This window comes from Sarcophilus harrisii, chromosome 3 (assembly GCF_902635505.1).
Source record: "Sarcophilus harrisii chromosome 3, mSarHar1.11, whole genome shotgun sequence".
In the NCBI taxonomy this organism is placed as follows: domain Eukaryota; kingdom Metazoa; phylum Chordata; class Mammalia; order Dasyuromorphia; family Dasyuridae; genus Sarcophilus; species Sarcophilus harrisii.
Window position 1 is genome coordinate 320209299 of NC_045428.1, and position 69767 is coordinate 320279065.

General features: G+C 35.2%; 1 protein-coding gene across 1 annotated transcript; it reads left to right on the top strand.

The window, feature by feature from the left end:
• The first annotated feature begins 6867 nt into the window (after nucleotides 1-6867).
• On the top strand, nucleotides 6868-47433 carry ERCC3 (ERCC excision repair 3, TFIIH core complex helicase subunit). Its single transcript, XM_003763765.3, has 15 exons — nucleotides 6868-7051; nucleotides 9381-9586; nucleotides 10126-10362; nucleotides 15922-15971; nucleotides 16390-16525; nucleotides 16637-16801; nucleotides 22031-22235; nucleotides 22797-23111; nucleotides 27403-27587; nucleotides 30062-30264; nucleotides 31752-31848; nucleotides 34033-34150; nucleotides 42485-42603; nucleotides 46070-46222; nucleotides 46944-47433. Exons 1-15 carry the CDS (start codon nucleotides 7024-7026, stop codon nucleotides 47076-47078), a joined length of 2352 nt encoding a protein of 783 aa, XP_003763813.1. The 5' UTR covers nucleotides 6868-7023; the 3' UTR covers nucleotides 47079-47433.
• Nucleotides 47434-69767: the final 22334 nt, after the last annotated feature.

Here is a 69767-nt window from a genome sequence, read left to right on the forward strand (position 1 = left end):
CCCATTTCAAGTTATTCTTCACATTACATTGGACAAGGTCAGAATGGGTCTTTGAAGTGATATATTGATATATCGTGGTCCTTTGTATTTGAATTACTACAAATTGGTTAGAAATGTCCTATCATGCTTTGACGTGACTTTATTCTGTACTGTGTGTTTTAAGAAACTAGCAGAATAAGAATTGGAAATTGAATTTCCAATCTGATAACATTTATGTGATTAAAGAAAGTCTGTATGTTTTTAATATACGGTACCAAGTAAAATTTCTCATACCTAGGTATAAAGTGCACTGTTGAATGTCACTAAATCTGTAGTTTTAAAAGGAGCCGGTATACTCTTATTAGGTGAAGTACCTACCAAAGGTCTGGTACAGTGTGGTTTTTTCCACATTTCATGCACATTTTGATTTTAACATATTCAAAATGGTGCTTGTAAAAATGTATAAAAATACTTTTGATTTTTAATTTCTATGTATTTGTTTTTATTTTCTTGCTGGTAAATGGCTTTTATTATTTTTTATTTTTTGTATCTATTGTAAAAGAAACCATGTTTATTTTGTTAGTGACCAATGACTTTGTTTATATGAAAATTTGTATATTGATGGTACACATCTTTGTTTAGGTTTATCATGCATGAGGACCTGAAAGAATTAGCACAATGAAAATTGCTTTTTCTTCCAAGGTAATTCATTTCTTGAAAGATTATGGTACAAAGGCTTACTAAAAGTAACCTTCTGGACTATGGAATGAATATAAATGGCACTTTGAGTGTTTAATAAAAACAAATATTTATTTCCAATTTGCGTTTGATTCGATTAATCTTTTAGGTGAGGCCAGCCACCAGAAAGATCAAAGATGGAATTGAATTTCTCCCCTTGGTTCTGGGAGCTTAAACTCCTGCCTCCAGTCCTTTGTCTTCTCTGCCTCTGAGAGCTTCTCTTCTCTAGCTCTCAGTACCTGCTTATATGCTGCTCCACACTGAGTATGAACCAATCATTATATCTCTAGGAAACCATTATTTATTTGTTGTAAGATTAAACAATCATACTGAACCATGCAAAACTAGATAACCATTGTCTCATCAATTCCACTTAGTTACTACCTTGTAAGAATCTTTTGTTTCAAGTTCAGAGTTCTGGTCCATAACACATGATCGAGAACTGTGAAATTGTGTCATTTGACCTATCATTTCATCTTTATCTTGCCCTTATTTTCTTCACTGAGCTCTAATCCTTTTATCCTCAATATTCTCTCAGTTGATTATTACTCTTGCTCTGACTTGGCTTTCCTTCCTTTCAAATCTCAACTTTCTAGTTAACCAGTTCAATTCTTTTGTCCCCTTGTTCATGCGTAGCCAAACCCTAATCCCAGAGTACTTCTATTATTTTAACCACTGCAGAAAGCAATGGGAGAAAGTTGCACAATTGAGCCAACTGAGTCCCACAGAAAATTACATTATCTAACAACTGGACTCCTTGTATAGTAAGGCAATGCTTTTGGTCCTTCCTAATTTATTTTCACACATCCTATCAAATCCCACATTACTCTTCTCATCTAAATATCGTATATCATACTTGGAAAATACTTGCCATTTACCATGGGCCTCCTCTTCCCCCCTTTTCTGTCTCAAAACCATTTGATTTTGGGGATGGAAATGAGGTATGGTGCAGAAGCAAGTGGAGGGTCCACATAAAACTGCATATAATGTTTTTCAAAGTACATGTTGATTTTGCAGAATTTTCCCTTTTTAAAAATAAAATCTTTGACATTAAGGGATGTTTCTCGGAGGGAAATTGGGGTATACAGGAGAAATGTAGGCAATGCAAAAATAAAATTTTAAAACCATATTTCCCATTTTATCTGCTATTCCCATTTTCTAAAGAGATAGCCTTTTTCTTAGCCAAAGCCAATCCTCTTAAATATTCTTTTGATACCATCTTTTACCATCTCCTGCAAACTGTATATGCCCTCAAATATGTCTTCCTTTCTGCCTCTGTGTCTGTGTCTCTTGGTCTTTCCTCTTACCCCTCTCCGTCTCTGCCTCAATCTCATTTTACCTCTCCTTTATCTACAGATCTCTTTCCTTATATCTAACATCTCCCTTTCTCAGCCAAATTTCTAGCAAAGCTATCTAGTGTCACTACTAATACCTCCTTTCTTTTCTCACATTTCAATCATATGAAGTCTGGTTTCTGATTTCATCACTCAGTTGCAACTTTTCTCCAAAATTATCAGTGATTGTTTGGTGGCCAAATATATTGGCTTTTTCTCAGTCCTTATACCTCTTGGCCTCCCTACAGTATCTAAAACAGGTGACTGTCCTTTCCAGATACTTTTTTTTTTTAACCTTTTCCATTTCACATTTCAGGGAGTTGTTTTCTTTTTCCACTTTATCAAATCTTTTATTTAATGAGATATATTTCTTTTCTAAACTCTTGCAGAGTTTTCCTTTCCCATTCTTCTAGATCTCTTTTTAGATCCTTTTTAATTTCTTCTAGAAGAGCCTTGTGTGGTAGGGACCACGTCATATCCCATCTAGAGACAATCTGCTTTTAGTCTCCTCAGTGTTTGAAATCTGTTCTCTTTCATTATAGAAGCTATCTATAGTTAGAGCCTGCTTTGCCTTTTTATTTTTTAAAAAAAAAGTTGGGGTCTGCTTTTAGGGCAATGAAGGCTTTCCAAGGTTCCTCAACAGGCACCTCGAAGTGGCAGCGGCTGTGCTGGGATCGTGCTGAGTCACTCCCAGTGCTGGGTGGGCGTGGCCAGGTCCTGTGAGACTCCTGGGCTTTGGGGTGCACTCTTTACCTTTTGTGTGTGTGTTGGGTGTTCCATAACTTCTCTGCTGATCTACTGGCTTGCAACCAGGGCAAAGTAGCCAACACTGGTAGAGTCCTCCACGTAGATTCCCCTCCCCGGGGAGATCGTCCTCCACCCCCAGCCTACTCAGTATGCACAGGCCTCTGTGCTCTACCTGTGCCTGTGCCTGGCCACCTCCTCCCTCACCCCTGTGATCAAAACAGACCTTTTCTGGTGATCTTCTTCAAAATTATCTTCTGTATAGAGCCGGAACTCTGAAAAGGTGTACTTGAATCTAGGTCAGCAAGGTACTTATAGTTAAACATATACTTAGTACTTAGTATAGTGGTGTAATGGTTGCCCACGCTCAGTATGTTGTGATGTAATTGTACTAAGGTATTTAAGGGAGTCTCAGACACAGAACACTCTCAGCCACAGCTCTCCTCCACAGACACAGAGAAGACTTAGGACTCCATCTTTAACTAGCCTTGTGGCAGCTATCCTTTCTCCTTCATTCCTTCACTAAGACCAAGGACTCAGGCTGATCCCAAAGTCCTCCAGAGAGGTAGTCCAGATATTACAATCTTCTGTTGATAATTTGCTATACTCCCAATATTCATGGGTTTTGCCAGTCTTGAACTAATTTAGAGGTTGAATTTCATAAGTAGTGTGAGGGTAGCAGGAGAACTCAGAAAGAAGCATGTGCCCTCTCCACCATCTCCTCTCTATTTTGATGACACAGCTCTGTTGGATCTCCTCCATATTTGTGTGGCTACTCCTTAGTCCCCTTTGCTGAATTGTCATCCATAATATGCTCTGTCCTGAACTCTCCTCCCTGTGTTCACTTATGTTTACTTTAATGAGATTAAAGTATTGGAAAACTGCAAAAATTTTAACCATAAAATTTAACAGGTGCTACCAAGAACCTTCATAATACTTTTTGTGCCCTTCAAGTTGCATGCCAATATTTTTTAAAGAATTAACAAATTTAATATATCCCTTAGAGTTAAAAGGTGCTTTTTAATTTTTTATAGTTTTTTTTTTTTTTTTTGGTTTTACATCACCATTTCCCAATGTCTTTAGAGAATCATAAGCAAAGAATAAGAGAAAAGTAAAGGTGGCCAAAAAAAGTTTAGGAAAATCAATACATCAATCATTTTCAATACTATAAGACTCTATAGCCACTCTTCCACATCCATATGCACCCATTTCTGCAAATAAATCAGAGATTCTTTGGGTCCAACCATAGTCAATAAAATCATATGGTATTCAGCTTTTATTGTTCTTATTTTTATTTACATTGTAAGCATGGATATTATTTTCTTGGTTTTGTTCACTTAGCATCAGTTCATATGTCTTCCCATGGTTCACTGTGTTCTTTATATTTATTCATCATGTCTTGAGTTTTCTTTGATCTCTGGTAATTTCGTGCACTCAGGTTTATCCTAAGTCTCTTCAGGATTCAGAGAGGCTCTTGTTGATCTCAGCTGGATGGAGGAGTTTATAGATGATTCTTATTTAGTTTTTAGATTGGTGAGTTTCTAAGCTCCACTGAGATGTTTGTAGGAGGGATCTGGGCTCCTTTGTGCCTTAATTTCCCATAATCCTTCAAAAATTTTAAATAAACAATTTGAAAGATTGGTTCAAATCATTAGTCAAGAGAAATACTAAGCAAAAGGGTTCCAAGGTTTCAACTTAAGACACAGCAAAATGACAACAATTAGCAATAATCAATTTTGGAGTTGTGGGATGACAGGCATCTATTATTAAAGTTGTATCAACAGGGAAGGTACTAAAATAGAAGGGAAAATATTTATCCCTTTTTTGAAGCATCAGAAGTTAGTACAGTGTCAGGCCCATAGCAAGCATTTAATAAATACTTGCTGAATGACTGGATTACAGATCAAGGTCCAAATAAGAATGTCAAGTAACTTGCCCAGGATTATAAGCAGTAGAAATTCAAATCTTATATTCTCTCATCACTGAATTTTCTTTCCATTAGAGCCCCTGGAATTCTTTACCTTTTTTTTGGATGAGGGATTACTGTGGCAATCTGGTAAGGCCTTACTCAATATTTTTAAATGTATAAAACAGAATTCATAGGACTACAAAGGAAATCAATTATAGTGAAAATGAAGTAACTTTTTCCCATTCAAGATCATGCCTTCCTGCCCCAAATTCTCTCCGATCTCCAAGTTAAGAACTTCTGCAGTAAATTAATGCTGCCAATTTACTCCCTACTTTTACTCCAGTTTCTGGAATGCCCATTCCTATTCTTCTCAAAACTAAGCCCCAAATTATTTCAAACCCAGACTTCCCAAATTCCTGGACTTCTATAAGCCTAGCATTCTATTTAACAGGTATACTTTCTATTCTGGCCTACTCTGCAGCTTACCTGAGCCTATAACTTCCTTTTCCAGTAATAATTTTCAAAATTAGAAATGCAATAACATCAAAAAAACAATCAAACAGATGGAATAAGGAACGCAGTAATGCTTGAAATTATGTACTCTATGTGTTCCAGTGACACTGGCTTCCTTTCTGTTTCTTGAACACAACAGCCAATTTTTCAGTTTTGAGTGTGGTCCCTACATTTCCTCTATACATGAAACTCTTTTCTTCCTTACCTCTTCCTCCTGGATCTCCTGCCTTCTTTCAAGTATCAACTTAAGTAAAACCTTCTGCAGGAAACTTTTTCAGTTCTCGTTTTTAATTTCTTTTCTCTGAGTCTATCCTCAATTTATCTTTGAAGTGTCTAATTTGTACACCATTTATATATTGTCTTTCCTATTAAACTGTGACATTCTTGAGAGTAAAGAATGCCCCTTTGTCTTTGTATTCACAGTACCTGCTACCTATTTTATATTTTTGGACAGATTGATGAAACAAATCAAAACATTTCTAAATAAGTATTATAAACCTGGATTCTATATTTTAAGAAATTATAGATGAAAACAACCCCAAATACATAAGGACCAGAGGTCAAAATAAAAACAGAACCACAGTAAGGATTATGTAAGACACGTCAGGTGCCACAAAACAAAGGAGACCTTGTAAGGTTATGTTCCAAAAGAAATTGAAGGAATATGCATAGGCAAAGAGTAAATAAAATTAACATTACTGCTACCAAGAAAACTACAGGAACAAAATTAATTTATTTACTCATCGCATATTATGTCATTACTCAATGCCATACCAAATTAACCAAAGCCCTTCATAACTTGAACCCTTCCTATTTTTCCAGTCTTTCACCTTCAAACCTTATGGTTCAGTGACACTGACTTCTCAGCTGTTCCTTTCACACCAATTCTATTTCTGTGCATTTTCAGCATCTGATTCCTCATGCCTAAAATTCACTCCTTTTCCCTACCTCTTACCTTCCCTAGCTTCCTTCAGGTCTTAAATAAAATCCTGCCTGTGGTGGACCATTGCTGACACCAGTCATTTTGACTTTTGGGTTGCCACTGGACTGATGACTAAAGAGAATGAGACTGATGGATTTCTATAACTCCGGGTCACTTAAATCTAAATCAGTTTCGAGTCAAGATAGCACCCTCCTGAAGTAATTGGCCATCCTCCAGAAGGAAGGATGAACAACAATCCTACGTTCTATAAGACCCTTTTCCAATCCTCTCTAATGTTAGTGCCCTCCCATTTATTTTGTATATCTCTACTGTGTGAGTTTTGCAGATGTGGAGGTTTTCTTTCTTCCTCTTTTTAACTTGTTCAGCCATTTCTTAAATGATGATCGTCTCCTCAATTTCCACGTCTAAAATGTCTATTAAGGTATGAAAGGGTGTCTCAGCCAAGCTTTTTGGTCCCCAGGCCACCAATGAGGATGATTGACTAACTGCGGTTGAGGGTAGTCAATTAAAAAGGAATAATTGATTAAGCGCCTCATAAACGCCACACAGGAAGGCAAGAGAAAGGCTTGACCAAGGAACGAAAAAGAACGAATCACGATTCCAAAAAAATCTGAACTTCCGGGTTATGTCACACCATTGGCTCCGCCCATGATTGACCACGACTTCGGGGTCCCACTCGCACTATTTTCCCCTCTTGAGAGGCGGGACTTCCTATTGCTTAGCCGGAAGCTTTCCAAGCCGCAAGCGCGGAGTCGCAGACTGGGACCTGGAGGTGCTGCCCCTTCCTCCGGGTCTCGGAAGCATCATCGCCGGGACGAGCCTCCCGGCGTCGTCGTTGTTGTCGCTGCTGTCTAGTTCCCAGCATGGGCAAGAAGGATAAATCCGACCGCGGTGAGACGGAAGGGAAGGGAAGGGGAGGCCGTGAACCCCCTCCCGGGACAACTCATACCCCTCCAGGCTTCCCGGGAGTCCTTTCCCCCTACAGGAAGGCGTCCCCCAGCCACCCTCCTGGGCCCCCGTCCTTCCCTCTTCCTCAGGCTCTGGGCCCCGGCTGTGACCGCCTCTCCCTTCTGCGCGCCCACTCTTGATTATCTCATCAGCCGCACCAGTGTCCCAAAGCTTGCGCAGTTTAAGGCTGCGCTAAGATTTCTTGGGACACCCTCTACCGCCAGTCCCCCATCGCCAAGGTGCCAATTTTGAACTGGATGTCCCATAACCATCTTAAACACATTATGCCCAAAATAAAACACATTTTTTGCTCCACCATTTATCTTTTTAATCAAAAATACCTCCATCCTTCCAAGTCATTCTAGTTCCCTACCCTGCCTTTACCCCCCATTACTCATCCAATTAGTTGCCACCTTCACAAAATCTTTTAGATTTGTCCCTTACCCTAGGTCCACTACCCTAGTTCAAGTTCTCATCACCTCTGGCCATTTAATTGGTCTCCTTGTATCCAGATTCTCCCTTCTCTAATCCATCCTCCACACAGTTCCAAAGTAAATTTCCTAAAACGCACTTTTGACAAAATCATTCTCTTTTTTCAGTAAACTCCAGGGACTCTTCATTATCTCTAAGAGTTCACAATATGCCTTTCCAGCTTTTATTAAACCATTGTCCCCTCCACACACTCAGTGGTCCATCCAACCTAGCCCACTTCCTGTTCGTTTGCACCAAGTCATTCCTGGTGTCTGTACTCTGCTTTCACCTGCCTTTTAGAATGCCTAGTGTTCTTCAAGACAGTTCAAGTACTACTACCAGAAATAAGCCTTTACTGATTCTTCCAGATACTAGTAACATCTTCACACCCCAACAAGCTTGTGTCTGTTGTACATGTTATACACGTGTCATGTATATTCCTGTGTATGTGTATTTCTTCCCATATTGTCTTTGTATCCCCAAATTATAACCAAGTTCCTAGAACTAGAGACAATAAGAAATAGACAATAAAGACAATAAAAAAATGTTGATGAGACAAAGAAACAAGAGGTCAGCTCTCAAACTGGAATATGTTTTTTCTGAAATTAATCAACCAATTCTCAAGTATTTGCTTATTACTTTCTGCAAGATACTTTTTGATTGGGGAGCTCCAACCTCATGTGTGTTTAACAAACATTTATTAAATGTCTCATTATGTCTGAGGAACTGTGCTAATTACTAGGGATGCAAAAATCAGTTCATTCAAGGAATTTACAATTTAATACAATAGGAGCAGTAAATATAAATAGCTGTGATATACAAGTAAGTAAGTGTGCTAAGAACAGGTCAAAGCAAAGAGCAATGAAAAATTTAAGAAAGCTCACATGTATTTTCCCTGTTGCTTTATTTATTCTGGAATTACAGGCAAATATATTGGCATGGGGTCAATGGACAGTTATGATGATTCATTGTTGATCAAGCTGTATCTTTGGGTTCCTGTACTACCCTAAATATCATGTCAGCCTTGCCAAATACTGGAATGTGCTTTATTCATTGCTGGATGCTACTTGCAGATGGTAACTTGCAGAAGTATGCTTGTTGATTTCATTTGAATTTTAGGTTAGGGCTTTCCTGAAAAGCACAGCTACATCTCTCAAATATGCCTCCTTAAGTGTCTTATACCGTCACTAGGCCTTTGTTATCTCATGCTTGGATTGTTTCAGATCCAGTGGATCTGCTTACCTCCATTCTTCTCCACTCAGCCATTTGAGTGATTTTCCTAAAATAGAGATCTGACCATGTCTCCTCCCTGTTCAATAAATTCCAGTGGTTCACCTCAAGGTTCAGATACAAAATAGTGTTTTGTATTTGTATGAAGCCCTTCAAAACCTAGTCACTCTTACCTTTTTAGTCTTACATATCATTCCTCATCACACACTCTTTGATCCCGTAACAATGGCCTCCTTACTGTTTGTCAAACAAGACACTCCATCTCTCAGCTCTAGGCATTCTCTCTGCCTTTCTCCTATTCCTGGAATGCTCCTCTTCTTCACCTACTGACTTCCCTAGCTTCATTCAAGTGCCAACCAACACAGAAATTATTTCCCAATCTCTGTTTAATGCCTTCTCTCTGTTTACATACTCTCTCCTCCATTAGAATGTGAGCTCCTTGAGAGTAGAAACCATCTTTTTGCCTCCTTTTCTATTCCAACTGCTTACAGTTCCTGACACACAGAAAGCACTTAATAAGTAATTGACAGAAGCTATTTAGTATGTGTTTCATTGCTATGACTTTTTACAGATAAAAAGAAGTCCAAGAAAAGACACTTTGAAGAAGAAGATGACGACGAAGATGATGCTCCTGGGAATGAATCTCAGGAAGCAGTTCCATCAGCAGCTGGGAAGCAAGTAGATGAATCAGGGACCAAATTGGATGAATATGGGGCTAAGGACTACAGGATTCAGATGCCACTGAAAGATGACCATGCCTCCCGCCCACTCTGGGTGGTAAGAGTTCCATGTCAGACCAGTAATATACTAAATGCTTAGCATTCTAGCAAATACAAAAGAAGTCTTATGATAGACTCCCCACAAGATATTAATAATCTTCTTATAGGGATAATACTTACACATAAAACCATTAGAACAGTCTAAAGTAGAATGTAAAGGAAATTAGTTTATACCTGAGGGATTGGTGCAGCTGAATAGGTGTTAAGGGCTTGCTACAGTTGAAAATGATAGCAAACTCACCAGTAATCTTAGATTCAAAAGGAAGGGGTGCCTTGGTATGTTCCTTATAATGTAAGAGATAGCATCTTCAATTCTTTGTAATGATCCCATCCTGTATTTTAGGAGTGCTTATAGAAGTAATCTTTATGTTAAATTGAAAATGTCTCAGAATATAATCTAAAACATGCCATATATAAGTTGCTTATTGTGCATATGATTTGAGTATGATAGGAAAGAAATCTCTCTTACTCTTCTCCCTATCTTATGACTGTCATATATTTATTTGTAGAGATCTGACCATTTGTCTTTTGTCTTAGGCTCCTGATGGCCATGTTTTCCTAGAAGCCTTCTCTCCTGTTTACAAATATGCCCAGGACTTCCTAGTGGCTATTGCTGAGCCTGTATGTAGACCAAGCCATGTGCATGAATACAAACTCACTGCTTATTCCTTATATGCTGCTGTTAGTGTTGGACTACAGACAAGTGACATCACTGAATATCTCAAAAAGCTCAGCAAGACTGGTGTTCCAGATGGAATCATGCAGTTTATTAAGGCAAGTGACTGTACCTTAACCAATATCAAAGGCTTCTGCAGTTGCCATTAGTAATATTTTATAGTTGCCAAGGGTTTTATAATGAATCTAAAAGTTGATTGGGTTCAAATGCTTCCTCTCTCATTTACTAACTTATGATCTTGGATATGTTATTTTAATATCTCTGGACCTCAGTTTCCTTATCTGTAAAATAAGGAGGTTGGACCAGATGGCTTAGAAGACTCCTTCAAGCCTAAATTATCCTAATTAGGATCAGAGGATCCTAGTTATTTAATAATTTAAAGCTACATAATTTTGTGCTTTGGATTCTGTTGCTATATTATTTGAGTCAACCAACTTTTGAAAAATACTTTGCTCTTAAAATTAAATTATTGTTACTTTTTATATCAGAGTTTTTTCTGCTCCAGGCTTACTCTGAAATTTAATCTTTCCTTTTAAAGAAAAACAAACAGTTTGAAAAACTGGCTGGATCCGGCAACATAACTATTGCCTTTGGATTCCCTCCTTGCCTTTTTTTTTTTTTTTTGCAAAGAGATAATTGTTTCATTATTTGTACTCCTGAGTGATCATGTTATCCTTGTTCCTTGGGCATGTGGAGGACAAATGATCATGGGACTGCTTTGCATGAAGTCATTGAGGAAATTAGTTTTGCTTATTTTTGTGTAAAAGGCACTCAGATGTAGAAGACTTTGGTGATGGTGATGGACTTGAGTACCACCTTTGGCATGTGTATTCTTGGTTGTAGCCCATGGATCTATTCCTTGTCTGATAGTTTCTTCTAGCTTTCTTTTTTAAAACAAAATTTTTAGCCTTTCTCTCTTTATTTTTCTCCCAAAATAGAGTGTTTCTTTATTAATAATTTCTTAATTACTATTTCTCAAATTGCTTTTGACTTGTGGCATATTTGGATTTGAGAATATCAAAAATGATTTACATTGTATAATGTAACTCTAGAGTACTTCATTATTACTACTTAATTGATAGGGAATCAATTTTGAGAAATCGGGCTTAGGTGTTTCATGAGGTAAAGGTCAGATTTCATAGAATCTTATGATCTTTTCCTACACTGTTGTTTTAAGTAGTTTCCTTACTTCAAATGTCTCTTGTTCTTCTAGTCCATTATATTTTTCATTGCTGCCAGATTAGTATTTGAAATAGGCAAATTGGATTGATTCCTCCATTGCTCAGATATCTTTAGTAACTCACTATTGCTCACCAAAGACTAGACTCTTTATTTTGTCATTCAATTTGCGCAATCTTGCAACAGCTTATATTTCTAGCTTATGCTCACATGATCCTTCTTTGTGTATACCTTGTCTCCTTCCTAAAAAACAAGCATGTCCTGTGCTTTTCCACTTTCATGAACTTGCTATTATTATATCCTAAATAATATATTATTTATATTATATCCTAAATATGCTCAGAGGGTGGCTCTCTAGCCTCCACTTGTCTCTGGTCTATCTGTAGAGGCTTAGTTAATATGCTGTTTTTTCATTGAAGTTTTCCCTTAGCACCTCCACCAGAATCTCTTCCTTCTCAAGAACTCTCCTCATATTTTAGGTTCCTTTCCTGAAGGGACAGTCTGTTGAAGAAGACATTTTAGGTAGGAGTACTCCTTGTGGAATGAAGTGAGAAACCTAGAGAGCATATTAGTAGTGAAATGGACAAGCATGGGCAGATCTAAAAGATATTTTGAAGGAAGGTGGAGCTTAGTAGTGAATTGGATAAATGTTTTAATTGGGGTAGGCATTGTGTTTCCTGGAAGGACAAGGTAGAACTTATGCTACATTAATGTGTCAGCTAACCTTGTTATAATATATCACTTTTACAGGATAGGGCCCCAGGGTAGGGAAACCTTGAACACAAGGAAAGGTCTGGGTCTAAGGGTCTAGCTTTAAAATCTATAACTAAGAGTAGTGTACTAGACCCATAAAGTTGATGGTGAGGGACTGAAAAGGATAAGCAACCCTCAGGCCAACTTCCCAAATTTGCTCAGGGTCAAATTATGAATCTTTGAGTATCAAGGTTATTCTTTGAGCACTTAATACACAGTTGTTCATAGGTTTTATTGTAGATGTTTTCGTTATTATTACTTTCTATCTTGCCTCATAACCTACCCATTGCTAAACACCTAAGACAAGTCAAATGAATATATAAAGCAAAAGTAAAAACCTAAATCCTATTAGGGATTTAGAAACCTAGGAATACCTATTTAAACTTCTTCTTTTGGTTATGGGAACTCCATAGTTCAGGGGTTCTTGAAAGTACCGATGGTTAAGTTGCTTTCTTTTGTGAATACTGGTATACTATAATACTAGCATCACTCTGCCCGCTGCTTATGAAGCTTCCAGAATAGGCCAATTCCATCTTCCAGCTGCCACTGTGTATAGTGGCATTTTCCCAGGGAACAGACTTAGGGAAGGTAAATGGCTAATACTTCCATACATACTAAAGGAATGGTTCCCTGTTCTCTTTATCTCTCATGTTCCAAACCATTCAAAATCATGCATGTCACGATAGAATAATGGTGACTAGTATATTCATCATTAGTACTTTGTACCCTAATTTCTTGTTAAATAACCTGGGTCTTTTCCATTAGATTTTTCTACAGGTTCCTCCTGGACTGGGTTCTGCTGTCCAATATCCCCACAGTTGTATAAACCTTTCTCTATTCCCAATTATGACACAGTTAACATAGACACTGATGCCCCCTGTCTTAAGCTGTTGTAGTTCAATAATTCTGGCAAAAGTCCATGATCTTTTTGCTTCCTGGTTTAAAAAAAAAAAAAGTGTAGTCTTGAGTATTTTTTTAAAAATAATTACAAGCAGGGCCATGCCATATCTTTAAAAGTTTTTCCTGAAATTTATTTGCCCATAAGGAAGTCAGAACTTGGAAAGATGTCAAAAGATAGTGGAGAAGGTCCTAAGATTCAGACACAATTGAACAACAAAAAGAAGAAAGTCAGAAATACAATGTTCCTAGAAACATAATTTTCTTCTATGTGGAGTCCAGCCTTCCTTGACCCCCTTTGAATCACAAGTTATTTTTCCTTGAAATATAATAAAGTTTTAGAAACTTATTTAGAACTTTGAATTTTCACTAAATGAATAACTCCATGACTTTACATACAAATTAGGATGCTGCATAGGAACTTTTTTGAAGGAGTTCTTGGAATCAGGAAATACTTCTTCACTAGAAAATCTGATCTTTGAGCTCTTGAAGTTGGAGTAAGCTAACAAGCAAATTGTAAGGTTGAGATAGTCTACTCTTAGCATCTCTCTTCTCAAGCTATATGTAAGCAAATTTCTACATCTGCCACCTGCATCTGTAGGAACTGTAGTTTGTATTTTAATACCATTGTTCTGCTGGTAGCTCATGATTATTAAACACGGGAGCATCAGAGACTCCAAAGAATTGAATATTAATGTTATCTGTTAAGCAATGGAGAGGTACTGATTGGCATGAGTATACTATAACACATTTACCATCAAGGATTACAAAGAAGAAACAAGGTTAAAGCTACCCTCGAAGAAATATATGAGTTTAAAAGATTATGAGTTGATCATGTAATAAGTACAGGGGATAACCAATTGATTGCCTGCATACTCCAGTGGTTTTCTTATTCAAGAAAAATTGAGGGGAAATTGATAAAGGGTCAAAGCATTTGAACAGACAATTTTCAGATGAAAAAATTAAAGCCATCTGGAATCATATCAAAAAATGCTCTAAATCACTATTGAGCAGAGACATGCAAATTAAAACAACTCTGAGATACCACCTCATATCTATCAGATTGACTAAGATGACAGGTAAAGATAATGATAGGTATTAGAGGGGATGTGGGAAAACTAGGACACTAATGCATTATTGGCAGAATTGTGCAATGATCCAATCATTCTGGAGAGCAATTTGCAACTATGCTCAAAGTTATCAAATTGTGCATACCCTTTGATCCAGCAGTGTCACTACTGGGTCAGCATCTCAAAGAGATATTAAAAAAAGGGAAATGAACCCACATATGCAAAAATGTGTATAGCAGCTCTTTTTGTCATGGCAAGGAATTGGATATTGAGTGGATGTCCATCAATTGGAGAATGGCTGAATAAGTTATGATACATGAATGGAATGGAATATTATTGTTCTGTAAGAAATGAACAGGCTGACTTCAGAAAAGCATGGAAAGACTAATGTGAACTGCTGAGTAAAGTAAGCAGAAGTAAGAAAATGTACCCAGCAGCACTGTGATGATCAACTGTGATAGACTTAGCTTTTCTCAGCAATTTAGTGATCCGAAGCAATTCCAATAAAACTTTGGTTGGAAAATGCCATCCACAGCCAGAGAGAGAATTATAAAAACTGTGCATCAAAGTATACTATTTTCCTTTTTTTCTTCTGTTATTTTTTTTCTCATAGTTTTCCCTTTCGTTCTGATTTTTCTCTACCAACGTGACTCATGGAAATATGTAAAATAAGTAAATAAATATACATATATAACCTAAAAAACTTTAAAAATTTTAAAAAGAAAAATTGATAGAAGTACAAATGATGAATTCTATCCACTTCTGGATAGAGATGGATAATGAGATGGACTAATTAATATATTAGCACAGTGAGACATATTTTTGGACTTGCCAGCCTGGAAATGTTTTGCTTAACTATGCAAATTTGTTAGAAGGGTTTTGTTTTTCCTTTTTTTTTTTTTTTTTTTTTTTTAAACACTCCCCAACCCCAACAATGAGGAGGTAAGAAAGAAAAAAAATATTTCATCATGGAAAAAAAATTATTTTTTAAAAATAATTGAGAATGATCAATAGAACATTGGGGTAACCCCATGGGTCAAACTGATAGGGGGACGTAGAAAACAGTTAAAACAAGACATGTATAGAAGAATAGCAGTCTGCATCTTCCGAGGGAGCAACCACATTAATAAGATTACATAGAACAATGAAATTATTAGAGTATTTATGAGGTATCTTTTGCAAAAATAATAGAAATAAAAATATCTATTTTGGGGGAAATTGCTGAATAAATTGTGGTTTATGAATAATGAAATACTTGAAATAAAAAGCAAAGAAGATATGGAATTTATAGTAACAAAAGAAAAATAAATATGAGCTAATGTAGAGTGAAATAAGTACAACAATCTCAATGATTATTTTTTTGTAAGTATAAATAACAGTAAAGGCTAAATTAATTGCAGTAACCAAAATTGATCCCAAAGAACAGATGGTGAAACATACAATTCCCTTTCGGGAATGAAATACAAAGCTACACATGATAAGTGATTGCTTATCCATAGTCAGATGTTTTTATTTATTTATTTATTTATTTTTGGTTGAAGGATATGAGCAATGATTACAAGCTCTTAATAAAAAAGAATGCTCCAAATCCCTAATTAGAACATTTTAGTTTATTTGCATGTTCCAAATTGTCTTTTAGTGTTCTGGACAATATATTTACAGAATTGATGTATTCCCATGTCTGGATATATTAATATTTTCCTGACCCTGAGCCACTTGTTCCTAATTTGTCTTTTTTTGGTTTCTTGTTGATTATAGTTGTGTACTGTAAGCTATGGAAAAGTCAAGCTCGTGCTGAAACACAACAGGTAAATAGTCAGGGGCCCAGGAGGGGAAAGAGGGAATTGAACTATATTGATAAACCAATGCCCAAGGCTTTTTGGACTTGCCTTCCATCTAGTTTAAAAAAAAAAAAAGTAAAAAGAAAAAAGTAATAGGGAATGTTTCTGAAGGTATTGGCAAGAAAAGCCCCAGCTCTTTAGTTCTCTAAAGAGGTCATTTATTTTGCTACCATTTTTAGTTAAGTGGAGTAGTTTTTGTGGTACCAAGAAACTAGAACTAAAATGTGTTCCCATTTGTCTGAGGAATAGTCAGATGTTATATTCAGCCTAAAATGGGTTTGTAAGTGACCAAAACATTTTTGTAACATAAAATGTTAAAAATGAAAAGGACAGAGATCAGTTAAATCAGTATCTCCATGTTCTTTTACTCCTTCCTACTCTGTAGGTATTTTGTTGAAAGCTCTCACCCAGATGTCATTAAAGAGCTTCTCCAGGACCAGGTGATTAGAGAATGCCGCCTGAGGAATGCTGAGGGGGAAGAAACTGAGCTCATCACTGAGACCTTCACAAGTAAATCTGCTGTATGTTGGGTTTCTGGAAAACTTGGGAATGTAATAATGCTTTTCTTAATCCTGTATCCCTTAGTTCTTCTCCCCAGTACTGCAACTCTTAGATCTGCCTTTCCTTTGCAGATTTCCAAAACCAGTGAAGGGGCCAGTGGACCCTCCACATCACAAGGAACAGATGGTCAGAATAAAACAGATGTCCCCGCAGACTTGTTTGAGTTTTATGAACAAATGGACAAGGATGAGGAAGAAGAGGAAGAAACACAGACTGTATCTTTTGAAGTGAAGCAGGTTAGCAAATATACTTTCCACATGCTTTATTTATCAAATGACCTGCTGAAAGCAACAAAATTGGTTTCGTTTTTAAATCTTCCTTTTTTACTAATTCTGTCTTCAGGTTCTCCCTGATTCTAGGCTCCCTCCTGATGACATAGCCTTCCTAGTCTCCCTTCCCCCATCTCCCAGTTTATTTCTTTTGGAATGTTTGGTTTTTTTTTTTAATTTTGAGTTTCAAATTCTCTTCCTCTCTTCCACCACTCCCCTACCTATTGAAAAGGCAAGGAATGTGCTATCAGTTATACATTTGAAGTCATGTAAAATATTTCCATATTAGCCATATTGCACACAATAAAAAGCAAACATCATAAAGAAAGTGAAAAAAGTGTGCTTCAGTCTGCACTTAGAATTCTTCAATTCCTTCTCTGAAAGTGGATAGCATTTTTCATCATAAATCCTTTGGAATTTTCTTTGATGATTGTATTCATCTGACCTTACCTTCCTTTCTTGCACTAGCTGCATCTTTTTTTTTTTTTAATAACTTTTTATTGACAGAACCCATGCATGGGTAATTTTTTTACATTATCCCTTGCCCTCACTTCTGTTCCAACTTTTCCCCTCCCTCCCTTCACACCCTCCCCCAGATGACAAGCAGTCCTATACATGTTGAATATGTCACTGTATATCCTAGATACAATATATGTGTGAAGAACCAAACAGTTCTCTTGTTGCACAGGAAGAATTGAATTCAGAAGGTAAAAATAACCCGGGAAGAAAAATGCAAACAATTTACATTTATTTCCCAGTGTTCTTTCTTTGGGTGTAGCTGCTTCTGTCCATCATTGATCAATTGAAACTGAGTTAGATCTCTTTGTTGAAGAAATCCACTTCCATCAGAATACATCCTCATACAGTATTGTTGTTGAAGTATATAATGATCTCCTGGTTCTGCTCATTTCACTCAGCATCAGTTCATGTAAGTCTCTCCAAGCCTCTCTGTATTCGTCCTGCTGGTCATTTCTTATAGAACAATAATATTCCATAACATTCATATCCACAATTTACCCAACCATTCATTCTCCAACTGATGGGCATCCATTCATTTTCCAGCTTCTAGCCACTACAAACAGGGCTGCCACAAACATTCTTGCACATACAGGTCCCTTTCCCTTCTTTAGTATCTCTTTAGGATATAAGCCCAGTAGTAGCACTGCTGGATCAAAGGGTATGCACAGTTTGATAACTTTTTGGGCATAATTCCAGATTGCTCTCCAGAATGGTTGGATTCTTTCACAATTCTACCAACAATGTATCAGTGTCCCAGTTTTCCCGCATCCCCTCCAACATTCATCATTATTTTTTCCGTCATTTTAGCCAATCTGACAGGTGTGTAGTGATATCTCAGAGTTGTCTTAATTTGCATTTCTCTGATCAATAGTGATTTGGAACACTCTTTCATATGAGTGGAAATAGTTTCAATTTCATCATCTGAAAATTGTCAGTTCATATCCTTTGACCATTTATCAATTGGAGAATGGCTTGATTTCTTATAAATTAGAGTCAATTTTCTATATATTTTGGAAATGAGTCCTTTATCAGAACCTTTAACTATAAAAAATGTTTTCCCAGTTTGTTGCTTCCCTTCTAATCTTGTTTGCATTAGTTTTGTTTGTACAAAGGCTTTTTAATTTGATATACTCAAAATTTTCTATTTTGTGATCAATAATGGGTCTCTAGTTCATCTTTGGTCACAAATTCCTTCCTCTTCCACAAGTCTGAGAGGTAAACTATCCTATGTTCCTCTAATTTATTTATAATCTCATTCTTTATGCCTAAGTCATGGACCCATTTTAATCTTATCTTGATTATGGTGTTAAGTGTGGGTCCATGCCTAATTTCTGCCAAACTAATTTTCAGTTTTCCCAGCAGTTTTTGTGAAATAATGAATTCTTATCCCAAATGTTGGGATCTTTGGGTTTGTCAAACACAAGATTGCTATATTTATTGTCTGTTTTGTCTTGTGAACATAACCTATTCCACTGATCAACTAATCTATTTCTTAGCCAATACCAAATGGTTTTGGTGAACGCTGCTTTGTAATATAGTTTTAGATCAGGTACAGCTAGACCACCTTCATTTGATTTTTTTTTTTCCACTAATTCCCTTGAGATTCTTGACCTTTTGTTCTTCCATATGAATTTTGTTGTTATTTTTTCTAGATCATTAAAATAATTTCTTGGGAGTCTGATTGGTATAGCACTAAATAAATAGATTAGTTTAGGAAGTATTGTCATCTTTATTATATTCACTCAGCCTATCCAAGAGCACTTAATATTTTTCCAATTATTTAAATCTGACTTTATTTGTGTGGAAAGTGTTTTGTAATTTTGCTCATATAATTCCTGACTTTCCTTTGGTAGATAGATTCCCAAATATTTTATGCTATTGACAGTTATTTTGAATGGAATTTCTCTTTGTATCTCCTGCTGTTGGATTTTGTGGGTGATATATAAAAATGCTGAGGATTTATATGGATTTATTTTGTATCCTACAACTTTGCTAAAGTTACGAAGTATATGTTATGTATAAAGTTATGAACATAAAGTTATTTCTAATGCTTTTTAGTAGAATCTCTGAGGTTCTCTAAGCATACCATCATATCATCTGCAAAGAGTGATAGTTTGGTTTCCTCATTGCTTACTCTCTAATTCCTTTAATCTCTTTCTCGACTCTTATTGTCGAGGCTAGTATTTCTGATACAATGTTGAATAATAATGGTGAAAGTGGGCAACCTTGTTTCTTTCACTCCTGATCTTACTGGGAAAACGTTCCAGTTTTTCCCCATTGCATATGATGCTTACTGACGGTTTTAAAAATATGTTCCTGATTATTTTAAGGAAAAGTCCATTTATTCCTATCCTCTCAAGTGTTTTTATTAGGAATGGATGTTGGATTTTATTAAATGCTTTTTCTGCATCTATTGCAATGATCATCAGTATGGAATCTTTTACAAAAGTTTGCCTGTTCTCTTCTTATACTTTTGTCAGTGATATCTTCAATACTGATGCAGATCCTTTTCATAAACATGCAAAAATTGGCCCAAAGTCACCCAGGGAGGAAAAAGAAGCTGGGATTCAAGCCCAGATTTTATTTAGCTTTCAGACTAAACAATTTCAGTATCTTTAGTTTTTCCTGTTGGGCTTCTACAATTTAACCCTGTAATCATCTTTACTTGGTTTCTGTCCAATCTACCTTGTTCTAGCTACAAAACTATGCATTATATAAAGAAAGGATCTGGCATACCACATTCAGTGGGAGGTGATGTCATTGTTTCAGTATGTTAGTATCTTAAACACATAATTAGAATAATAAAGTTTAGTTTCTGGTTTGGAGGTTTTTGAAGGAAGGGCAAGGAGATAGTAAGAAGAGTAAGAAGAGAAGTGATTAAGAGAAGCACAGTGCCATTTCTAATGAGCCAAGGCAGTTATTGAAGTAGTTTTTTTGCTTCCCTAAGTGTATTTTTCTGTCCTTAACTGGATTGCTGACTGTGCAAATTGGACATAGCCTCAATCTCCCTACCTTCACAATGTTATTGCCACTCCCCAATGATTTCATCCATAAACCTAGTAAGTTTTTTTCTACTCTTCTGAACCCCTCACATAAAATGAATAAATATCAGTGCTTCGTTTTTTTCTATTTCCCCAGTCCCTAAGATAGTAACTAGTTTACAATATTAATAAATGTTCATTGATTAATTATCTTCTAGATTCTGAGTCCAACCTATTCTCTGCAGCCTACGAGTCTCTGGGGAAGCACAATCTCTGCCTTCAAAGGCAGTTAAATGACACAGTGGATAGATAGAGTACTAGGCCTAGAGTCAGAAAGATGACCCTTCTTGAGTTCAGAATCTCATCTTAGGCACTTACAAATTGTGGGACCCTGGGCAAGTCACTTAATCCTTTTTGCCTCAGTTTCCTTATCTGTAAAATGAAGTAGAGAAAGAAATGGCAAACCACTCCAGTATCTTTGCCAAAAAAAAACAACCCTCAAAATGGGGTCACGAAGATTCAAACAAGACTGAAACAACTGAACCACAACTGCTTTAAAAAGCTAATATGTTAATAAAAGGGATGACTCATACATGATAGACAAATTAGTTAATAGATAATGTTTTTTCGATCTCTTTTTGAAGTATTAATACATCTCTGATTTTTGTTCCTCCCTTGGTAAATATTCACTTTCAGATAATTTAAAAATTGATCTCATAGTGATTTCAAAATTATATTATCTCCAAGACATATTTCTTCTGTTTCTTGTGTTTGTGATTGGTTTGGTATATCTTTTCTACCCAACTTCATTTCCTAAGTGTCATATCCCACTTCCTTAAATAGCACTTCAGGAACTAAAGTCTTAAATTCCAAATGTGATGATTCTGCTGTCAATGATAATGAAAACAAATGTCTGTAGAAACTTTGTATACTTATTATCCTCCTTCTATATGCATCTGTAAATATGCTAGGAGCATTGGCTCAGTTTGGTTCTGTGTGGTCAGGTGGCATTACTTACTATAGCTCCATAGTTCTGTTAATACCAGTTAAATTCTGAAGAGGCAGTCTTAAAAAGCAGTGTTCTGAACATATTTCTCTAAACATTAATTGCTCTGGCTTTCATTGATTGCCCAACAGTAGGTCTCAGGCCGAGCTCTCCTTGGTTAGTGTTGGGGTCCTGATTGACTCAGAGTGAATGTAAATAGCAGTTGTTTTTGTTTTAGCCAGAAACCCTGAGAGTCTTCTCTTCTAGGTAGGTAGGGAAGAAGGAAGAAGGAAGGGAGGAAAGAAGAAGGAAGGAGAAGGGAAGGGAAAGAAAAGAAAAGAAAAATCGGGGGGAGGGGGGGAACTAGGTAAAAGAAGTTATTCTCTGTTTCATTTCTTACTTAACCTTAGTCACTGGTTGGGCATGGACTCAGACTGAACTGAAACAAACTGTTAAAGACCTTAGCTTAAAAAGGCCAAGGTCTCCCATTTCATCCCGGGCCATTTCCAGTCATCCCTGATCTGTATATGGCCACTGGACCCAGGTGGCTCTGGATGAGAATGGGAAGCAGGTGACCTTGCCCAGCCCTTCCTCACTTCAGTCCAATTCACCTCCCCAATGTCATGGTCCTCTTCAAAATGAAGAACAAACAACAATTCAATTAAAATAGTTAACAAAACTTCATAAACACTTTCTCCCCCTCTCCCCCAGGAAATGATTGAGGAGCTCCAGAAGCGCTGCATCCATCTGGAATACCCATTGCTGGCTGAATATGATTTCCGGAATGATTCTGTCAACCCTGACATCAATATAGACCTGAAACCCACAGCTGTCCTCAGGCCCTATCAGGAGAAGAGCCTTCGGAAAATGTTTGGGAATGGACGGGCCCGGTCAGGGGTCATTGTCCTCCCTTGTGGTAAGTGATCATAGGTATCATTGAGTCCAACCTTCTCATTTTACAGATGAAGAACCTGAATCCTTGCATAGCTTGTCAATAAATAATACTTTTTCCTCCTTTTGATTGCTTTCAGCCTTTTCTTTCTTTTATAAATGTCCCTAAAACTCACATTTTTTTTAATCATCAGTTATTTCCAATCAAGCCAGTTTTGATTGGTCTCACAATGTGTTTTATTACTCTTATTAAGTTTCAGCCCTTTATCATTTTTAATAGGTATCAGCCCTGAGATCTCAAGGTCAATGACAACTGCTGCTAATTTTTAACACTTTATTTGTTTTTAGATGAAATTAGCTTTCTCTTCAAGAATGAGTGATGTGTCTTTTTCAATAATAGCTATTTCAGTTTCTTGATGGCATTCATTTAAGTTATTTTTGGTTCAGGGTCATTTTATGAAAGCAGAGAATGAATATATTTTTTTTTTCTTTTTCCATTGGGTAATAAGTGATGAAATTGGATTTTTTTTGGCAGTTTCTCTTGACCTGACCTTGGGTGAGTGAGGTCTGTGCTTTTTTGTTGTAGGAGCTGGGAAATCTTTGGTGGGTGTGACAGCTGCATGCACTGTCCGAAAAAGGTGCCTGGTACTTGGCAACTCAGCTGTGTCTGTGGAGCAATGGAAAGCTCAGTTCAAGATGTGGTCTACCATTGATGACAGTCAGATCTGCCGGTTCACTTCAGATGCCAAAGATAAGCCCATTGGGTGCTCAATCGCCATTAGTACCTACTCAATGCTGGGCCACACCACCAAGAGATCCTGGGAGGCTGAGCGAGTCATGGAGTGGCTCAAGACTCAGGAATGGGGGCTTATGATCCTAGACGAAGTACATACCATACCTGGTAAGCCAAAATTGGCCATAAACTGCCTTCTAGTCTTTTTAGAGGAAAGGTAAGAAGAATACCAACAATAATACCAGCATACTACATGTTGTTAGGTAAACATTATAGTTTTCATTTTTGTTTAAGTTGGGGTGTATCTTTTTATAACTCTCATGCTGCCTATGGTTTTTTAGTATCTAGACCACCATTGATTAATATTTACTCATAGCTCTCCTATATAGTACTTTGAGAATGGAAAGCTAAGAGCATTGGAGTTTTTGAAGGTAATATTTTTAAAAGAAGCCCAATTATTGCTGTTTATATAATAATAGCCTTTATTTAGTAGTATGGTACATTAACACCTCACTGATTCAAGCTAATGGAAGTGGGAATAAGGAATGGTAAGTTAAAGTCAGGTCTATTTCATGTATTATTTATTTTTGCCCACTAGTTTTATTTTATTTTTCCCCTGTTACAGTTTTTAACATTCCAGTGTCTTTGCTTTTCTCCCTTCCCAGCTCATACCACTACCACCACCCTGTTAAGAATACAGGCAATTCAATAGGGGTTGTAGTCATGTATATGTATATACATTTATAATAGTCATGTTGCAACTGAAAACATAGATCAAAAAAGAAAAACCCTCAAATGAAAATAAGAAAATAAAAATGTATGCTTTAATCTGCATTGAGACATCATCAGTTCTTTCCTTGGGTATGGATAGCATTTTTCATCATTAATCTTTCAGTTATATTGGATCGTTGTATTTCTGAGAATAATTAAGTCATTTTTAGTTGATCATTTCACAATATTTACTTTGTACATAACATATTTCAGTTTCTTTCAGCAAGTGGAAGTCTTTGCAGATTTTTCTGAAAGCATCCTGTCATCATTTCTTTGGTTTTATGTTTTATATTTTTATTTTCCCCAATTACATGTAAAACAATTTTTTTCCATTTGTCTTTAAAATTTTGAGTTCCAGATTCTCTCCCTTCCCACACACACCCCTATTGAGAAGGTCCATGTGAAGTTGTGCAAAATATTTCCATACAAGTCATGTTGCAAAAGAAAACAGATACCCTCGTCTCAAAAAAATCTTGCTTCAATCCGTATTCAGACACAATTACTTCTTTCTGTGGTATGAATAGCATTTTTCATCATTAGTCCTTCAAAGTAGTATTAGATCGTTGTATTGCTGAAGAATAGCAAAGTTGAATTCATAACTGATCATTCCATAATTTTACTATTGCTATGTACATAATGCATTTCACTTTGAGTTCATGGAGGACTTTTCAGGTTTTTCTAATAGCAGTCTGTTTATCATTTCTTCTAGAATAATATTCCTTTATAATCCCATACTACAGTTAATTCAGCTATTCCCCAGTTGATGAGGATCCTTCAATTTCCAGTTCTTTGCCCTGAGAAAAGAGCTTCTATAAAAAATATTTTTATTCATGAGTTTTTTTTTTTTATTTCTTTTGAGATTCGTGCCTAGTAGTGGTATTGTTAGATCAAAGCATATGTATGATTTTATAATCTTTGGGAATAGATCATATCTTTTATTCATCAGTTGGATTTATCATTTATGACAAATTTATCATTTATCAATTGGAGAATAGCTTTTTTTTTGTTTTGTAAATTTTTGGGGTTTTTTGGGTTTTTTTTGTAGATTTGATTCAGTTCTCTGTTTGAGAAATAAATCTTTTATCAGAGATACTTATTTCAAAATTCTTTTCACAGTTACTCTTAACTGTATTTTCCCCTTGTATATTCCTTTCTCTCTCTCTCCTTTTACCCTCTCCCTTTTCGAAAGTGTTTTGCTTCGTTCTATTTTCACCTTTTTTTTCTTTTGTTTTTTCTTTCTGTGATTTGTACCTTTTATGATTTTTCTTTCCCAACATGACTCATATGGAAGTATGTTAAAAATTAATGTACATGTATAAACTGTATCAGATTTTTTGCTAGCATGAGAAATAAGGTAAGGGAAGAAGGGAGAAAAAAAGAAATTGGAACTCAAAATCTTACAAAAATGAAAGTTGAAAACCATCTTTACCTGTAATTGGAAAATTAGCATACTATTCTTTTTCTCCCAGTCAGTCCCTTTTTCTATCACCCCCATCCCTTGTGGTTCCTCCCATCTCTTATCTCATCCCCTTCCTTTCCTACTGTTCTATTTGGTAAGTGTATGATAGATTTATATACTTACTTGACTGTTTATATTATTCCCTCTTTGAAATGTAAGTTGCTTTTAGAAAAAATTTATGAAATGAAGATGTATTTCTTACATATGCTTAAACTGAACTTAGAAACTTTCACATAGTGGATGGTCTTAATATTTTTTTGAGCTGGAATCTAGAGTACATTCTGTGAGGATGCCAGTACCAGTTTTGAAGTGATCTAGGGATAGGTGATAAGTAAAGGATAGCACCTGCCTAGCTGCTTCTGTAGGTTTCCAAATAGTTATTAGGTGATAACCTTAGGGTGGAAGTTGAGATCTGACACCATGAAAGAATAAAGCTTGACATAGTTGTATTTGGAGCCAGGTCCATATCTTAATGAATAATGTAGTTTGCCAATTATATCTAAATGGGGAATTCCTACAGTGTTTCAGATTGTTTTAGTATAATTTGTTCTTTTAAATATTTTCCTTGTGATTTTTTTTTGGGGGGGGGGGCTCTATTTTATCTGTTTAGGAAACCCCCAGAAAAAAAAAAGTTGAGGAATACACATAATCCCCTCTTTTATAACTTATTATGTAGCATTAAGTGGTTAAGTGATTTGTCCCATATCACCTAATTTTAACTAAACTAACCTCATAAAATGGATAAGTGACTTAAAAATGTTTCTACAAAGAATACCACCTTATCTTTTGGCTAAAGTGCAGTTACAAAATGAGACGTGCATTTTCACACATGGCCAGAGTTATTAAATTGTTTTGCTTTGCTGTACTTAATTGTTACAGTGAAGAGTTTTCATTTGAAGTAGATGATTAGAGATCAGGTAATGGGTAGAGATAGAATCAGGAAAGAAGAAAAGGAAGGAAGCAAAGAAATACTTTTGAAAAATATTCGGAAGAAAAAAAGTTCAGAAAGGAAAAGAAATTATAAATTTACTATTTTAAGTATTTTAAAATATAATATACACTCTAAAAAGATAAGTGTACCAAGAATTCATATTTAATGCTTAACTTTTTTTCATATACCACAAAATGTTAATAATTGTTAATTAAGTTATTAATACAATTTTCCACTAATTAAAAACAACAGAAGTAAATTTCATATTGGGATAATTAACAAATGAACAACGGGAAAATGACAAAAGTGGCTCTTCTACTCTTTTATCATTCAGTCATCAAGCATTTATTATTCACTTATGTGTTACAGTGTACTAAGTTGTAGGAATACAAAGAAATGCAAAAGCCACCCTCCTGCTCTCAAGGAGCCCACTTAAAACTTAAAAACTAAGCTTTTATTCCCCCAAACTATGTATATGTATCATAATAATTCATGTATTGCATACTTTAAAAATCAAATTAAATTTTCTGGTGGTTTAAAAATCTTCCAGAAAGAATCCTAAAAAAACTATGTGTCTTATGGGGATATATATATTTGAAAATGGTAGCTTACTTTCCCAAATAATTCTATTTAGTGGAATATTTAAAGAAGCCAATTTAGAAGGAGAAAACTCTCTCTGGGCCTCTGCGATAATGTCCTACCGTTGCAGGCTCTTCAGGGTAGTTTAGTGAAGGTATGAAGTTCCTTTTTCATCAGGGCCCCATTTTCTGAGACCAGAGTTTACTTCCTTTTTGTTGGGGCATTTCTGCATCCTTTGCCTTCTTCAATTTTTTGTGAAAGTTGAACTTTTTTTGTTAAAAGGTTTCATATTCCAAGTCACAGTATCAACTATACAACAAATAAACTGTATTTAGAGTTTTCATTTAAGTTTTAATTACTTGCAATTTCAAAATTTTAAGTTTGGGGCCTGTGCTTATTGGCCTGACTTTAAAACTGTCCCCATTTTCTTCTGTTTTTCATTGATCTTTCCTCCATACATAAATGAAAGTGAGAATAAAAGTTCTACCTAATCATTTCTGTTGTAAACTAAGCACCTCTGAATCAGGGATTTAGAAATTAAAATCGTCTAGTCTGTCATGGGATTATTCTAACAAATAGAACCCATATGTTATCTTTTGTGTATTTCAAAATGAAAAGTCCTGATAAGATTCTAGTTGTTATATAAAGCTTGGTCTGATTTTCCTGTTGGCATTTCTTATTATTTGTTGAAAATATGAATATTGTGGTTATTTCCCTAGCCAAAATGTTTCGACGAGTCCTCACCATTGTACAGGCTCACTGCAAGTTGGGTTTGACTGCGACCCTCGTCCGAGAAGATGACAAAATTGTGGACTTGAATTTCTTAATTGGACCCAAACTATATGAAGCCAATTGGATGGAACTTCAGAATAATGGCTATATTGCCAAAGTCCAGTGTGCTGAGGTGATAACTCTTTCCTATTAGAGTTGTTGGGAAGAGGTGTGAAGGAGGAAGATTAATAGGGTTATTAGAGCTAATGTGTGATATTTGTAATGTGATAACTTAGGAGTAGGTCATTGTTTTGAGAACAAGAAAGGGGAATCAAATCAGTACAGGGTCTAGGCAATTTTGTTTAACCAAGGTCTAAAACAATTCTAAATATATAGGAATAAAGAAGCCCTATATAGTTTCACCTGCCCGAGGCACAATTGCCATTCAGTATCTTGCCATTCTGTTACTGTGCAGTGATTCTAGCATTCCTGGATAATAACTGTATAAATTGCCTGGAGGATCTTATTTCTGAGTACACTGATAACATTCTAAATAAAACTTCATTTTAAAATTAATTCTTTTCACTCAAAACACATTATTTGAGCAGTAGTATTTTGTTTTGTTTTGTGGCTGAGGCAATTGGGGTTAGTGACTTGCCCAGAGTCCTACAGCTAGGAAGTGTTAAGTGTCTGAGGTCAAATTTGAACTCAGATCCTCCTAACTTTAGAGTTGGTACTGTGTCCTCTGCACCACCTAGCTGCCCCAAAAGTAGTGTTTTAATAGTTTAAATGGTTGTTACTAAACTGTTCTGATTTAATATTCTTAAATCCTGTATGGTTTCGTGTAATGTCTTAAAATCAGATTGGTAGAATTTTTCAGATATCCAAAAAGCTACATAAATCATTGGACCAAAGGGTAACTGTTTTGATCACTAGATGGCACTACCTGATCTAGTTGAAAAACTTTTGAGCAATCCATATTTTGATCACATTTTTTGTTTTCTAGCAGAAATAGTTCTTTAGTTACTTGATTAACCACTCCCAGTGAAGTGGTTTTTAAAAACTGGAACATGTTGAGGTATCAAAAGACTTATGAGATATAAAAGATAGTACACTAAATAATATATTCTGTGTATTTAACTTTTAGAAGGCCTTTGAGAACTTTTTAGATCAAAAGCTATCTAGAAAATAACCCCAAAAAAGCATGACTGTATGTAAATTTTTTTTTCATTTGTAGAGAATACCTTTAAAATCAGGAATCAGCAAGTAGAGATTGATACTTCCTGAAATAATTTTATAATCTAGAAGTGGAAGGGCCCCAATGTTAAAACATTGGGTAAATGTTTTGGGTAAATTCTCCTCTTGTAGCTTATTAATTCCTATTGTAGCACTAGAGAATAGATATGTGAATAAATTTCTAAGGGTTTTCATAAATTAAAGATTGATAGTTATAAGTTATCAAAATAAATTAGAGCTATTATGAAGTATATATTGACCTCCCACAGACCCTAACTGCTCCCATTGAATATATAATACACACTGAATAGATTATCAATGTGCTTCTGTATGGAGTGTTGTTGTGTTGCTAAAACCCTGTCATCCATTGGCAATTTACCATTACTTAGATCTATAGTGTTTTTAAAATTTTCCTGTTTTCTTACCAAAGCATACTATATGTGCAATACTTTTGCACTTTTATTTCTGTTTTTATTACTAGTTAAACAATCTTTAATACATACAAATATTTAAATACACAAATGAATACTAAAAAATAAAGATTGTATATAAAATCATAGCTTTGTCTACTTAGAATATTATATGTATATTATAAAGTAGTAAAAGTCATATTTACTCCCATGCCATCTTTTTGTTTACATAGTCATATTATGTATGTTTCCTGGAGTCTTCCCACATTTTATTGATCATTTCACATGGAGTGGTAATAGTCCAGGTTTCTCCAAAGTAGTAAGCAGAGTATGAGTAGTTTTGTAGCTTTTATAGTATAATTCTGTTTTTCTTTCCAGAAAAATTATACCAATTCACAGTCTTTATCAGCTGTGCATGAGTGTGCCTGATTTTGTCTAGTTCCACTACCATTGACTTGTCTAATTTTTAGCAATCTTTGACTAATGGGTATAAGGTAGTGTGCTTCAGAGTTTTTAGAGGTAGCTTGGGATGGTGAACAGACCACTGGACTTGAAGTCAGAAAAACCTGAGTTCAAATCTCATCAAAGATACTTGTTAATTGTGCAACTAGTGTATGACTTTCTAATGGCAATACTTTTCCTTTGGGATTATGGATTAGAATTGGAAGATACCTTAGGAGGGCATTTAGTCCAAACTTCTCCTTTTAAAGATGAGGTAACTTGGGCCCAGACCTTAAGATCACAAAGGTGTGAGTAAGGAGTAGAGGAAGAACTTAAAACTAGATCTTAATGCCAAATTCTCTGTTCTTTTCCCCTGTTGTCTCCCAAATTCTGTGGCAAATGATGAATATGTAAGAAAGTTCTGGCTGGTTGGAAAATGTTCCATGCCTTGTTGGAAACCATATGGAAATTTTGGAGTTAAGAATACTGGATATGCTACATGAAAGGACTTCACAAAATCTTAACCTCATTAATGATGTTGGTCTTGAGAGAGTATAGCTGTCTTCTTGTTTCATTCTAGGTTTGGTGCCCAATGTCTCCTGAATTTTATAGGGAATATGTGGCAATCAAGACTAAGAAGCGGATATTATTATACACCATGAACCCCAACAAATTCAGAGCCTGCCAGTTTCTGATCAAATTCCATGAACGCAGGAATGACAAGATCATCGTTTTTGCAGACAATGTCTTTGCCCTGAAGGAATATGCTATCCGGCTGAACAAGTAAGTTTGGAAAGTATGATTGAAAACTTCCTTCACCTCAGGGAATCTTTTGTACCACAAGGGGCTGGGGGGGGGGGGGGGGGGGGAGATGGGGGAGAAGATGTCTACCTGTGTGACTGTCTGTGTAAAAAATATATAAAATCAGCTCTCTGCAGAGCTTTTCAAGGCCTGAAAATTTTGTAGTCTATCATAATGCTTTGAGTATACCCATACATTATGTAGTGCAAAAGTATTGGATAACTATAATAGTTTTTGAGGAAATGTAAGAATATTTATGCTTTGAATAAAAAGGACTGGTGAGTGTTTGTTGCTTCTTAGAACCAGGCAGGGTTCTGCACATTCCGCTGATTGTAATAAAAGGCTGGGTGTTCTGGGGACTTAACTCCAAATGTAACAAAAACAAATGTAGTATTGAAGAGCATAGAAAATATTAGCACTTTTATGCCCACATGCATTTTTGATTTCCTTCACAAGCTAATTGTACAATATTTCAGAGTCTGATTCTTTTTGTACAGCAAAATAACGTTTTGGTCATGTATACTTATTGTGTATCTAATTTATATTTTAATGTACTTAACATCTACTGGTCATCCTGCCATCTTGGGGAGGGGGTGGGGGGTAAGAGGTGAAAAATTGGAACAAGAGGTTTGGCAATTGTTAATGCTGTAAAGTTACCCATGCATATAACCTGTAAATAAAAGGCTATTTAAAAAAAAAAGAAAAGAAAAAAAAAGAAAATATTAGCACTGAACTTCCTTTGTCTCCTATATCTGTCTCCCTCCGAACCAAAACATGATCTCAAAAAATAGTACTCAATTTGGTGTGTTGATATCTGGATTTTTGCAGATGTGGAATCTCTTAGGTGAAACTAAAATTAGATCAACTAATTTCAAGACCTTTTTTTTTTTTTTATGTAGGATCTTAGTACAGACATGGTATTTCTGACCCCATAATCTGAGCTTAATCAGACTTTCTACACTATGGAAACAGTTTGGTTGATTTGGCTTGTAATGAATACAGAAAAATAGAAATATGTGCAATGGAGTAAGATATAAGCTAAGTGAAAAACTAGAAATAGACCAGATTATGGAGGCCAGAGGATTTTATACACCAGTCTCAAGTCCGAATCTTTGGGAGTACGTTGTGTTTGATCCAAAGGCAGTAGGGAGCTACTGGTATTGAATGGGAGCAGAGAGGGAGGTTGTGAACAAAGACTGTAGAACAGTCAAGGGTGAGATTTGAGAAAAGTAATGGGTACATTTGTGATCAGATGAGGAATCATCCCTTAGTGCCTCAATGCAGGTTCTAAAGACTCAATTGCCAAGGAAATGCTTATCTACATGGGAAAAAGGAATTTTCCATACCACTGAAATCACAGATCTGAATTGTCACTTACAATAGGTTTTTGAGCCAGTTTCAAGGAGCATTCTATAAACTATGCTACAGATCATTTTCATATCTTCTAACGAAGCTGTATTCTTCTCTAGACCCTATATCTATGGTCCTACATCACAAGGTGAAAGGATGCAGATTTTACAGAATTTCAAGCATAATCCAAAGATAAACACTATCTTCATATCCAAAGTAAGTAAGGAGTCCTTCAAGATGATATTTCTGTAATAGGAAGAAAGTACTTCCTTGGCTGAACATACAGATTGTCCTTGTGACTATGCTGGTCAAATGAATGTCCCCTGGCTAGACTGTCATTTTAGTCTTTATGCTTTCAAAGCAGCAAAAAATAACTCTGAAGTAATTTCGTGTTTTGAATGTATTATTATGATTTAAGGGACAGCATCTTTGCGTTTTAGATTATGTTTTGTTTATGGTGGTACCAAAATGAATTTGCATTCACAGGGTATACAAAAGTTGACCAGTGAAGGATTCTGTCCAGGAACTTATTGAGACTTAACAATTTGGGATTTAAAATAGCCTTAGCATATTCCACAAGTGGATTTTTATTGATTTGATCAGTATCATATAACCAATCCATACGTCAGAGGAAAATTTATTAATGTTACTTAATAGTGTACTCTTCTATTGGCCAAGAATTACTCACAAGAGTGTGGGAAATGGGGATTCTTATATTTTACTCAAAATTCTTTCATTTTTTTAACATAAATATTTTTAAAATTGTATTAATATCTTTTGTATTTTTATAATCTTTATTTTCAAATAATATACCTTTACTCTCCCCTATTCAGATGCCTTCCGTGTATCAAAGCACATTGAAAAGAGGGGGAAAAAATTCCAGCAAAATTAAATGGCACATTGAGTATTTTTAATGTTATATGCAACAATCTCCACCATTACACAGAAGGAAAAAATTTTTCTCAAGTCTTACTTGAAGCCAAGTTTAGTCATTATAATCATATAGCATTTAGGTTTTTTTTTATTATTAAAGTTGCATACAAATTGCTCTAAATTCTGCTTATTTCACCCCACTTCATTTCATTAATCTTCCCATAATTCTCCGTATTCACATCTTATAGTTTAGTAATATTTTGTTATAGTCTAATACCACAATTTATTTATCATTTCCCAGTCATTGGGCATACATTTTAGTTTCAGTTCTTTATTACCAAGAAAAAAAATAAAGCATGGATTCTTTAAATCTGAATTTTCAATAAAAGATAAAACAAAAAGTTCTTTTTAAAAATTCCAACATAAGTGTTATTTTAAAATTTTGATTTACACTTTGAATTAAGTAGTCACGCTTTTGCTGGGTTGTAAGTCCTCAAATACCATGTTTAACTTGGTAGTCTGATTAAAAAATTAAATCTACATTTTCTTAGTGATTTAAGCATAATGCTAATGAGATTATGATTGTAAGTTAATTCCCTATGTAAATTCTGTGGTGTAGTCCATGAGCACAAAGTAAACTCTTGAGCCAATCTCAACATCTTATACATTGTTCAGAAGATGGATAGGGTCAAAAGAATAATGATAGCTAAATGCAAACCGATTTTTGTTACTGGAAAAAAAAACAGCTTCAAGTACAAAATCATGTTGATGGTCTGGTATCTTATCAATCAGCAAATATTTATTAAGTGCTTCCTATGTGTCAGATACTTTGTTAGGCCTTGGAGATATGAGTACAAAGAATGAAATAAAACTTCTTCACAAAGAGCTTAAAATCTAAGGAGGGATATAGTCCCCAACTCTTAGAATGGTGTCCTGACCTCAGGTGTTCAGTATATCTGATGATAGGAGAAAGATTCAATAATATCTTTCGTATATGAAAGATGGCACTGTTTTCTCCATAAAAGTTGAAAGTGTAATATGACAGGAGTCTTTCCCTATGTCTGTGATAATGCTATCATCATGATAATTAAAAAATTGGGATGAGTAGATAAAATTGACATTGATTTAGGGTTTTGAAGTATTCCTTGAGGATAATTCCATCCTGAGGCTAATGTAATGATTGATAATCCCTTCCAACCAATAGATCATCAGAAATCCCTGCCTTTCTGTTTTCTTCCTTTGGAGCCATTCTTTCTACTTCCCCTTTCCCAAAATCTCCTTCTGCTCTTGCTTTTCACTTCTATTTAAAATAGTTTTTCCCCAATTAGTATGTAAGCTACTTGAGAGTAGAAACCATCTTGTTTTTGAATCCCCAGCACTTAACAAGATGCCTGATATAATAAGCATTTAATAAATTCTTTATCTAATTATTTTTAAAGTATAGATTTGTTCTTTATATATTTTTATTGTTTATACAAAACCTAGTTCTTATCTACTCCCTCCTCAATAACTATTTCAAATTTGCAGGTAGGAGACACATCATTTGATCTGCCTGAAGCAAACGTTCTAATTCAGATATCTTCTCATGGCGGCTCCCGAAGACAGGAGGCACAAAGGTTGGGACGAGTACTTCGAGCCAAGAAAGGTAATCTTTTCTCTAGTATCCTTGTGTTCTGAAACGTGTCCTAGAATATACCACCTATAGAATTCTACTGTGCAGACTTATGTTAATTAAGGTAGAGGTCAGGGGATATTTGAATTTAAAGATTTACATACAGTAGTAAAATATTTCCAATCTGCTTTCAATGACAGCATCAACCATCTGTGGTGTATTTGCTATAATATTCAGTCCCTGAGTTAAATGAAAAAGGTTAACTATGAACACTATTAGAACACCAATCCAGTCATACACTTTGAATTTGAAATTGATGGGTGTTTGTCCACGGAATGCTTGTATGAAATTTAGCTGATGATAATAGAAGCCAGATAGTCTAATCCAGTGGGCTAAGAATATCTTGTTGTAGGATATACAAAAAGTACCTGAAGGGGAAAGATCTGAAACTAGAAATTATTTAGGGGGAGCAGTAAAAGAAAAAGAAGCTTAGAAATCCTGAGGCATAATAATATAAAATAGTAATATAAAAAATGGAAAATGAACCAAAAATTTAAAAAGTGAATGCACCACCAATGAAGATGAAATTAGGAATTATTGGGAGCTATTATGCCTGATTATATGTCAATAAACTTGATAATCTAAGTGAAATGGATGAATATTTATAAAAATGTAAATTGCCTAGATTAATAGAAGAAGAAATAGAATATTTAAACATCTTCAAAAAAGAAATTGAACAAGCTATAAAAAGAAAGTCCACAGGTCCAGGTAGATTAACAAGTGAATCCTACCAACTACTTAAAAGGCAATTAATTCCAAAACTAAATAAACTATTTGAGGGGAAAAGGCAAAGAGAGTTCTACCAAATGACACAGGTATAGTGCTTATACCTAAACCAGAAAGAGCAAAATTTTCTTTTATTTAATATTTTGGGATTTTTTTTCCCCCCAATTATATGTCAAAAACAATTTTTAGAATTCATTTTTTGAAAATTTTTTTGAGTTCCATATTATCTTCTGTCTCTTCCCCCTTATTCCCCCAGTCCAGCAAAACACATTTCTATGTCAGGCATATTGTAAAAGAAACACAGACCTCTCCCAACAAAAACAAAAAACAAGATGGAGTAAAGGCAGGAACTCACTGAGCTCTCCTCCAAAAGCCTTCAAATTCCTTTAAATAATGACTAGACAAATTTTAAAGCATCAGTTTATGCAAAAAGACTGAGTAAAACAATTTCCAGCTGAAGACAATTTAGAAGATCAGTAGAAAAGGTCTGGAAAGCTCCAGCACACAGCTCTGGTGCAGGCCCATGAAGCAGGAGCAGACCTTGGGACCCCTAAATCAGGAGCAATACTAGTAGTTTCCAGATCTCCCAGCCCAGAGACACCAAAGGCAACTTGGAAAGTCAGCAGGAAAGCTTTGCCTCAACTTGGTTATGAGGGCCTTGGGAAACCAGTTTTAGCCCATGAGAACTTACAGTTATAGTGGAACAGGTACCCTCCTCACAGTTCCAGAGCAAAAAAGAGTGCTTGTGGTCAAATCCCTAGAAGGATCTGAAAATAGCTGCACAAAATCTTGAAGTTTGGAACCATGCATCCTCCACCCTGGAAACAGAGCTCTAACAAAGAGTTAAAAACCAAGGCTAGGAAAATGGACAAAAATCCTGATCATAGAAAGTTACTGTGGTGACAAGGAAGATTAAAATACACACTTAAAAGATGACAATAAAGTCAAAGCTCCTACTTTTAAAGCCTCCAAGAAAAATAAGAATTGGGCTTGGATGATGGAAGAGCTCAAAAGGGGTTTTTCAAAATGAAGTAAGAGATAGAGGAAAAATTGGAAAGAGAAATGAGAGCGATGCAAAAGGGAGTATAAAAAGCTAATGAGAAGAATGCCTTAAAAATCAAAATTGGTCAAATGCGAAAGGAGATACAAAAGCCCACAGGAAAATAATTAAAAATGAAAATTGATCAAATGGAAGCTAATGATTTTTTGAGAAATCAAAATACAATAAAACAAAACCAAAATAATCAAAAATAGATAACAATAGAAAATATAATATTGGAAAGAGAACTGATCTGGAAAATAGATCTAAGAGAAATAACTTAAAAATTATTTGTCTACCTGAAAGCATATCAAAAAAAAAGAACCTGGACATCATCTTTCAAGAAATTATCAAAGAAAACTGTCTTGATATTCTAGAACCAGAAGGTAAAATAGAAATTGAAGGAAGCCACCAGTCACTTCCTGAGATTCCAAGATGAAAATTCCCAGGAATATTATAGCCAAATTCCAAAACTCCCAAGTCAAGGAGAAAATATTGCAAGCATCTAGAAAGAAACAATTCAAGTATAGTGGAGCCAGGATAACACAAAATATATCAGCTTCTACATTAAAGGATCAAAGGACTTTGCAATATGCTATTCTGGAGAGTAATGGAGCTAAAATTACAACCAAGAATTACCTACCCAGCAAAAATTAGTATAATCCTTCAGGGACAACTTTAAAGCATTCATGACAAAAAGAGCAGAGCTGAGTAGGAAATTTGATTTTCAAATCAGGACTCAGGAGAACATAAGGAACTATTAGGGAAGGAAAACATAAGGGACATAATATGGTTTATTCCAACATAGGAAGATGATACTTGTAACTCATAAAAATTTTCTCATTATTATGGAACATTGAAGGAATATATACATACAGAGGGCACAGGTGTGAGTTGAATATTAAGGGATAATATCTAAAAATTAAAATGAAGGATGAGAGGGGAATATACTGGGAGAAAGGGAAAGGAAGAAGTAGAATATTGTCTGTCATAAGAGTCAAGAAAAAGTTTGTTCAGTGGAGGGACAGAAGGGAATAGGAGGAGGTGAACCTTACTTTCATCAGAATTGACTCAAAATAAGACACTCAGTATGGATATAGAAATTTATTTTATCTTTAAGAAAAATAGAAGGGGAAAGGGATATTAGAAGAGGGGAAGATGACAAGAGAGGGTATTTTGGGCGAGGGGCTAATCAAAAAACAAAACACTTGTGGACGGACGGGGTTAAAAGAGAGATAGAATAGAATAAATGGGGAATATAAGTTAACAGTAATTATGAAAAAATTTTTGAAGCAAGTCTCTGATGAAGGCCCCATTCCTCAAGTATGTAGGTAACTGAGTCAAATATGTTTTTTAAAAAACAGCCATTTCACAATTGATAAATGATCAAAAGGTATGATCTGTACCCAAAGGGTTATAAGATCATGTATGTCCTTTGACCACCTAACAATACCGCTACTGAGCATGAATCCCAAAAGAGATTCTTTTTAAAAAAAAAAAAAAAAGGAAAAGAACCTCTATATATATTGTGGCAGCTCTTTTCTCAGTAAGAATTGGACATTGGGGGAGTGTCCATCAATTGGGGAATGGCTGAATAAATTGTGGTATAAGATTATGAAAGAATATTATTTTATAAGAAATAATGAGCAGGATGCTATCAGAAAAACCTAGAAAGTCAGTTGCTTAAGTAAGTGAAATATACTGTGGTAAAATTGTGGAATGATCAGCTATGAATGACTGCTGTTGTCAGCTAATACAATAATCTAAGACTACTCTGAAGGACTTACGATGAAAAATTATATCCTTACCCAGAGAATGAATTGCTTGTATCTGAATACAGGTGGAAGCATACTTTTTTTTGTTTCCTTTTTTTTTTTTCTTGAGGATTTTTTTTGGGGGTGGGGAGAATCTTTTCTTTTGCAACATGACATAGAAATGTTCTGCACTGCTTTACATGGACCTTCTCAGTTGGGGTGGGAGTAAGGAAGAAGAATAAGAATCTAGAAGTCAAAATTCTAAAAACAAATGTAAAAAATTATTTTACTGGAATCAGAGAAAATAAAATGTTAAAATATTAAAAGTACATATAGGTATATTTGTAGATCTTTTAAACACATGGTTGATCATTTTCTTTGATCAGAGTTCTTAAGGGTTTCAGAATTCTTTTACTTTACAGTTTTACTGACTTTGCATAAATTGTACTCCTGGTTCTGCACATTTGAATCTGCATTCTACCCAGGATTCTCTGAAATTATCTCTCTTGTCATTTCTTACTGCACAGTAATATTCTGATAAATTCATATGTCACAGTTTGTTCAGCTGTTAGCCATTTGTCTAAGAGGTACTTGAAGACACTGCCTTATGTTCTAGTTCTTTACTTTTTTCCTTGAAATCAGTAATTTTTGTTTACTTTCAGCTCTTCCCTCCCTGGTATTTTCCCTCTTAATTTCCCTTTTTCATCCCCACTTGTTTGTCTATTCAGTTTGAAGAAGTTTTTAAAACCAAATTTTGTGTAACTTTTTATTTATCCATTTCAGATTAGTTTAGTATGTCATCTGATGTCCCTTCACCCATCTCTTCCTCCATTGTTGATATGTATGTTCTTCCTTTCATACATTCCAATTAAGAGAAATAGCAAAAAACCATCCCCTTTTTCCTCTTTCTGCATTAGTACCTTTTACCAATCTTGGTAATTCCTTTCTTCACACCCTCAAAAGTGAACCAGTCTATTTTTGTAGGCTCTCTATTTTTCTTATTTAATTCCCTCAAAATCCTTTGATGACATTAAGGTTCTGAAAGAATTATCATTTCTTTTCAGTCTCCCTAGAGAGGCACCACATTGCAAAAAGTTCCTTCCAGTTGTTCAAATAAATATACCTCTAGGTCTCTGAATTAACATTTGTATCTCAGAAGTTCCTACGATTCTGCTTGAGTCTTTTTGGTCTTTTCACCAGAAATGCTTGAAACTCCTCTGTTTGTTAAAGGTTCATTTTTTTCCCCTACAATATTATACTTAGCTTTGCTCAGAGTAAGCTGTTTCTTGGTGTAAGGCTATCACCTTTTGCCTTTGGAATAATGTATTCCAAAGAATTCATTTCAGTTTTAGGAGTAGTAGCTACCAGCTTTGTATGATTCTTATTATGGTCCTTTTGTACTTGAGCCATCACTTTATGAATACTTGATGTATTTATTTATTTGCTTGTTTTGGTGTTTTTTTTTGTTTGTTTGTTTGTTTTTTATGTAGAAGCTCTAGATTTAAATTGACATTCCTAGAATTTGTCCTTTTTGAGTTTCCTTCACAAGATGATTGGTGGATTCTCTCTCTCTTCACTTTCTCCTTTGATCTGAGAAGTTTTCATTTATGGTTTCTTGAAATATAACTCAGGGGTCTGCTCAGGACAGTAACACTCAGGTACCATTAGTGACAATAGCTGTGGGTCCACAGACCATATTCTGGACAGCTCCAAGAAGGAAGCAGTCAGCCACCAATTTTCCAATCCAATATAGTCTTCTCTTGTACCTGAAGCCCAACATCCTGGAAAGGAATCCCAATCCCAATCAACAGTGAAAGGTGGAAGATGTCAGAAATGTGATTGACAACTGCACCGTCAAAGCCATACTAGCTTGTTTCAAGAATTTGTCTTAAGCATTCAAGGTGTTCATTGACATCTACAGAGATCTTGACTCAAAGTATTCCATTTGTACAGTTACATGAGAATTTCTTTAAGGTAAGGGAACAGAGGAATGTCATGTGCCCAAAATTTAGCTATCTTGAGGACCACATTTTCTTGCATTGAGTATCTGGTGTAATGTAGAAGAGCTCCTTAAAGTAAATCAGAGGACTAAGAAAACATTTGGAAGAACAGGATTATTAGTGGCTGCATCTTGACTGGAGCCGTTGATTTTGAAATGGATTTAAAGGCTAAGATTATCAACTGTTGAGTTGAATTTGCTCTGGTGGTTTTTTGCTGCCATTGATTATAGTTACCTGTAATGAGAACGTCTTGTGGGGAAACATACCACCCCTGCACTGAACCATAAAACTGATTTAAAGACCGATACCATTGACTGTGGAGATTCTGAAGGCTTTTTTTTTCCCCTTTTCTTCTCCCTCTCTCTACCCCCCACCCCCACCCCCAATCAAATCATTACCAGTGAGAACAACTTCTCATGGAGGAGCATAATGTCTTAGCACCAGAACTATCCAGTGGAAGAAAACAGGACTTTAAATGTTGTTCCCCTGAAAGTGAAGGATTCATTGTTTGCTTCCCCTCTTGTATTGTTAGTGATGTAAAAGGAGATTTATTGGTCACAGATCTTGGCATCTTGCTTTTAGCAGTGATCTCTGGTCTTTCTTTCCAGGACTCTTACCAAGAGAAATGTCACAGACAGAGTAACTCCTTAGAACAAATCAGAGGACAGTTTGTTGACTTCCAGGAATTACCTTGTTTTTGAATCTTCCTGACTGTAGCTACCCAATTTGCCTTTGTTACTGTTAAAATAGACGTGACAGCATTCTTTACTGTTTTGTTTAGTATTCATTGGAAACAATATATCATAAAGCCCATTTGGTGGGGGTTGGGAAAGGGCAAGAGACAAAGTAAAGCTTATTTCTTGTATCTCACTTTGTGGCTAGAGAATTTTTATCACCATCAGTTCATTCATGTTATAGAAATTATATATTTAAATACAGTTTGAAGAGACTTAATTTGAAGAAAAAAAATATGGTATTAAAAATTTTTTATCATAGTTTTGACTGAGTCCAAAGATTTTTAAATCCAATGATTTTTAAATTATCCCTCTTTGACCTGGATCAGTTTGTTAATATATGAAATATCTTAGATTTTCTCCTATTTTTTCTGGATCATTTGATTCTTGTTATATTTCTTGCTTTCTCATGAAGTAATTGATTTATCAGAGTTCATTTCATGGGTAAGGTTTTTCATTTTCTTTCTAATTCATCAAAAGATTTTATTTCTGTTTTTAAAATTTCATAATATTCCTTCAAGATATTCATATAGCCCTTTGTAGAAAAAAAAAATTCCCTTTGAGTAATTACTGATAGTTGTTTCAGAGTTACTATCTCCTTTTGGAGATTCTCTAGATTTCTAATCCTTTTTTGTGCTAGTTTTAGTGTTCTGTTTGATTTACTTCTTCACCAGCCTTAATTCCTGAATTGGATTTTTATTCTTGTTCTGGTTGTGTCCCCTACTTTGCTTTTGAATAAAATGATTGACTCTACTTATTCTTGTCTTGAATTTCTAAACAGATATTCACCTGTCAGGATTAGGGCACCCTGCTTTATTCTTGAGGTTCAGAATACTACATCCTCAGGGCTCCCTCTGACATCTCAAATCAGAGTTAAGGTTTTCAGAATCCTGGGCCTGAGGTGTCCCAGTCCTGAGCTCTATAGTGCTGTACTGGTTGCTGCTATTCTCCAAAATTTCTCTGGTCCCTATTCTGGAGTTCTCTGAGAAATCTGAGGCTTTCTAACTATCCTTAGACTTTCTTAAGAGAACTCTTTTGTTTTTTCTTCCTCAAGACATAAAACCTTGAAGGCTACACATGTTTTTGTACATTTCTGGTCTCACTGGATGGCTTTGCTGATTTATTGCTAACTTTGCTGGTGATGGATTCTTATTGTCAGGCTTCTGGCAAACCTCTTATACAGTTGTGGGATGGAATATGTCACAGTAGTTTCTCTTTGGAGATTTGATTATTTAGTCTTGTACAAACTTTATGGCCTTGGTGGAGTGGGTATTTGGTAATTGATTAGCCTGCCTCCCATTCAGGCAGCCATGTTGATAGAAAATATCACCCTCTGTTTTTTCTTTTTGTATTTATTTTTATTGAAGCTTTTTATTTTTCAAAATATATACGTGGACAATTCTTTAACATTAGGCCTTGCAAAACCTTGTGTTCCAATTTTCCCTCCCCCCACACCCTCAACTACATGGCAAGTAGTCCAATACATGTTAAACATGGTAGAAATATATGTTAAATTCAATATATGCATACATATTTATACAATTATTGTGCTGCACAAGAAAAATTAGATCAAATCAGTAAAAAAAGAAGATGATGAAGATTCAAGCAAGCAACAACAAAAAAGAGTGAAAATGCTATGTTGTGAATCCCATTCAGTTCCCATAGTTCTCTCTCTGGATGTAGATGACTCTCTTCTTCACTAAGCAAGTAGAAGTGGCCTCAATCATCTCATTGTTGAAAAGAGCCACGTCCATCAGAATTGATCATCATACAGTCTTGTTGTTGCCATGTCTAATGATCTGGTTCTGCTCATTTCACTCAGCATCAGTTCATGTAAGTCTCTCCAGGCCTCTCTAAAATATTTTGTTGGTCGTTTCTTACAGAACAATAATATTCCATAACATTAATATACCATAACTTATTCAGCCTTTCTCCAATTGATGGGTATCCATTCAGTTTCCAATTTCTAGCCACTACAAAAAAATTGCGACAAACATCTTTGCATGTCACACTCTGTTTTTTCACACAATTGTTTACTGTCTTGTGTCCCCTAGGGATGGTTGCAGAGGAGTATAATGCCTTCTTTTACTCACTGGTATCACAGGATACACAAGAAATGGCATATTCAACAAAAAGGCAGAGGTTTCTGGTCGATCAAGGTTATAGCTTCAAGGTAAGCAGCATTGGGTTTCTTTCTTAGTGCTATATAAGAAAGCCTGTTGTTTCATCTTCAGAGAGTAGTAGTGACCACTCTCAATATTTTCTTGAGGAAAAACCTCAGGCACAGAGAATCGCTAGGTAATTAAAGACCTTACATGAGTCCTTCTTTGTCTGTGAATGAATTGTTGGGTAACTAATTAGGAAGATACTCAGTTGGGGACTTGAAGAAAAGGCTTTGGGGCCTTTCTAACCCGGTAATTAGAGGACAGAGGTTGATTTCTTTGGTAGAATAGAGAGGCAAGGTTGAAAAAAGAAAATTGGTGGCCACTTGGAAAATGAGTTGAATGTATTGCAGTTTGGCATGCTTTGGAGGTTCTGCCAAGATCCTGAATCAAATTTGGGGGTTGGAGTAGGAAGATAAAGGCATGTGTAAGGAAAAAAATCCAAAGGATTTTATACTTATCTCAGAGGGTAATAGGGAACTTGGAGAAATGATTTTTTTTATCAGACCTATGCTATAGAAAGATAATTTTGACATATATGAATATCTCTCAGGCTTCTTAATGTCCTTCCTAAGTTGTGGCCCCCAGGAGTGAATATAGTCTCCAAATATAATCTCATCAGAGCAGAATACAAAAGGACTGTCACTATCCAATTCCTGGAAGCTATACTTATTTTAATGCAGTCCAAGATTTCATTATTCATTGAGGTTTTTTTTGGCAACTGCCTCAAACTACTGACTCATATTGAACCCTGAAATCTCCTTAAGCCTCCAAATCTCTTTTGTATTCATTATGGTCCTTCTTGCTTTCCTCATCATTAAGACTTAAATTTCTTTTGTGAGTTTTAAAAAATACTTGTAGAATTAATTTTTTTTTAGCTCATTAAGACTTTATATTTATCTTTTTGGGATTTTACTTTATTGGATTAACCTAATGTTCTAGCCTATCAAAAATCTTTTTAAATTTTAACTCTTTCATCCTGAGTATTAGCTATTCTTCTTAGCTTTGCCCCATCTGCAGATTTGATGAGTATGTCATCTATGCCTTTATCTAAGTAATCGATAAAACTGTTGAAATAGCACAGAGTCGATCCCAGATTCATGAAGCATTCCACTGAAATTTGAAAATAAAATTTTAAATCAATGGTCATTGACTAAGATAGCTAGTTATAAATCCCTTTAAATGTATGATAATCTCTCCATGTTTCCACAAAAAAAAGTATGATGAACTCTTCAGTCGAATAGTTTGCTAAATCTAGGTAAATATGTCCCACAACAACACCATTTCATGTATGTGTATGTATATTTCCTCTACATATATGTTTGTACATATTTATCCATTTCCTTTTTACAGTATGATATAAATTCATTGAGAGCAAGGACTTTGTCATTTTGTCTTTGAATACCTAGTACCTAATGTTATCCTCTGCATATAAAAGGTGCCTAATAAAAGTTTATGTAGTGTTAGAAGTGATTGCCTAAATCACAAAGCTAGGATATGAAAGAAATAGGACATAAACCCCAGGTCTTCAAAGATTAGGGCTCTTTCTCTTCCCTTATTGCATTCTCTCAATAACCATCTTAAGTGATAGCTAATAGAAATACCTAGATTTCTTATGCTAACTTCTGTGGAGTAGTAGCTAACCACCATACAGGTGTAAATTTGTGACGCAGAGAACTGAATTTGAAAGAGAAACCCTCTTGTGATCTCCATCAAAGTAGTGGATAACTTTAGCAAGCATACCTTACAGTTACCTATCTTCCAAGAAATCCTGGAAGATCTTGATGTATGGATGACTGACACCTTAACATAAAAGAATCGGTAAGATAACATTTTCTTCTCTGAGATCAATTTTTCTTCATAATCAACAAACGGTAGGAACAATGGGATCTTATATTCTCTATCTCTTTTACTTAATTGTGAGATAGTAAAGAAGCTGTTAAAAATTGCGTATTCCTTACTATCTTCATCAAATATGTTATTACATATCTTGCAAAGCTTTCTTTAAACTGATTTAACCTTTTGCCATTTCGCTCCTCTTTTTGAGATGACATTGCTCATAATTATCCATCATTGTTTTACAGATGAGTTTACTTTCTAACTTGGTACTGTCTTTGGCAAGGTTGATGTCAGCTGATCAAAGCATTTTCTCTTTTGGTCTTTTTGTGAAAATTATTTTACATTGATTAGATTTCGGGATAAAATTGTTACAGTTAGTGTTGATATCATTTCTGGGGTCCATTTTCCATTTTTTATTTTTAGTAACTTGTTTGATTCAGCATTAAGTTATTTTTAAATGTATAACATAATCTTTCCTTATTATTCTTCCCTTACAAATTCTGATCTTAGTTCATATGACTCATTGTTCTGACCCTGCACAGATGTTGACTCAGGGATAAAATCCCACATCAATAACAAGTTTCTTCTTCCTGTCTATTAAAATTTAGCAGGTTTTGTCTTTTGGTGTTCACAATGTCCAACACATAATTAATTCATCTCTTAAAATAGGTTTTTATAATAGGAGTCATGAGGCTTTATACAAGATTTCATTTAAATGGCAAAAACAGAGAGGAAGATTGACATAACTCCTTAGAAAAATAACAAAGGAAATATAAAAACAGAGAGGAAAAGAGAATAAGCATTTATCTAGCACCTCATGTGCCAGGTATGATGTGGAGAACTTTATAAATATTATATATAAATATTAATAAGGTGCCAGCATCTTAACCTAAAGTAATGTATGAACATTTGAGGATTATTGTTATTTTCTTATTCTTATCTCTGTCACTGACGACTTTTATCGCCTTTGGGCTAATTATCCCAATTTATGTATATTTTCTACAAATGAAGACCTCAAAGATGCCATCTACCTCTTTGTGGTCTATGAATCCATTTCTCTCTCAGAGAGTTTCTGTCTTTTTACAGTGTACCAAGAGTCATTTTCATAAATTAAGGACTATGTTACTAGATGTTCTTTTGCCATACAACTCTTGCCACAAAACCAGGATTCTAGGCTTCTTTCTTAAGCAGCATGTTATTTCGTGGTGAATGATAAAGCTTACCTCTGAGAAGTAGAAAGTGAAAAAATAATATCTCAGAAGAAAATGAAAAGTTTAAAAGGGGACAAAAAGCAAGACAGTTGTGTTATTCTCTTTTCAGTTCAACATACTCTTTAAATAAGAACAAAGTTGGGGCAGCTAAGTGACACTGTGGATAGAGCACCAGCCCTGAAGTCAGGAGCACCAGAGTTCAATTGTGGTCTCAGACACTTCACACTTCCTGGCTGTGTGACCCTGACCAAGTCACTTGACCCCAATTGCCTCAGCAAAAAAACAAAATTAAGTTTCATAGCCAATCATCTTCTCCTCTTTTGTAAGTTAGAGTCAAAATATATTGATAGTTTTAAAGTTTATAATAAAGATGATATTTTAATGACTACTAAAAGAGAACAACGTCTTGTCACTTTCTGCTTTATAGGTAATTACAAAGCTTGCTGGTATGGAAGAAGAAGAATTAGCATTTTCATCAAAAGAGGAGCAGCAACAGCTTTTACAGAAGGTCCTGGCAGCCACTGACTTGGATGCTGAAGAAGAGGTGGTAGCAGGAGAATTTGGCTCCAAATCCACTCAGGTGAGTTGGCATCAAGCCAGGCACTAGTCATTCTTGTCCATTGGGAGTTTAGGCTTCAATGTATCCAAAAGACACAGTTCTTAACATTTGATTCCAAAGAAGTAGTTGTGATTTTCTCCAATGATTCCATTTGTTGAGTCCATAGAAGAAAATATAATGAACAGCTTTGAGGTACTCATTAAATGTCCTGGTCTTCAGTCTCAGTGTGGTCATTAAGTAGCTGTGTGACCTCTGGGCAAGTCACTTCACCTTATTGAGCCTTTCTTTATCATTCACAAAAGGGCGATAATCCTTGACCTATTGACCTGATGAGGTGATTAGGGATCAATTAAGATAATAGGGAAAACGTCTTTAGATTGTCTTGTTTCTTGTGTTCTCCCTGACTTTAAATACCCCTGGAAGACACCCATCTTGCAAGCTTACAAATTATGAGGTATAGTTTTGGACATCTTTTGAGTTAGAGTTCATTTATCTATTAATGACCTTAAAGGAATAGTCCTGAAAAGTAGCATATTAGTGAAATCTAAAATTAAGACTTTTGACATAATTTTGACTTTATTGTTAGCACCTATTTTTTGGGTATTATGATTAAAATGGAAATGAAGTAACCCTCTTTTGTCCCTGGTAAACTGACAACACTTTGTTTCATTACCTATTTGTATATTTGCAAAGGCTGTCTCCCATTCCTCTCTGCTCACTAATGTGTATTCTACCTCTTCAGGTATCCCGTCGTTTTGGATCAATGAGTTCCATGTCAGGGGCAGATGATACTGTCTATATGGAATACCATTCTTCTCGAAGCAAACCATCTGTAAATAAGCATGTCCATCCCCTTTTCAAACGTTTCAGAAAATGATGTCAACATAAGCCACTTTCAAAGATTGTATGTTTTGTACAGCAACTTCAAAATATTGAACCATGAAGCTGATCTTTTGGATTTTCAAAGGAATATTTTATTTTCTGCTAGCATTGACTGAGATGGTCCATACTAACCAACCTTAGCCACACTGAGGAAGACTGGTAAATGCAGCAAACTCTTGGTTTCAGTTTTGTGGTCTCCAAGCATAATAAAAGAAAATTATTTTTGTCTTTTCTAACCACTTTTCAGACACAATTGGAAGAGACTGTTGTATGTAAAAATTTGTAACTAATAAACTTTATATATCTGAATGTTCTGCTAAGTGAACATTAAACATTTATGAGAAAACTTAGATGTACTTTTTTCTTGAAAATTTCTATTGATTTCCTTATTCATTACTAGAGCTCTGTCATATTGACTGGAAGATCTGTGATTTATTTGTACCTGAATTAAATCACATATATACACATGCATGGATAATTCAGATGGATAAGCCAAGATCATGGACTCTCACCAAAACCAGTAACTTTATCCTATTCTGTGGCTACTGGCTGTGTTTCTTCAGTCACAAAGTGAGAGGACCAATCAGCTCTGCTCTTTATAGATGGAGAAACAGCTATGGTACCTATTAGTAAAAAGTCAATTGCATCATCTTCAGATATATGAAAGACATTTTTTCTCCAAGTGTCAAAGTTTACTCCCTCTGGCTTAGACTAAATTTTTTTTTAATGCCCATGTCTTCCAATTTTTCTAAATAGTCTCCCTTCTCATATTATTCTTAGTGGGAAAGAGGAATCTGGGGAGTAGGGGGGCTTAAAAAGCAAAAGGGCAGAAAAGCTTCCCAAAAAAGGGAAGCTAGGCATATAGTCCTTATTCAAGAAAAAGTTTTTTCTTCTTTATAAGTTTGGTCAGTCAATAACCTAAGTGGGCTTTCTATGTATGTCTGTATTTTGATGGGAAACAGTGGGGTCTCATATATGCTTTTCACAGCCTTATAAAGTGTGATCCCCAAAGTGGTTTTTTTTGGGGGGGTGGTTGGTTTTGATTTTTGGTTTCGCAAAACCAAAAAACCCTTTGCAATTCTAGAACAGCAATCCTTTGCATTATTGCAATAAAAAGCATCAGTCTGAAAGCAGTTTTCTGGTAAATTCCACAGCCCAGCCACTCATGATGGATTAAAAGACAATAGTACCTTTTGTTACGATAGGATGGAGCTCTTACTGGAACACTAGCTGTGCAACCACTTCCAAGAACCCCATTTCGCAGAGATGACTTTTGTGAAAGTTCTTATTTCTCTAGGAAGGAAGTTCCCTAACATCACAGAGGATAGTTCTGTGTTCTGTGAATGATGCAGGGTATAATCCTATGTGTTAAACATGTATACTGTGCCAGCCATTATATGAAGCTTATTTGTGCACCATTCAGACCCTGCTGTGTTCAAGAAGCTGCTAAAATCCCAGTGCCCTTTGCATTCCAGCTTTCAAACTCATTGTTCAAATGAAACTCTTCTCTCCAACTCATCCACGAGCTCTTAATAGTCAAATCTGATGGTCTCCTGGCAATCCTCATCTTCTTGACCTTGTCAGCATTTGAGCTGTAACCATGCATTAAGTGCTTACTGGGAGCCTAGCTCAGTGCTTGACAAATGGGAATACAAATAAATACAAGAGAAGGAGGTCCTACCCTCAAGGAGCTTACCTACTGACAGGGAAAGATAACAAAAAGAAAGTCAAGAAGGGGCTGATGGAGAAGCTACTGACAGTGGCCCAACCCAGAATGTCTGAGCAATCGGGGGGGTTGCCAGAGGGACGAAGCCTCAGTTGGCCCTTTGGATTCTGAGAGGAGCCTGCCAGTCAGGAAGAGGCCACAGGATCACCCTCTCCTCCTGCATTCTCTGGATTTTCAGGGCACTACTGTTTTTTGTTCTGTCTCGCCAATTTTTGTCTTCGCGTCTCTCCATGTGCTTCTCTCTGCCCTCCTACACAGCCACTATTGTGGAGCAGGCCCCAATACCTCATCCTGGACTGTGATATCGGGCTAGTTTGTCTGCTTGCTCTCCCCACTCTGGTCTATCCATCACTCAGCTGTCAGTGGTATTCCTGAAGTGTTGGTAGGTCTACCCCTAGGAGTCCCCCGCTCAATAATGTCCAGGGGTTCTCTGTCATCTCCAAGATTAAGTCCAGAATCCACAGTTTGGCTTTTGAAGCCATTCATAACTTCTCCCCATCCATAAGCCTTCTCCAGTTTTCCAGTTTTCTTAGACACTTTCCTGACCCCACAGACTCTTTGACAGGTGACCCTGGCCTCCTTGCTCCTCAAACAAGATACTTTATCTTCTGACTGTCATTTTTGCTGGCTGTCCTCCATATCTGGAATACTCTTCCTCCTCATCTACCTCTAGGCTCCCCTAGCTTCTTTCAAGTCCTAGCAAAAATCCCTTCTTCAGAAAGCATTTCCAAATTCTTAATTCTAGTGTCTTCCCTCTGTTGATTATGTACAATTTATCCTGTATTACATAGTTGGGTATGTGTCATCTCTCCCATTGGACTGAGCTCCTTAACAACAAAGACTCTTAAGGGCATTTTTTTCTTTTAAAAAATTTTAATAGTATTTTATTTTTTAAATTACATGTATGGAGAGAAAAAAAGAAAACCTATGGCAGAAAATATGGAATTATAAGGAAAGACCTTGTCTATTTTAAAATACTATATACATTTAAGTTATTGTCACATTATAGAAATATACACACACACACATATATACATATGTATTTTTACACCTTAGCTTTATGTTCCTTTGAACATAAATGGTCCTATTCTCACACTTTTGTGTAGAGGTGATCCTGCCATTCCTCCCCAAATCTAGATCCTACCAATTATTCCATATTCTGCCCTTTTATAAACTCAATTTCAGTCAAAATAGACAAAATAGACAGTGAGACACTGTTAGTTGAGCTGTGGGTTGACACAACCATGCTAGGAAATTTAGAGATGTGTCCAAAAAGTAACTAAACTATACATAGTCTTTGACCCAGGATTATAACTATAGCTTATGCCCCCAAAGAGATCAAAGAAGAACCCATATGTAAAGAAATATTTATAGTATGTCTTTTTCTTCTAGAAAAGAACTGGAAAAGAAGGAAGTATCAATTGGAAATGAAAAAACAAATTATGGTATATGAGTATAATGGAATATTACTCTACTGTAAGAAATGACAAAAAAGACCAATTCAGAGAAATTTGGGAAGTTTTGTACAGTAGCAACTTCTCTGGAATCATTCTTTCAACTGACCACTCATATTCACAGATTAAGATCTCCAGAAGGTAGCTCACTAAAGATTAATCCCAAGGAAGTGAATTTCCAATATTGTAATTTCTGAATTCTCATGAAATGTGTTCCCCAATATCAATCAATCAGTAAAATTCCATTAGCTTGTAGAAAAGGAATTTATTGAGCAAGGAATAAGAATTTCTTCAAAGTTCCTGCAAACTTGAAGGCTGTTGAAACATATATATATATATAATGACTCCTGAGGGTTTAAGCAAGGATTAAGAATTTCTTCAGAGTTCTTGCAAATATTAAGGCCATTGAAATACATATATATGTTTCATATATATGTATACAGTGTACAGTTTCCCCAATGTAAATTAATCATAGAATTCTTATTAACTTTTGGATAAGAGATTTTCTAAGATATAGCAAGAACAGCTATTTTTTTAAATTTCCCCTCAAACCAAAGGTAAATTTTCCCTCTTAAAATTCAAACTCCTTTTGAAGAAAGGGACCCAAACTTAAAGTACAAAGGTAGGCTTATATGTTGAGAACACAGAAGCCAAGAACTCTTGGTCATGGAAGACCTTTCCTCATTTTGTGGAATACTTAGGAAGTTCCCCTTAGGTATGATGGACCAACAAATGGAAAAATATTAATTTCTCATGGATAGGCCAAGCTAACATAATAAAAATGATAATTTTACCTAAATTAATCTATTCAGTGCCATACCAATAAAGCTATCAAAAAGTCATTTTAAAGAGCTAGAAAAAATAACAAAATTTTTCTGGGAGAACAAAAGGCCAAGGATGTCAAGAAAATCAATGAAATAAAATGTGAAAGAAGGTGGTCTAGCTGTACCAGATCTCAGATAGTATTACAAAGTGGTAATTATCAAAATAACCTGGTACTGACTAAGAAATAAAATGGTGAAGCAATGGAATTGATTAGGTTACACAATACATTATAGTAAATGACCATAGTAATATAGTATATGATAAACCCAAAGATTCAAGTTTTGGGGGAAAAGTCATTATTTGACAAAAGCTGCTCGAAAAGACAATAGTTTGGCAAAAACAAGGTATAGGTCAACATTTCACACTGTATTCCAAGATAAGGTTAAAATAGAACATGATTTAGACATAAAAGGTGATACCATAAGCAAATTAAGAGAATATAGAACTTATTGTGTATCTAATTTATATTTTAATGTATTTAACATCTACTGGTCATCCTGTCATCTGGGGGAGGGGGTGGGGGGATAAGAGGTAAAAAATTGGAACAAGAGGTTTGGCAATTGTTAATGCTGTAAAGTTACCCATACATATATCCTGTAAATAAAAGGCTATTAAATAAAAAAAAAAAAAGAGAATATAGAATGATTTATCCATAAGATTTATGGATAACAAGAATTTAGTTCCAAAGAAGATATTGAAATCATTACAAAATATAAAATAAATAATTTTGATTATATAAAATTAAAAAGTTTTTGAATAGATAAAACCAATTCAACCAAAAAAAAAAAAAAAAAAAGTTAAGCAGAAAACTAGGGGGAAAGATTTGCAGCAAGTATCTCTGATAAAGGCCTCATTTCTCAAATATATAGAGAACTGAGTCAACTTATAAGATTACAAGACATTCCCCAATTGATAAATGGTCAAAATGATATAAACATGCAATGTTGTAATATATATTGGATTACTTGCTCTCTGGGGGGTAGGGGGATCAGGAAGAAGAAAAAAATTGGAACACAAAAGTTTTGCAAGGGGGAATGTTGAAAAATATCTATGCATGTGGTGTGAAAATAAAAAGCTTGAAGAAAATAGATATTGCTTATCATTTTAAAGAACTCTCTTTATTCCTATTGTTTCTAGTGTTGTCACTTTTTTTTCAAAGAATGAGTATTATATTTTTTCAAAAGATTTTTCATCATCTATTGATATAATCATATCATTTCTGTTGGTTTTCTTATTGATATGCTTAATTATGTTGATACTTTTTCTAATATTGATCCAATTCTGCATTCCTGGTATAAATCCCACCCAGTTATGGTATTTAATCCTTATAATATATTGCCGTATTTTTGGTCAGAAAAAAAAAAGATATAAACATGCAATTTTCAGACAAAGAAATCAAAGCTATCTAGTTGTATGGGAAGAAATGCTCTAAATCACTACTGATTAGAGAAATGCAAATTAAAATAATTCACATCTATCAGATTGGCTAATATGACAAAAATGGAAAATGACAGCTGTTAAGAGGGGATATGGGAAAATTGGAACACTAATGTACTCTTGATGAAGTTGTGATCTAATTATTCTAGAGAACAATTTGCATCTATGCTCAAAGGGTTATAAAATTGTGCCTTCTCTTTGATCTAGCAATATTAATGCTAGGTCTATATCTCAAAGAGATTTTTTTTTTAAAGTGGGGGCAGCTAGATGGCACAGTGGACAGAGCATCAGCTCTGAAGTCAGGAGGATCTGAGTTCAAATGTGATCTCAGGCACTCAACACTTCCTGGTTGTATGACCCTGGGAAAGTCACTTAAGCCTGATTGTCTCAGCAAAAAAGAAAAGGGGAGAGCACCTACTTGTACATATAGCAACCCTTTTTGTGGTGGTTAAGAATTGAAAATTGAAGGGATCCCCATCAATTGAGAAATGACTGTGGTACCTGAGTGTGATGTATATTATTGGGCTATAAAAATGAGGATTTTCAGAAAAACTTGGAAATATTTACATGAATTGATACAAAATGAAGTGAACAGAATCAGGAGAACGTTGTACACAGAATATTTAATGATGAAGACTTGTAAATGACTTTATTATCCTTAGCAATACAATGATCTAACATAACCCAAAGAACTCATGATGAAATATACTTTCAGCCTCCAGAGAAAGAATTGATATTATCTGAATATAGATTGAAGCATATTACTTTTTACTCTCTTTTTTTGTTTGAGTCTTCTTGTACAAAATGATTATTTTGAAAATATTTTACATCATTGCACATGTATAACCAGTATTAGATTACTTAGCATCTCAGGGAAGAAGAAAGGCCCAGAGGGAAGGATAGACTTTCACATTCAAAACTTTAAAAAAAAAATGTTTAAAGTTGTTTCTAACAATAATTGGGGAAAAATAAAATATTATTTTTTAAAAAGTCACATACTCCAAAGACACTGCCATCCTCAGGTGACTGGCTTTTCATATCTCTCTGCAGGTATGTACTCCCTTGTTAGCCACTTTTACTGTCTCAGCATGACAGAGAGACTATTTCAGTCTTTTAAAATTTAGGAGGTCATATCCCAAAGAGATCATAAAGAAGGGAAAGGGACCTGTATGTGCATGAATGTTTGTGGCAGCCCTCTTTGTAGTGGCCGGAAACTGGAAACTGAATGGATGCCCATCAATTGGAGAATGAATGGTTGGGTAAATTGTGGTATATGAATGTTATGGAATATTATTGTTCTGTAAGAAATGACCAGCAGGAGGATTTCAGAAAGGCCTGGAGAGACTTACATGAACTAACGATGAGTGAAATGAGCAGAACCAGGAGATCATTATATACTTCAACAACAATACTATATGAGCATCAATTCTGATGGATGTGGCTCTCTTCAGCAATGAGATGAACCAAACCAGTTCCATTTGTTCAATAATGAATAGAACTAGCTACACCCAGAGAAAAAACTCTGGGAAATAAGTGTGAACCACTACATAGCATTTCCAATCCCTCTGTTTTTGTCCACTAGCATTTTTTATTTCCTTCTCAGGTTAATTGTACATTATTTCAAAGTCCAATTCTTCTTGTGCAGCAAAACAACTGTATGTATATGTATATATATATAGTATTTAACATATACTTTTAACATATTTAACATGCATGGGACTACCTGCCATCTGGGGGAAGGGGTGGGGAAAAGGAGGGGAAAAATTGTAACAAAAGATTTTGCAAGGGTCAATGCTGAAAAATTACCCATGCATATATCTTGTAAATAAAAAGCTGTAATTAACAAAAATAAAAAATAAAAATAAATAAAATGCAGTAGGTCATAAACCTAGTCAATTCTATCTCTTGATACTCTTCCACCTAAAATCATAGAAGAACAAATACAAAAGAAGCAAAGGCACTATGTGCTCATGAACACATAACTGCTGGATGAGGAAATGCAGCTTGCCTTACTTATTACCTGAAATACCGACAAATGCCTCCTTTATTAAGTGTTTTCAGTTCTCATAACTCATGAGTTATCAGTGATTATCACACTTCAGCTGAGACCCTATTACCATACTGTACCAGTCCCTCCAACACCAAAGCTCCATTTGAATTAGAATGGTTTCACCATGGACTAGCATGGACTCCCCCCTCCTTCTCCTCTTTCTTTTTTTTTTCTTCTTCATCCTCCTCATTTTCCTCTCCTTTACAAAATCCCCACATGATACTTTTCTTGAGTATTCACCTAATTCCTCTAGTTACTAACATTCTCTGGCTTTTGAAATTACTTTATACATTTTTATTTGTGCATGTTTTATATTCTTCAAGTAGAATGTAAGCTCTTTGATGGGGGGGATATTTCATTCTTTATCCATACATTCAGAGTGCCTAATAGTCTTTTGCACACAGTAGTGCTTAAAATTATATATTGAATTTAATTGACTCTATGTTTTTGAAGGCCTTGTAAAGAGATCATGAGTTTTAGCAGGTCTAACATTGTAATGAGCCAGAACTCTGTATTTGAAACAAGGATTCTTACAAAGTGTTAATTCCGTGGAACTGATAAGACAATGGTTATCTTGTTTAGCATGATGATTAATAGTTCTCTAGTTCAGTATGATTGATTTAATCTTACAATAAATAATGGTTCCCTAGTGATATAAAAATTGGTTTATACTCAGTATACTGTAAATGATCTAATTATAATAGAGCATATAAACTGGGACAAACTCAGCCAGAGTCAGACTCAGAGGACTGGAGGCAGGAACTCAAGCTCTCAGAGCCAAGGAGGGACATTCATTCCATCTCCCACCTTTGTGGTGGCTGGAGGCTGGAGCACAAGCCTTTGAACTCAGAGAGACTTCAAGACAGAGACCGTTGTGGTGGTCCTCCTGCCCCCCCCCCCCGAAACCAAGACATATTCTGAAGGGTCTCCAGAAAGCTGGCCCAGGCCCTAGGCAAAGAAACTAGATTGTGAAGGAAACAGTAAAGAATGTGGACTTTATCCCTGGCTCTAACGGTGATTAGTCTGCTGAAACAAAGGCTGGTCCAGAGACCTCCAGAAAACTAACCAGAATCTTACACAACACGGCTAAGAAAAGCTCGTCTCCAGGTGAACTGCAGAGTGACTAATTTCTTGACATTGCCACTTTCCAGGTATTTCATTTCAGGGTGTTTCTGTAGACTAATAGGATGCCAAAAAGGTCAACCTGTTCACACAAGAAGAAAACCATGAAATCATGCAGCTTAAGAACAAGCAATAAAAATCCATACTTAAAAACCACTCACGAGCATTAGAACCTTAGTTCAGCGTAAACAATATTTTATGTATGTGGTTTATATGTAGACCAATATATAAAAGATGGCTAGCACACTTAGGGCAGGGGTGGATAGCTCTGGAGTCTGACCTAGTCCACTTGAAGACAGACTGAACTTTCTGTTTTGAAAAGAAAGGGAAAAGGGTCATGACTGTATGTTTGTTCCTTCCCTGACCTATCCTCAAGAGAAATATTGAACTAGAATTGTATCAATCACAGTTCAAATATTGGCTGTCTAGACTAGAGAATGAGAGGTTAAGCTGCTTCTTTACTAATCTTTACCAGCTTGGGCTCTCCCCATTAAGCACTGGCTACTCACTATAAAATAAGAAAAAGCAAGTAAATTTATTTATCTAAACAAAACAACAACAGATGGTAATCAGAAAAGTTATTCCAGTTAGAATACAGCAAAGAATACACAAAGTAAATGAGCTCTTCACCTGGAAGCAGTTCTCAGCTCAACCAAAGGAGGGAATGATCTCACTGAGGAGGAGGTCCATCCTCATCTGTCTCTAGATTCAAGCAAATATAAGAATATGGGGCCAGCTTCCCACACATGTCCACCATTCCAAAGTCTCTCTCCACTGCCTACATGGAGCCTCTTTATCCAGATGTTTTTTTCCCAAAGGGGTCTGGAACCAACTCAAATAATTCCCTTCCATCATGTTCATTTCCTGAATCATTTCCTTAGTTAACTGCTGCTATTTTCCCTATATCTATAGTTCCAGCTCATAGAATTACAGAAAAGCTGGAAGGGACCTCAGGGATCCTTCATTCCATTTTTGCATGACTTAATTGTAAAGGAAGTTTTTCCTTATTCAAGCCCATATGCTTCTCTGCAGCTTCTTCTACTTTTGTTCTCTGAGGACAAGGAAATAAAAACTGATCTTTCTGTTCACATGACAAATGTCTGAACTAAGCTATCGAGTCTCCCTAAATCAGGAGTAAGGAATGTCCAGCCCGTGGGCCACACTAGACCAGTGGAATCATTTGCTAAGACAACCACAGGTGATGATGAGCTGAAAGCTAGGAACAACAACCTCCTATAAGCTGATAATTTTGTATGGCACCAGAAGGATATTGTAAATATCTAATTGGTCCTTGGCAGTAATAGAGCCTAAATTATATTAGGTTTTTTTTTAACTGCTGTATCAGACATCTTGAATTTCTGATCTCCTAAATTTTATATTTTATTTTTCCCAGTTGCATATAAAATCAGTTTTAAAATCCAGTTTTTAAAATGTTGATTCTGAATTTTCTTCCTTCCTTTCTTCCCTCTCATTCCCTGAGATAGTAAGCAATTGACTATAGATTATACATGTATAATCTTGTAAAACATATTTCCATATTAGTCATGTTATGTAATTTAAAAAAAAAAGAAAACACATGTGAAAAATAGTGTGCTTCAATCTGTATTCAGACTCTTATCAATTCTAAAAGTGGATGTTATTTTTTATCATGAGTCCTGTGGAATTGTCTTGGATCATTGTATTGTTAAGAATAGTTGTCATTCACAGTCAATTTTACAATATTGTTGAAACTCATTGTTTTCAAATGTACTGCTATTTACCCATTTCTCTCCTTCCTTATAATTGTGATTTTGCTATTCTAGCTCACCAACCTATTAGGTTTTTTAAACTCCATTCTCTTTTCTTTTTTAAAAGCTAGAATAAAACTTGTCTTTCTTCAATACAAAACCTTTGGAACCTGACATATGTTTAACTTTCTTCTAGTCCTGGCCCTCAGTTTGTTAAAGCCAGGTTCTTCTATTAGTCATTCTCCAGTATGACTAAGTTCATCTTGGCACATCTATGTACTCCACCCTCATGCCTACCCTAGCTTGAGATCAAGAATAAAGTTTGATGTGAGTGACTTGGCTCTTCTCAACAATGAGGCGATTCAGGCCAATTCCAATAGTCTTGTGAGGGAAAGGGCCATCTGCATCCAGAGATGTCTATAAGGAATGAATGTGGATCGCAACTTAGAATTTTCACCTTTTTTGTTGTTGTTTGCTTGCTTGCTTTTTTCTTTCTCATTTTTTCCCCTTTTGATCTGATTTTTCTTGTGCAGCATGATAATTGTGGAAATGTGTTTAGAAGAATTGTATGTATTTAACCTATATTGGATTGATTGTTGTCTAGGGGAAGAGGGAGGGGAGGAGTGAGAGAAAAAAAATTGGAATACAAGGTTTTGCAAGGGTGAACACTGAAAATTATCTTTGCATGTATTTGAAAAATAAAAAGCTATTATTAAAAAAGAATACAGTTTTAATATGTGAATGCTTCAGTGGCTCTCTGATATCCTCAGTGTGGCTACTTCCTTTACTCATGCAGATTGCAACCTATCCATTCCTTCTTTTCCTGTGCAACTAGTTTTCCATGTCCTTGTGCAGAGGATATACCCAACATCCTAGAAATTTTCCTGTTGGTCTTTTTAATATTTAGTCAGTCATTGAAACACTTGAACAATCCATGTGTTATTCATTTTCTACATGTAAAAATTTTATCTTTCTGAACTTTTTGGATAATATCTTTTATACTAATTCATATGGGCAAGTTATCATTAATATGCTGCATTCTACCTACACCCTTCATGCATCTTTTCATTCCCCTTTGATTCTTTTATGAAAGTTATTCCATAATTCACAAATCAGATAGTTATTCTGGAAGAATATTGGTATTTAAAAAGATATGCTCCTGTAGCAAAGAGAAATTTGAAATTATTGAAATCACTGTGCAATTACCCAAATTAGATAAACCTGCTCTTCTTCAGTTCAATTCTTGATCTGATTCTCATTATACATCTGCAATAGCTGTCTAAATTATATGCATTCTTGGACTAACTTTGAATTAGTCTATTCAATCTCAGGTTATAATCTAAAATATAACCTTTATATTTTTATATATGTATAATTCTTTATCTGATTAGTCTTTCATTTATCTTCTTTGAGTTACCAGGGAGGGGCACCAGGAGTAGTGAATAGAACACTGCAAATAGAGTCAGAAATACCTGAGTTTAAATCTAGCTTCGGATGCTTACTAACTTTGTGATCCTGGGTAAGTCATCTAACCTGTTTTCCTCAATTTCCTCATTTGTAAAATGAGGATGATAAGACCAATTACCTCCCAAGGTGAGGATTGTAAGGATTAAGTGAGATGATAATTACAGAACATTTTACAAATTTAAAATTCTATATAAATATTAGCTTTTATTTTTATTATCTCACTGAAGAAGTTCCATAGTGTTCTGGCACTCAATGCCATCAAGATGACAACTATAAACAAATATTTAGCCGTTCCCATAATGTAAAGGAACCTCTCTACTACTGTATTTTGTACAAGATTTCTTTCATAACAGAAGTAAATATTATCAGCAATCACTATTCCCTCTCAAATGTCTTACTCGATTTTGGAAAGTGAGAGTTTCTTTAAACAAAGTAATCTCTATTATTGCAAGGAATCTTGTTTGATCTTAAAATATACATGATAGAAACTTTGTTGGAGAAAAGACTTTAAGATGAGATTTTGCTTCAAGGAGTTTTTTTTTTTTTTTTAATATGGAATCTTCTATGTCTTAGATAATCCTGATTGTGGCTCCTTGATATTGGAATTGTTTCTTTCTGGCTGCTTGTAGTATTTTCTCCTTAATCTAATAATTCTGGAATTTAGCTACAATATTTCTTGGAGTTTTCATTTTAGGATCTCTTTCAGGAGGTGATCAGTGGATTCTTTCAATGACTATTTTATCCCCTAGTTCTAGGATATTAAAGTTATTTTCCTTGATGATTTCTTTTTCTTTCTTTCTTTCTTTCTTCCTTTTTTCCCCCCCTGAGGCTATTGGGGTTAAGTGACTTGCCCAAGTTTAAACAGCTAGGAAGTATTAAGTGTCTGAGGCTCGATTTGATAATTTCTTGAAAGCTGTTTTCCAGGCTCTTTTTTTCATCATGGCTTTCAGGTAGAACAATAATTGTTAAATTGTCTCTTCTGGATCTATTTTCCAGAACAGCTCTTTTTTCCAGTGAGGTGTTTTATATTTTTTCATTTTTTGATTTTGTTTAACTGATTCTTGATATCTCATTGAGTCATTCACTTCCATTTGTCCAATTCTAATTTTTAGTTAGCTTTTCTTCCATTAGCTTTTTAACCTCCTTTTGCATTTGGCCAATTGTACTTTTAAAGGAGTTTTGTTCAATAGATCTTTTTTCTATTTGCCAATTCTATTTTGTAAGGAGTTGTTTTCTTTTTCTACTTTGCCAAATTTATTTTTTAATTAATTGTTTTCTTCAATATGTATTTTTTTTCCTTTCACCAATTCTACTTTTTTAAAGTTGGTTTTTTCTATTTTGCCAAATTTATTTTTAGGAAGTTGTTTTCTTCAGTATATATTTTTTCCATTTCACCAAATTTATTTTTAAAGGACTTGTTTTCTTCAGTCAATTTCTGTGTTTCTTTTTCTAAATGTTTGCTTTTCCCCTCAAACTTTCATAACTCTCCTGCATAGCTTTCATTTTTTCTTCCATTTTTCTTTTGTCTTTCTTTTAAGATCCTTTTTGAACTCTTCCAAAAGAGCCTTTTGAGCTGGAGACCAGTTTTTATTTCCTTTTGAGGCTTCACCTGAAGGCATTCTACCTCTGCTGTCCTCTGGGTTTGTTCTTTCCTGTCTCCCTAATAGCTTTCTATGGTCAGAGTTCTTTTTGCTTTTTTTGCTCATTTTTAAAGATTGAGATCTGCACTTAGGGTACAGGGAGATTGTCCCAACCTTCCTCTGCACATGGACAGGGGCTTCTCACTGACTGCACTGGGATCATGATGCTGCAGGCTTCTCTACTGTACTGGATGGGCCTGGCCAAGTCCCACCTGTTATGATGAGGTTCAGGGGTTCATAATTTGCCGTCTGTAGTTGCTTTTGAGATCTCACAGCTGGTCTTCTGAACCATGACAGGGTAGACAATGCTATTGTATTTTGGCTAACAGCCTCCCCGCAGATTCCCCAGGCAGAGCCTCCCTCTGCTGTGCCTACCTAATTGAGACAGATCTTCCTAAAGACCTTCCAAGATATCTTAAATATAAAATTATTACCAGGAGTTTTTTAATCAACAAACTTTCAGTACAACAGAGTTCAGTTAAAATTTCCAAGACAATTATCTTGGAATCTTAGAATTGTAGAAATTATCTACAAAAGTCTATTTCATTTGAATTTTCCTCTTAAATTGTTATCAAAGATATTTTCAGTTCTTATGAAGATTTTATAGAAATGAGAATGTAGTCATATGGGACAGATATTTCAGATGTCTTCTTCATTTTCTAATTTTATTCCCATGCATGCTCTCTTTCAATTTTTGCATTAGATTTTCAAATCCTCTGAAAAATCTTGAAAATCAGTTCTTGAGAATTGGAAATTGAGTTGATGCCTATTAATTGGAAAATGACTAAATAATCTGTGTTTTTTCTTTCTTCTGGTTTTTCTTTTTTATTCTGATTTTTCTTCACAACATGATTAATATGGAAAAATGTTTAAAAGTATTGTACATTTGCTTGCTGACTAGAAGAGTAGGGAGATAAAGGTAGAAAAACATTTGGAACTCAAAAATCTTACAAAATAAATGTGGAAAACTATCTTTACATGTAATTGGAAAAATAAAATACTAAAAAAAAAATCAGTTTCTGAGTTCCATTATAATTATATCACCTCCATTCAGGATTTACACACACACATCCCATCCCTCATCCCCACACATTTAACGTGCCCAGCCATTCTTCTTGATTTAATTTTTCTTGAGCGCTATTTTTCCTTTTTCATGACATATTAGGAACTGTCAAAGTCCTGAGAGGTAGGGGTATCCCATTATCAATGATCATGAAAATAGATCACTATAGAAATGTAATTGTTTCATTTAGGCTTTCTATCTAACTGAGCATCATTTTATGGATAATAGGTATTCATCCACTTAGTTTTTCCTATGTAAATAGTTAGACCACACTTTTTGGAAGAATGGTTAATGATCCAACCAGTGTCCTTTACAATATTCCAGGATTTGCTGCATCTAGCATAATCTATAAATAGGAACATTTGGAGGAACTCTTCATCTATAGGAGATTTTTCTGAAATTTGGACTCTGCATTGGATGTACTCCATGTCAGTGGTGAACACTTTTAATGACCACATTTTTTCCTGTTTTATATATTAGTTTATATTAATGATAAGAACACCTTTAAGCAAAGTTATCTCTTCTATGACAGCTTTGTATAATTGTATAAGTTTAATGTAGTATGTAATAAACCCTATTGGCTTTAAAGTAACACTTTAACCTGCCCAATTCAAAGCTTTTTTTAATGGTCAACAATGAGCACAATTGATTTGTCCCTTTACATCTTTCACTGAATTGCGTGATAGTGAACATGGTCTACTGTGCAATATCACAAAAGTTTTCCTATTCCCACTAACACATCCATTAAAATGCTCTCAATAATAATCTTCTCTTTAATGATGTTCTCTATGCATGTGTATATTATTTTTTATAAAATTGGATATAGATAAGTAGTAGAAAGTAAAACTAGTTTAGAGAAAGCTTGGTGAAAGACCTTACTAGAGTATGAATTAGACTTCACCCCATGGAATATATGAAGACTTAAAGGAACTCACACAAAAGAAAGTAAGTAGAATCAGGAAAGCAATATATACCATGACTATAATAACATAAATGGAAAGAACAAATACAAAAACTAAAAATAGATTCTATGAAATTATAGTCAAGCTTTACCCTTAAGAAGAGATATGTTACACTTCCCTTCCTCTTTTGAGAAGAGTACTGCACAAACTATGGTCATCCTTGGTTGATGTGCTAGTTTTGCTGAACTGGTTTTTTCCCACTTTTTAGTTTTGGGTATTAGGCACAGAAGAATATCTTTTCTAAGAGGAGACAAAAGACAGAGAGTACAAATAACTTCCTAATATGGTTTGTTATTCTTGCTGAGCTGTTTCATTTATGTTTTACTCTTCATGACCACATTTAGGGTTTTCTTTTTTAGGTACTAAAGTGGTTTTTTATTTCTTTCTCCAGTTCATTTTATATAAGAGTAAACCAAGGCAAACAGGGTTAAGGGACTAGAGGGTGGCATTTTAATGGTAATGAGTCATTTTTGTTTTATCTTGCTTTCTGTTTCATGCATTGTCCTTTGAAGATGTAACAACAGAACAATAAAATCACATGAAAATAATAATCCTCTCCATAATCAAATACTGACATTATAATCAGGGGGAGTTTGTTCTTGAATTGTTCATTCCTTTTGAAAATTTTGCATGTTCATTTCTAATCTTCTTCTCATCTTTTTTTTAACTTTCTATCCCTGTTCTATGAAGAGCTTTTAAAGTTTCTGAACTTCTGATCCCTTTTCACCTTGAGAAATTTTTACATGATTCGAGGTATATAGGTATATAAAATAGGTATACAAATCAAACATTTACTGATAATAAATCATCCTTTCATGACTCCTACAGTCAATTGCAAAACCCTATGTGGGGTCAGGAACCAGTTTAAGAAGCTGAACTCTACAATACAAAAACAGGCAATGGAAACAAAGAAACAGTATTATAGTAAAAACAACAACAATAAAAACTGCATTAGAAGTTAGAGCAGCCTGCATCTATAACTAAGGAGGAACTCTGATGGAATAAAGGATGTTGTCAAAAAATTATATGACAGTTAAAAAAAAAAAAAAAAAAAGAGCTAATCCTATTAAGCTAATCCTATTAAGAGAGTCAGGGATGACAAAAAGACAAACGGAATGTAAGATACAAAGGCAGATGCAAAGGTACATATGTAGAGAACACGTGGAGCTGAGGGATACCTCCTGAGTCCTAGCCCTGAGAGTCATTTTCTCTTTGCATGGGAAGGTCCCACCCAGTTTGATGACTGGAGATCATCAGTGGATGAGTCATTCAACTTGCTCAGATGGGCTAGCTCCTTTTAGGACTAATTATCTTTGCTCTTGGTGGATCAATCTACTGTTGGCCTTCATCACACAGGTTGCTAGGCTACTGTTCTTTCTGCTTGCTAGATTAAACTACTACTATACCAGTTCTGGGACTCTAGATGGTAATGAGACTCGAATGTTTTAATCTCATTGTTCACCAGGCAGTAAAACCATTTGTTCACCTAAGTAAGATAGGGAAATAATCAGCACTTAAGAAACAAGGATGTCATGTAAACATGGGTAGTAGCTGGGTGGGAAATAGGACCTACTGCCAAAGCAATCTTCTTCACTCAAAATCCACCTGGGAAGAAAGAAAGAGATGGTCAGCTCAAGCTTTTTGTATGCAAAAAGTGACAGCTTGTTAGCCAGTAAGAGTCATCGTTCGAGGTACTTCTGGCTCAGTGGGGATGGGGCACTGAGTCTGGAAGACCTGCTTTCAGATTCAGCTTCAGGCACTAGGTGACTCTGGGCATGTCAATTAACCTCTGATTGCTTGACAAAATAAATCCACTGGAGAAGGAAATACCACTCTAGCACCGCCAAGAAAACTCCAAATGGAGTCACAAAAGGTTGGACGTGTCTGAAATGACCAAACAATATTGGCGACATTACAATGCCAGCCCCTTTAATCACTTAGGTCCAGAAGAAGGTTCACCAAGCCTCCACATATTGGGATTAGAACCAGACAGAAGTATTTCATGTGGTCTAAGAACTGGAGTTTCATCATAAATATTTTTTTTTATTCTAAAACCACAGGACCAGACAGACCTATGATTTCAGTAGTACAGAGAACTCTGCAATTTATAATTTTAGACATTTACCTGGGACACTATGATGCTGAGTGACTTGCCTGTGTTTACACAGATAATAATCAGAAACCAAACTTAATCTTTCTGCCTTTGAAGCTAGCTCTCTATTCAGTATATGAGGATGCTTCTCCAGTTTTCCTTAAAACATGTAGTAGGCTTGCCACCAGTGGAATTTTAAGTTGTGTAATATGGGCACAGCACTCATTTTGGTGATGCTGATTCAGACCCATAGGGAGCAGTAATTATTGCCATCTGGACATGTCTGGTAATAACTATATTTTGACTCTGCCAGTTGAGAAGGAAAATATCAGTAATATTTTTCCATTCGGCAGCTCTCCAAATGTCTAAATATTTTATTCTCACTGACAACTAGGAAAACGCGCCGAGGGACAAGCACATGGGGATTTATATAAATCATATGCAACAACGTCATTCTACTAGTCTCTGAGAGATGTAAATTTGGGAAATGGACTTGGAAAGGAGTGGACTAACAAAATGAGGAAGAAGTCTACATATCATACATAGACTTTTTCTTGTAGAAATGAAGTCTTTTTTGTTTTTATTTTTTAATTTTTAGAAATCATGGATTGAAACAAATGCTAGGATTTCTTTTTAAGTCAACAAATATTAATTGAATAGCTCTTAGATTTAGAAAACTATGCCTGACATTTAAAGTACCTCCCTGATTCTAGACAGAATTCATCAAAATCATTCTAGACAGTAATGAGGATTAATGAATCTTACCAGGAAAGAGACAATGAAACAACTTTTTGGTTAAATTCCCTTCCTGCATGTTGATCAATAGGATATATCCAGGGAAATGCAAAAGTAATTGGGAAAGTATATACAGTTACAGATCTCTTTTAGTGAACAATAGGCTCAAAAATAAGTTTACCAAACAGGAAATAATTTTACCAAAGCCAAAATGAATGTTTCACACATAGTAAAATGAATTTTCATCTTAAAAGAGGTGTTTTGATGCTCAATTTGCTCTGGAAATGGGAATTGGCTATCTTCACTCTGCTGTGCTGAAATGGACCTAACAAAAAAAAAATCAATATATAACTCTTTAGTCTGTGTCTGCTTACTTCCCATCAATGCCAAAAGAAACAGAAATTTCAACTACAAAATCTATGCACTTAGCTATACAGGAAGAAAAACTAGCAGTTTTTAATTCAGAATCAGACTATTGAAAGAGGACTAGGATCCATAGTATCTTGTTCTTACAGCATTTGGAAATCTATCAACATCCAATAAATGGTAAATACTAGAACTTGATCCCACAGAAATAATCCAAGCCCACCTCATCACTGGATAAGGGATAGGCTACTATATTCTCCATGTAAAATCTTTTGCAGCAAAGAGGTTTATATTAGGTTAAATTATTTTTTAGGTTAAACAATTTTCTTTATTGTTGATTAGAATAGCTTTAGCAGCTCAATAATAATTTCTGAGATCATATGTACTACACAACCTCATTTAATGATCTTTATTGTCTCAGTTGCCAGGGAGGATGACAGGTAGGATTGGGTGTGAAGGACACACAAATTCAATTTCCTCATTTTTAAGTACCTATAATACTCCCTGGGAGATGAGGGATATTTAAGTGAAATATGTAAAGAGCAATCATTGAAAGTGTCTTTTTAAATGCCTAGGAACCTCGTTTTATATAATCTTTAAGTTCCTAAAAGTTCTTTCTCAAATGAATTGTTACAAATTAGATTTTATTCGAAAAATGCTATTAGAATTACTAATAATTTTATTATTATTTAGTAATGTAAACTAAAATTCCAACATATATTTTGTAAGTTTAAATTTTTACATTTTAGGCTTTTTTAAAAAGTGAAGTCCTACTCACTTCAACAAAAGTTAGCTAATCTAACTCACTGAATTTACAGATTAAGAAATTGAGATTTAGAGATGTGAAGTGACTTCTCTGTGATTGTATTTGTAAAGATGGCAAAAGAATATCTTCAAATAAATAATAACAAGCACTCTAAAATATAACATAGGACCTGGGGCACCAACCCCTCACATATAAGCCTCTAGAAAAAGTTACTTCTAGTTTAAGATACTCTATTAATTAGCCCCTGTACAAAACCACAGTTCATGAGCCTCAAATGCATATTTACTTTTATCACTGAACTATATTAATTTAAAACGAGACAGTTAAGCACAAACACACTAATGTAGAATTATCAGAGCTGTGAAGATAGCCAATTCCCATTTCCAGGTCTAATCATTTATGCAAAGCAGTTTGAAATTATGTTTTTTTTTAAATCACTATGCTTTTTCACCTAGATAGTGCTGTGATAGATTTCCAAATGCTGTAAGAACAAGATACTATGGATCCTAGTCCTTTTTCAATAGTCTGATTCTGAATTAAAAACTGCTAGTTTTTCTTCCTGTATAGCTAAGTGCATAGATTTTGTAGTTGAAATTTCTGTTTCTTTTGGCATTGATAGGAAGTAAGCAGACACAGACTAAAGAGTTATATATTGATTTTTTTTTTGGTTAGGTCCATTTCAGCACAGCAGAGTGAAGATAGCCAATTCCCATTTCCAGGTCTAATCATTTATGCAAAGCAGTTTGAAATTATGTTTTTTTTTTTTAAATCACTATGCTTTTTCACCTAGAGATCTCATTGCCAGTCATATATCCCAAGGAGGTAAAAGGCAAGAAGAAAGTTCTTATATATATACCTAAATATTCATAATAGCATTTTTGAAGTAGCAAAGAACTAAAATAAAAGCAGGTACTTATTAACTGAGGGATAGCTGAACAAACTGTGGTACAATGATGTAATGTAATATATAGATAAAAAATAAGGTATTTGAAAATTGAAAAATTCAAAGAAATATAAAACATATGACCTGATGCAGAGTGCAATAAGCAGAACTAGAAAAATAATTACAGGCTATAATATCTCCCCAAACTCCAAATTATGCAAAATTTCACAATAAAAATTACGTTACGTGAGGCAAATAGGGCTAAAGAGCACAATCATCAAAAACTTTGTCAATCACACATAAAAATAGACAGAAACCTAATTTTGAAAATGGTAGCCCAAGTTTACACATATTAAATGGTTACAAAATATAAAAAAATACAACAAATAGTGTAAGGGGCTGAAACTGAGTTGATGCACTGAGGTCCCAGCACTTAAGGCTACTTACCAATTGGACAATATTTTATTAGCATATGCTTAGAGAAAGAATGGCCCTGCCCACTGCTCTGTGCAGGTTTTGATCTGTTGGTGTAGGGGGTGGAGTGAGAAAGCCAGAGTCACTCCTAGCTCAATTCATATTGCGATTCCTCTTACTTCCTATCGCCATTCCGTTCTCCTCCACAAAGAAAAAAGATGAAGGATTTTGCTGATCCTGACTCCAGCTGATTCTAAAGTATCCAGGATGCTAATGCAGTCATCACAAAATAGTGTCTGCTGACTTCCCCTGCTGTTTTGTCTTCACTCCTAGGAAATTGGGCAGGAGAAGGACTCGGGCCTGGGTGGATGGGGCCTTGGGCCACAGCCTAAGTCAAAAAAGAAAGTCATATAGGCTCTGCTCTACTCACAGCTTCTGCAGCACATATATAATAAATGTGGCACTTTAACTTAACATCTTTAACAGCTTGAAGTTTATGTGGAAATGAGAGTGAGAAGGGTCACAGTTTGGGAGTTATTGTGAAGTAGAATAGTTTTCTACATTACTATTGTTTGTCCTGGAAGAAATCTCAAGAAGCCAATTAAAAATTTGACTCATACTCAAAATGTATCATTTGCATTTTCAAAACACATTATAGCAGAACTCAATGTATATACTATTATTACAAAAATGTAAGTTCAAAGAATGGCAAGCTAAAAATAAAACTGAATGATGTATAATTGTTAGGAGCAAGCCTGGTCCCAGCAAGGACTTGAGAAAATGCACTTCCCTCTCTTTGTTGCCAAAATGATAAACTATGGATTTGGAATGCTATTGGACATACTAAATGTGTTGATTCGTTTTATTAGGCTATATTTTTTCTATCTTTTAAAAATTTTTGTTACAGAGTGCGGCAGTCTGAATAGGGCAGTAGGGAAGAACACATTCAGAAATGAATGAAATGCAAAAAAATAAATAAATAAACAAACCAAAGTTATCAATATGATTAAATATTTTTTTAAAATTCCATTTAATCAAACAATGTATCAAATAGTGATAAGAAAAGTTTCTTTCCAAACACTCTCCAGCAGGCTGCCACTCTACCAGAAGAAAAGGGCACAAACAAAGTATAGTGTTCTTTCAGCTTATTCCATCAGTTGGGTGTGGGTCCTGGCAAGATGACTGCACCAAATTTAAGGTCTGAACTCCAAAAGCTATAGTTCATTGGAGTTCTATAAATGTAAAACATACATCAATAGAGAGGTACATGTAGGAAACAGATGGCCAAGGAAACTCAAATCTCTGACACAATAAAACCCCAAAGTCTTTTCTTAGGGTGTCTCCATGCTTCTCCCTCTGGACTTAACATCTCTTCTGGGCATCTCAGTCTGCTGAGTTTCTTGGACCTGTTCATCAGCATAACTCAACTTGACTTCACAACTGACTGTCTCCTCAAAGATATGACCCATTTTAAGAGTTGTTAAGTGATTGAGTGATCTTTCAGCTAAGCGATGGCTTGTAATCATAGGATTCAATCAAGCAATTAAAACATTTTTTCATTAATTTTTAAGAATAAACCCTAAACAAAGAGAGTAACATAAGGTTATTGTTCTCCATATTGTTGTTATTATTTACATTTAAGTGTTTAAATTTTATACTATCATGTGGCTAACACAAAACTTTGCCAGTTCCTTACACTCATAAAATGCTCCACTTAAGATTATGATAATGAATTTGCCTCTCAGCAAGAGACAAATTTTTTAAAACAAAATTTTTAAAATAGCTTTTTATTTTACAAAATACATTCCAAGTTAGTTTCCAACATTCACACATGCAAAACTGTGTATTCTATATTTTTTCCCTTCCTCTCCTCCTCTTCCCTCCCCTAGACAGCAAGTAATCCAATATAGGTTAAACATGTGCAGTTCTTCTAAACACATTTCCATATTTATCAT

Coding starts and splice junctions, on each gene's coding strand:
- ERCC3 (XM_003763765.3), top strand. CDS start 7,024: ATGGGCAAGAAGGATAAATCCGACCGCG. Junction 9,587..10,125: donor CCTCCCGCCCACTCTGGGTG/GTAAGAGTTCCA, acceptor CTTTTGTCTTAG/GCTCCTGATGGCCATGTTTT. Junction 15,972..16,389: donor CTCGTGCTGAAACACAACAG/GTAAATAGTCAG, acceptor CCTACTCTGTAG/GTATTTTGTTGAAAGCTCTC.